General features: G+C 43.7%; 3 protein-coding genes across 5 annotated transcripts; all 3 read right to left on the bottom strand.

The window, feature by feature from the left end:
- Positions 1–12518: 12518 nt before the first annotated feature.
- On the bottom strand, positions 12519–46616 carry pnpla6 (patatin-like phospholipase domain containing 6). Of its 3 annotated transcripts, none has more exons than XM_080029475.1 (36): positions 46559–46616; positions 42723–42811; positions 41115–41168; positions 40821–40908; positions 40627–40709; positions 40415–40506; positions 39904–40044; positions 37597–37756; positions 37103–37183; positions 36350–36478; positions 36128–36208; positions 35650–35785; positions 35445–35519; positions 34065–34165; positions 33436–33615; positions 32238–32315; positions 30996–31201; positions 30620–30751; positions 30369–30492; positions 29735–29848; positions 29581–29656; positions 29309–29458; positions 29076–29139; positions 28238–28406; positions 27572–27754; positions 27095–27213; positions 25607–25763; positions 24658–24774; positions 24455–24524; positions 19089–19205; positions 16696–16844; positions 16404–16556; positions 15441–15557; positions 15218–15305; positions 14764–14909; positions 12519–14132 (listed from the first exon to the last, which is right to left on the bottom strand). In XM_080029475.1, the coding sequence occupies exons 2-36, from the start codon at positions 42768–42770 to the stop codon at positions 14058–14060; spliced, it is 4053 nt and encodes a 1350-aa protein (XP_079885601.1). In that variant the 5' UTR covers positions 42771–42811; positions 46559–46616; the 3' UTR covers positions 12519–14057. The 3 variants fall into 3 exon arrangements, with proteins under 3 accessions (XP_079885601.1, XP_079885602.1, XP_079885603.1); XM_080029476.1 differs by having other exon boundaries at positions 14764–14906; XM_080029477.1 differs by lacking the exons at positions 12519–14132; positions 14764–14909; positions 15218–15305; ... (2 more) ...; positions 16696–16844; positions 19089–19205 and adding an exon at positions 20608–21204.
- Positions 46617–47275: 659 nt separating this feature from the next.
- atp5pd (ATP synthase peripheral stalk subunit d) lies at positions 47276–51422 on the bottom strand. Its single transcript, XM_080030077.1, has 6 exons — positions 51378–51422; positions 50041–50167; positions 49108–49204; positions 47835–47906; positions 47576–47638; positions 47276–47457 (listed from the first exon to the last, which is right to left on the bottom strand). The coding sequence occupies exons 2-6, from the start codon at positions 50160–50162 to the stop codon at positions 47326–47328; spliced, it is 486 nt and encodes a 161-aa protein (XP_079886203.1). The 5' UTR covers positions 50163–50167; positions 51378–51422; the 3' UTR covers positions 47276–47325.
- Positions 51423–52920: 1498 nt separating this feature from the next.
- LOC307251934 (homeobox protein MSH-C-like) lies at positions 52921–55299 on the bottom strand. The gene is made up of 2 exons (XM_080029395.1): positions 54795–55299; positions 52921–54199 (listed from the first exon to the last, which is right to left on the bottom strand). The coding sequence occupies exons 1-2, from the start codon at positions 55222–55224 to the stop codon at positions 53787–53789; spliced, it is 843 nt and encodes a 280-aa protein (XP_079885521.1). The 5' UTR covers positions 55225–55299; the 3' UTR covers positions 52921–53786.
- Positions 55300–71706: the final 16407 nt, after the last annotated feature.

The raw sequence follows: 71706 nt of genomic DNA, 5'->3' as shown, positions 1-71706 counted from the left end.
ACTGTGTACAGCGGCAGTCATGTCACAAATATCATTAAAACAGCATGAAGACGCACCCCGATTGCAAATACACACACATTACACATTAACAGCAATCCAGCAACATACTAAACACAATAACAACAGCAGTGTGTGCTCAGCTGCAAAAATAAAGGCAGACATCAGCCTACCTGAAAGTGAAAGTGTGCCGGCTGACGGAGGACAACACCGGTGCTTCGCTGTACTATATTGGAATTCCACACGGACACTGCCGTCAACTTTGGGTTCATATTATCCTCAGGAACAGCACACAGCTGGGTGAGTTTCACTATGCTAACCGGCGCTGCCTTGGCTAAAGTACAACCAACAGCTAAACAGATGCAAAATACACATATTTGCAGAATGTATTGGAAGCCCAATGTCTTGCAGACCACCGGGCAATCTCAACGCTGATTGGCTGTGGAGGCGCGGCGCAGAAAAAGATGAGAATTTTCATATTTTTCTGCAGCGCCGCGTTCGCCGCACAAGCCTTCGATTCACGCTCCTTCGATGACGCAATTTCTACGCGCCGCAAATGGCCGCGCTCCCGATTCACGCGCCTCTCATGGGGCGCGGCCACGCGCCGCGCAAGCGCCGGCCGCCGATTATTGGGTGGACGCGCCGCCACGCGCTAGTACATTGACTTTGTATGTAATCTCGCCGTGCGGCCAGTGCGGTGTGTTCACAGCTTTAGTGTGACTTCTTCTTCGCGGGGTTGTTGTTGTGTTTCCGGTCAAGCGGTGACCTACATGTTCAAGTAAAGGATGACATTAAAACCCGCTGTTAAGCAAGACTCCATTCACTGCCTCGCCTGTGGTCATTACATTGGTGTCAGAAGTGAACAAACGACGAGAGTGAGTAAAAAGTTTTTGCATCCAAGCGGAGGACTGCCGTGGAATTACGTCGCGGTCAGGCTACAGCGTTAGCTTCACTGTGTCAACAAGCTAGCGTCGGTCATGTCTTACCCGAAAGTGAAGGAGGAGAAGGTGGAGCGGGAGAGTGGTGCGTTCGGATGGACAGACGAGGCGTACGAGGAGTTTCAAAGAGTTTCCCGAGAGACCAAAGATGGGTTGAGAGGAGCTGCAAGGAAGCTAGCGGCCGACGCAGGGTTGTCTTCGCTTCCCGCTCGCCCGGAGCAGAATCCCGCGGCACGGGATGTAAACAAACATGGCGGCGCCCATGTTCCTTTTGCCGCCGCAGCAGTAAAGACGCCGAAGTACTCCGGTAGGTCTGACTGGGAGGCATTTTATGCTCAATTTGAACTGCTGGCTGACGCTGGGGGATGGACAGTAGAGACTAAATCACTGCAGCTGGCTTTGTGCCTCACAGACGATGCCTTGTCATGCCTACTGCTGCTTACCCCAGGTGAAAGACATGATTACAGTGCTTTAGTGGGGGCCCTGCACAGGCGTTTTGGACAATGTGTAAAGCCAGAGCTCCTGCCTAATGAACTCAGTAACCGCGGCAGGAAGCCGGGGGAGCCGCTGAGGGTGTTGGCTAACGACATTGAGAGCCTGACACGTAGGGCATATTCACACATGCCCCCAGCGTACAGAGCGAGTTGGCCCGGGACCAGTTCATCAGAGCCCTGCTTCCTTCGGAGCTGCGTGTCCAGGTGCAGTTACAGCATCCAAGTACTTTACAGACGGCTTTGGAGATGGCCGTGGAGAGGGAAATAGTGTGGGGCGTGGTCGCTGAGGTGGGCCAAAGAGGGAGTTATCCAGCAAGGAGAGCAGCCGTAGCAGCCCAGGGCCCAGCAGAGGAGGAAAAGCCGGCATGGGTGACAGAAATGACTGAACTAATAAAGGCCGTATCACTGCAGCCGTCACGCATACGACAGCGCCCTGACCAAAGAGTCTGTTGGGGGTGTGGCCAACCTGGGCATTTGGTCAGAGACTGCCCAACTCCACGTGCGGGTCCGGGAAACGCCACAGGGCCCGCACAGGGGGGGATGTGCAGACCTTGAACAGTTCTTCCCCCACTCCTCCCGCACCAGCTGTACCAGATCTGGAGGGGCCAAGTCATCACAGCCGGGGGAGCCAAGCCCCACTCCCCCCAGAAGCAGACGGCATCAAAGCTTCAAGGACGGCGGTGGTGGTGGGTCGACTCGGTGGCGGGGATTCGTGCTATGTCCCCGTAGCCGTCGAGGGGGTGCCGTGTTCAGCCCTGGTGGATACAGGGTCATCAGTGACTGTGCTCAGACCAGACGTGTGCCCGGAGTGGATTCAGTTGGAGCACAGCCACAGGGGGACTGGCTCCGATGAAAGGTAGAGGGCTGCTTACAGTGACTCTGGGGGGAAAGGACGTATGTCACCCAGTGTGGGTAGCAGCGGTGCAGGACCCATGTATTCTGGGCTTTGACTTTTTGAAGGCCACAGGCTGTCGACTCGATCTGGATGAGGGCACGGTGAGCTTCCGAGGGGGGCCTGTGATCGCTTTGGTGCCCGTTGGCTCAGGTTCCGGGCCGCCTGTGGGGCCCATCTCGCCAGCGGTGTGTGCAGTGGAGCCTGAAGTCAGCAATCCCTTGCCCGTGGCGTCTGTACCCATTCCCAGGACGTATGTGCCTCAAGCAGCCCTGGCCCAGTCACGACAGGGAGAGGGGTCCCCGCCGACCGTGAGAGAGATATGGATAAAGAACCGGGAGGGGCTGGACAACCAGCAGCAGGAACAGTTGTGGCAGTTGCTGCTTGAGTTCCAGGACAGTTTTGCTATGAAAGAGGATGAGGTGGGCCTGACGCACTTGGTGCTGCACGAGATTGACACCGGAGATGCCAGGCCTATCAAGTGTCGCCCGCGGCGTCTCCCTTTGGCACGTCAGGAGGCGTGTGACCAAGCGGTGGAGGACATGCTGCAGTCAGGTGTAATTGAGCCTTGTGACAGTCCCTGGGCGTCCGCTGTCATCATGGTCCCCAAAAAGAACAGTACCTGGCGGCTCTGGCCAGACTACAGGCCGGTGAACGGGGTGACCAGAAAAGACTCGTACCCCCTGCCGCGCATTGACGAGTCTCTGGACTTGGTCTCAGGATCGTCCTGGTTCTCTGCCTTGGCCCTCCGCAGCGGGTACTACCAGGTGCCCCTCTCCCCAGAAGCAAGACCCAAGACAGCTTTCTGCACAGGCCGGGGTTTGTGGCAGTTCAAAGTCCTTAGTTTCGGACTGTGTAACGCCCCAGCCACCTTCGCCCGGCTGATGGACCGGGTTCTGTCAGGCATCCCCCGCCAGCAGTGCCTGGTATACCTTGACGATATCCTGGCGCACGGCAGCTCCTTTGACTCCGCCCTCGAGTCCCTGCGCCGGGTGCTGGAACGAATCCGTGCAGCAGGCCTGAAGCTACACCCAGAGAAGTGTCACTTTATGCGCAAAGAGGTACAGTTCTTGGGACACACGGTGGGGGGGGGGGGAGGGCATCAGCACAATGGAGTCGAAAGTGCCTGGCTTCCTATTACAGGAAGTTTGTACGGGGTTTTTCATGCTTGGCTGCTCCTCTTTATGGGCTGCTGCAAAAGGACAGTGACTTTGTGTGGACCGAGCAGTGCCAGGGGGCGTTCACCAGCCTTCAGCGTGCCCTGAGCGAGTCCCCCGTGCTGGCCCCAGCCGACCCCTCACTGCCCTTCATGCTGGACACCGATGCTAGCGGCGTCGGGGTGGGAGGGGTGCTCTCCCAAGTGGGGCCTGATGGAAAGAGAGTGGTGGCGTACTTTAGCCGGGCCTTTAACAAGGCGGAGCGGCGCTACTGCGTTACCCGCAGAGAGCTCTTGGCCGTAGTGCTCTCCATCCGTCACTTTAAGTACTACCTCTGCGGCCTGCCTTTTACAGTGAGGACAGACCACGCTGCTCTCCAGTGGCTCATGACCTTCAAAGAGCCAGAAGGGCAGGTGGCCAGGTGGATGGAGGAACTCCAGGCCTACGTCTTCAGAGTGGAACACCGGGCTGGAGCCCGACACACCAACGCCGACGCACTCTCTCGGCGACCCTGCGCTGCAGAGGGGTGTCGCTACTGCGAGAGAAAGGAGGCCCGCGAGAGAGAACTGCGGGCAGAGGAGGAAGGCTGCGCCGCGGTGCAGCAGGTGGAGGTAGTCTGCCGAGAGCTGGAGACCATAGAGGGAGGTGATTGGAGAAAGCATCACGAACAAGATACCGACCTTCGGCCGGTATTGCAGTGGGTGGAGGCTCAGCGAAAACCACCGTGGGAAGAGGTGGCCGCTCTCTCCAGAGTCGTCAAGGGACTGTGGGCCAAGTTTGGGGTCCTGCGTCTCTGCCAGGGCATGCTGCAGCAGGCCTGGAAGGAGCCGGCCACAGGCGAGGAGAGGTGGCAGGTTGTGGTCCCCAAAGGCCTACAGGGGGCAGTGCTCGAGGCCATGCATGGAGCCGCAGGGTCGGGGCACTTTGGGGTTGCTAAGACACTCCGACGCCTACGCCAGGGTTTTTACTGGGGCCGGTCCCGGAGGGACGTTGAGGACTTTTGCCGGCGGTGTGACCCCTGCACCGCACGAAAAGGTCCCACCGGGCGCTCACATGCTCCCCTTCAGCAGTTTCTGGTTAGCGCACCTATGGAGAGGGTGGCGGTAGATGTAGTGGGGCCGCTGCCCCGCTCGGACAGAGGCAACCGCTATGTTCTCAGGGCCATTGACTACTTCACCATGTGGCCGGAAGCCTATGCCATCCCCGATCAGGAAGCGGAGACTGTGGCAGACGCCCTGTTGGAAGGCATGTTCAGCCGTTTCGGGGTGCCTGAGACTTTGCATAGCGACCAGGGGAGAAACTTTGAGTCTCGGGTGTTTGCCGCTATGTGTGAGCGCCTGGGCATTCATAAGACCCACACCACTCCCCAGAGGCCGCAGAGTGATGGACTGGTGGAGCGATTTCACCGCACTATGGGCCAACAGCTGGCCATCCTCACCTCCCAGCACCAGAGAGACTGGGATAACCACCTGCCCCTGGTTCTCATGTCTTGCCGCACCGCCGTGCAGGAGTCTACGGCATGTACGCCGTCCCTTCTCATTCTGGAAAGGGAGCTACGTACCCCAGCAGAGCTAGCGTTTGGTCGACCACCTGATGCCCCAGACGGTTCCCTGGGCCCCGAGTATGCCAGGAGACTCCAAGATCGCCTGGAGTTGGCCCACCTATTTGCCCAGGAGCAGCAGCAGAGGGCAGGGGTGAGGCAGAAAAGGAACTATGATGTGAAAAGCAAAGGCAGGCATTTCCAGGCGGGTGAACTAGTTTGGGTGTTCAACCCTCAAAGGAAGAAGGGAAGATGCCCCAAATTGGACAGTCCTTGGGTGGGTCCCTGTCGAGTTCTGGAGAGGCTGGGTGAGGTGGTGTACCGGTTGCACTTACCACCTAAAGGAAGAAGGGTGGCACTTCACAGAGACAGACTGGCTCCATACAGAGGGGGTGCTGCCCCTCTGGCCCAGGGGGGTCTAGTGTCTCCTCGCGGTCGGCCTGCCTCCCCACAGCCCACCCCCCCGGCCACGGACTGGCTCCCTTCCCCCAGCTACCGGGGGTTACCACCCCTCCCCTGTATCCGATACCCTTGGCCCCCATTCCCCCCTTCCCCTCCCAGGGGCAGAGTCCTGGACCGGGGGTCCTCGGTGAGGCCACCAGGGCACTTAAAAGACTTTGTCTGCTATCTGTAGGAAAAAAAAGTAATGTTTTACAGTGTTGTGCCTGTTGTTATATTGGGGGTTGAAGCTCATTATGTTAAAGGGCAGTTACGTTATTCTGAGTGCCGTTTTTCTGTGGATTCCTCGGGGCGAGGAACTTTGTGAAGGGGGGGTAATGTAGCGTCGCAGGGTTGGGAGATAGGGGCGGGTCATCTCAGAGGGGGTTCTTAGTGTGACTTCTTCTTTGCGGGGTTGTTGTTGTGTTTCCGGTCAAGCTGTGACCTACATGTTCAAGTAAAGGATGACATTAAAACCCGCTGTTAAGCAAGACTTCATTCACTGCCTCGCCTGTGGTCATTACAATACTAAACACATTAACACCAGCAGTGTGTGCTCAGCGGCAAAAATAAAGGCAGACATCAGCCTACCTGAAAGTGAAAGTGTGCCGGGTCTGGCAGAGGACAACACCGGTGCTTCGCTTTACTATATTGGAATTCCACACGGACACTGCCGCCAAGTTTGGGTTCATATTATCCTCCGGAACAGCACACAGCTGGCTATGCTAACCGGCGCTACCTTGGCTAAAGTACAACCAACAGCTAAACAGATGCAAAATACACTTATTTGCAGAATGTATTGGAAGCCCAATGTCCTTACTCCACACGCCCACCTCGTCTTGCAGACCACCGGGCAATCTCAACGCTGATTGGCTATCGCGGCGACGTCAAATGATAAATATTTTCATCTTCTGCGTTCGCCGCATATGTTGGCCGCGCCGCAAATGGTAGTGCCTTCGATTCACGTTATAGCCTACTGTATTTGAGCCCTGCACGACACTCTCTGCTGATCACAGTGATGGTGCCGCGGAGACACCTTTCATGTTATGTTGTCTTCTAACTTCATAACTCGCGTGTGGGTATTTTGACAGCAAATGTTATAGACTACGTATGTGTGAAGTGGAGCCGTGGCGTCAGCGTTACCAGTGATAACTGGTTTCGCCAGATAACTATAACTACAAACTGATGTTTCACTTGGCAGAAATCAGCTCAGCAGCAAATGGTGGTATATCGGTTAAATTACTTTACAATTGAGGACAAGTAACATATTGCTACATGGGTAACTTGGGTTTACTGTCTTTAACCTAGAAGCATTTCTAAACAGTTTACAATTCAGAACTTGTTAATGCCACACTATAATCACCATTAGTCTTAATCAGTCCATTATCTGACATTTTTTAATTTCCTGCCTAACAGTCATAGGCAATTTATTGACAGTGACATTAATAAACACTATAAAGTTTCAATTTGATCAGTTCCTGATTTATTGATTTCATGGTATTATTTAGTCTAGTAAGTATTCATGTGCTAATCTGTTTGTGGATTGGGTGGATCGTTTTGAACCCCCCTCCCCCCATTGCCCCCAAGAATCTAGAACTCTGAACCAAGAACTCATATTCAATACTCAGCCTGCACATCAAAACACCTTAAATGTACATCCAGTTGACTGCATGTTGCACATATTATAGATATTTATCTTCACATTGAACATTTCAATTTAACTTAATTTATCTACTTTTTACTTTCTATTCTATTTTATACATTCTGTTTTATATTGTACAAAAAAATCCTTTGCACTATTTACTATTTACTTAGAAATTATGTAATGTAAATATTGTTTAGGTTATGTTTATCTTATTACATTTTTTTATCGTTCCTATTGCACCGTGGGCCAGTGATAAACGCCATTTTGATTATGATGTATGTCTTCCATATATCAAAACTGACAATAAAAAACTTTGATTTTGACATTTCACTGACTTTGACTTTGATTGGATTGGATTTAAAACTACATTGTAGTGTGATAATGTAATTTTGTCATAACTGGTTTATACACTACTTCTAAATCCTAAATAGGGGGATCCAAGTATTCTGCTGCAACCTCGGGTACTTGAGTTATTTATCATCAAGGCAAACAATTTTCAGTAAACTTTAAACAGATTTACTGACAAATGAGGCAAATATATAAATCAAAGGAGGAACTGCTGAGCTATGCAACGCTGCCTCCATCTGCTGTAGGACAGTATGTACTGCAGTTTATCTATAGGGGGATTAAACAGACACTTTCATTTCAAAATGAGATGTCCAGTCTTTGAAGCCATGTGATTATGTACACAACATAATGTTTAAGTGATGAAGATAATTGATTAACCTGCCAGCAATATACTTCCTTTGTACTGTATACATGACATGTTTGGTATACTCTTTCAAATGTTGTACTGTGTTTGCCATCAAGTACCATTCAATAATTTTTATTTTTTGTTTTATTACAGCTAGTGAACGTAATAGTCGGCACAGCCACATCCCCATATTTTCTATATACAGGTCCTTCTCATATAATTAGCATATTGTGATAAAGTTCAATATTTTCTGTAATGTACTGATAAACATTAGACTTTCATACATTTTAGATTCATTACACACAACTGAAGTAGTTCAAGCCTTTTATTGTTTTAATATTGATGATTTTGGCAAAAAAGTAAAGAAAAACCAAAAATCCCTATCTCAAAAAATTTGCATATTTCATCCGACCAATAAAAGAAAAGTGTTTTCAATACAAAAAAGGCAACCTTCAAATAATTATGTTCAGTTATGCACTCAATACTTGGTCGGGAACCCTTTCGCAGAAATTACTGCTTCAATGCGGCGTGGCATGGAGGCAATCAGCCTGTGGCACTGCTGAGGTGTTATGGAGGCCCAGGATGCTTCGATAGCGGCCTTAAGCTCATCCACAGTGTTGGGTCTGGTGTCTCTCAACTTCCTCTTCACAATATCCCACAGATTCTCTATGGGGTTCAGGTCAGGAGAGTTGGCAGGCCAATTGAGCACAGTAATACCATGGTCAGTAAACCATTTACCAGTGGTTTTGGCACTGTGAGCAGGTGCCAGGTCTTGTTGAAAAATTAAATCTTCATCTCCATAAAGCTTTTCAGCAGATGGAAGCATGAAGTGCTCCAAAATCTCCTGATAGCTAGCTGCATTGACCCTGCCTTTGATAAAACACAGTGGACCAACACCAGCAGCTGACATGGCACCCCAGACCATCACTGACTGTGGGTACTTGACACTGGACTTCAGGCATTTTGGCATTTCCTTCTCCCCAGTCTTCCTCCAGAGTCTGGCACCTTGATTTCCGAATGACATGCAAAATTTGCTTTCATCCGAAAAAAGTACTTTGGACCACTGAGCAACAGTCCAGTGCTGCTTCTCTGTAGCCCAGGTCAGGCGCTTCTGCCGCTGTTTCTGGTTCAAAAGTGGCTTGACCTGGGGAATGCGGCACCTGTAGCCCATTTCCTGCACACGCCTGTGGCTGTGCAGGAAATGCACAGCCACAGGCCGGTGCAGGCCGGTGGCTCTGGATGTTTCTACTCCAGACTCAGTCCACTGCTTCCGCAGGTCCCCCAAGGTCTGGAATCGGCCCTTCTCCACAATCCTCCTCAGGGTCCGGTCACCTCTTCTGGTTGTGCAGCGTTTTCTGCCACACTTTTTCCTTCCCACAGACTTCCCACTGAGGTGCCTTGATACAGCACTCTGGGAACAGCCTATTCGCTCAGAAATTTCTTTCTGTGTCTTACCCTCTTGCTTGAGGGTGTCAATGATGGCCTTCTGGACAGCAGTCAGGTCGGCAGTCTTACCCATGATTGCGGTTTTGAGTAATGAACCAGGCTGGGAGTTTTTAAAAGCCTCAGGAATCTTTTGCAGGTGTTTAGAGTTAATTAGTTGATTCAGATGATTAGGTTAAGAGCTCGTTTAGAGTACCTTTTCATGATATGCTAATTTTTTGAGATAGGAATTTGGGGTTTTCATGAGCTGTATGCCAAAATCATCAGTATTAAAACAACAAAAGACCTGAAATATTTCAGTTGGTGTGCAATGAATCTAAAATATATGAAAGTTCAATTATTATCATTACATTATGGAAAATAATCAACTTTATCACAATATGCTAATTATATGACAAGGACCTGTAAGTCGTGGATGAACGACTCCCAAAATATTTAGGCAGCAACCACCTTAATACTAATTTGTTTTATATAGGCTATAGCCTATCTTGTTTTATGGTTTGTTTTTTAAATAAAAAAGGAAGTTCCAATTATGTTTGTGTATGCTGTTCTGGGGGGGGGGGATCTACATTGTTGTCTATTTGCACTGAATTGGAAATTATGATATTTTAGAAGAAATACATTGAATTACAAGGGTGTAGAGAATGGGTGTGAAAAGAGCATTACAATGAGAAAAAATAATGGGACAAAAAGAAATCAAGGGACATTTAGGCTAGAATAGATAAAAATGTGCGATTAATCGCGAGTTAACTATGACATTAATGCGATTAATCGCGATTAAATATTTTAATCGTTTGACAGCACTAGTAAAAAGATAACGATTGATCGATAATTGATCGTTAATTTTCCCAATCATCGATCAATGAAATTTCTACACCCCTACACCTAACCAGTGTGTAAAATAGGCCTACTACCACCCGGCATGGATCACTAACCCAAATATTTGAGAGAATAACTCCTTAGGAATGGCGAACCATAACACCACTGTGAAATAACCCAGGCACTATCAGAGCTCATAGTAACAGATACTGGGGATACTGCGGTGACTGGATTAATGAGTTAAGGTTAATATAAGGCTTTAAATGATCAAAATATATTTTGAGTGGCACATAGTTAGGTGTTGAGATTTGTTCTTTTTTAACGTCTGCACAGTTTGTTTAATTTACTGTTACTGACAGTGAGATTCATCTCTCTCTCTCTCTCTCTCTCTCTCTCTCTCTCTCAAGTTTAAAAAAAATCAGAACAGATCGCTGTTCCACACACCGCAGCTCGTCCAGCTCAATTCACTGACAGCTGAGTGCTGTCTGATGAGCCAGACAATAGAGCGTCGGAGGGATCCTCCGCCTCAAAACATAATTATAAAACAAGAGGTCTAAAACACAGATGATGAACACAGGACTGTAAAAATCTAGTTCAATATCTAACCTGTAGAGGGCGGTTATACGCTAAACAGCGTATAAACTGCCTGAATCTGAACGTTTCGGCACCTCGCATACACAATCGATCTTTGAGTAGACAGTATGCAGTATATAGATAGTGAGTATGTAGGCTGTAGGACGCTAGTATGGCTTTCCGAACACAGCCTAACTCCAAGAAAGACTATGTAGGTGACCTCTGATCCCAATTCTGGATATTTACATACCAAAATTTAAAGGCCAGGACATACCGGCCCGATAATCACCATCGTAGAGTTTCGAGGGGGCGGGGACACGAATCTGTTTGGTGTGTGCCGTGAAATCGGTCGTCGTAGATGTCGTCGGGCTTCTTTTGATTTGTGGAGGGCTAGCGAATCAGTGAAGTCCGGAAGTGAGGCGGGTAGCACAAACAGCTAACAACAGTTAGCCATTGTTTCAATGTGTTTGTTTGTTTCGTTCAGCGAGTACTCACATGCATCAACCCTTGTTGACTGCTCGACACTCTGCTAAAAATTGTGCTCTTTATGGTCCATAAATATAAATACGTATTTCTATCTATGTTTATGGTCTAAAGAGCCGTCCCATCATTTCCGGCTTCCGTATTTTTTCGGGCCACAATACAGATGTTATGGAGACATTACGTCCTGCGCAAGCGCAGAGCGTACGGAAAGTCAGCAGTCGGTTTGGTGTGTTCTTTGCACTTTTTCGGCCGCGACGGGAAGACTGGAGCTCCCTTGGGGCGGCAGTGGCGAAGTGGGTAGGGAGTTCGCCTCTGGTGTGCAGGGTCGGAGGTTCGATCCCCGTCTCCCCGCCACATGTCGAAGTGTCCCTGGGCAAGACACTGAACCCCGAATTGCTCCCGATAGTTAGCTTAGTTAACTTAGCACCCTAGTGCTAAGCCTACCCTGCGTGGTAGCTGCTGCTATCGGTGTATGAATGTGTGTGTGACTGGGTGAATGTGTACAAAAAAACAATGTAAAGCGCTTTGGGTCTGTGATAAACGGAGATATAGCGCTATACAAGTCCATTTACCATTACCATTACCATTACCATTACCCTGAATCGGCAGTCGGACTGGTGTGTCCTGGCCTTAACAGACAGCGCCTTCTGGTTCCGAGATATAACGATTGTGTCAACCAACCCGTGTGACATATAACCCCGTTCTCCCCTATTATTATTGGTGCATTATCTCCAAACTTCTACCATGGCTTGTTTTTATTTTGGGTGCTAATGTAATCCTATTCAATAGCCTACTTTTATAAGATAACGGCATGTGAATTTGTACTTGCTGTGTAAGTCTTTCAACCGAGCCTTGGGGTTTCAGCCAACACGTGGAGTTTATGTAACTCGGAAAGCTTCACGTTCACTAAATATTGATGTTGGTGTTGTGAACTAACAGCTGTTGCGAACCGGCATCTGGCGCAGGTGTGTCCTGTTCGAGATGATGTTATCTGCTCATTATTAAACAAAAGTTTAAAGGCCTACTTCACCGGTTTGAATATGAAGGTGTATTGAATTCTGTGATCCTATGTAGTATAAATGTGCGAAAAAAATTGAAATCGGTTCATCCTAGCCTGAGAAAAGGCAGAAAGTGTTTTTTTTAACCCAATATTTCTCTTTCTCGTGACATCACAGAAAGAGAAATCTTTCTGCCTTTTCTCAGGCTAGGATGAACCGATTTTATTTTGTTTTGCACATTTATACTACATAGGATCACAGAATTCAATACACCTTCATATTCAAACCGGTGAAGTAGGCCTTTAAGGCTTGTGTTCAGCTTTCCAGCTTTTTGACAAATTAACATGCACTAAAAAAGGTATAGAAAAATGTAAAACACTCAAATGCCACATGATTTGATGCATATCCCATTTATTTTCAATATGCATATTAAAGTATCATCTGTTTTTATTCTTCAGACTCCCTCGACATCTCAAGGGGGGTGGCAATTAATGAACCAAACGTCCTTTCGAGCAAGGAATACTTAAAATTTCTCAGTGCAAAACAGCTAAAGTCAAGTTAATTAAACCAAGACATCCTTCCCAACCCCCAATAAAAAAAAGCCAGTAGTTAACACATATAAATAAAACACAATGAATTTTAAAGAGTGGAAACCACTTTTTAGCTTGAAGTGCAGGATCCCTTATTCTGCAGCAAAGCATCAACTTACACATTTCCACCTCATATACATATATGAATATCAACATTGTGTATTATAACCTTGTTAAAGTTTTTTACAAGAGGTCCATATTAATTAAAGTGTTATTAGTTACATGAGGGGAATTCCTGGTTTTTGTGTATTATTATTCCTGTCAAAATTACTCAATTTATTGGCTACTTTTTAAAGATGTACATACATTACTGTACAGTCTGAGATACACTATCTCACACACACACACACACACCTTGTTGGCCACTTTATGCAGGAACCTCAAGTACTGTATGTGCAACTGGTTTGTTGTGTAGTGAAAGTCAAATGATCGGTCTTCACTGTGAGTGGACCGAACGCCAGTTGTAAAAGTCTTAATCTCAAACAAAACATCTGAAACAAGAAAAAAATGCAAACACGCAGACAAAGCGTAATCCCCTCACTGAAATCAAATCATCTCATTCGCCCCTAATTTGCATTACCCATTTTCTCCATCTTCTTTTCAGTTTAGTATTCCCATAGTTCCACAAGCTCACTCCGCTTTTTGGTGAGGGAATTTGAAATGAATGAAATTAAAAGAACACTTTACTCGCTGGTCCATATCGCTTTTTGTCCACACAATCTACACTCTCGCGTCTTTGTCTTTAAATGATCTCTTAATTGTATTCTATCCTTGTTCTGTTTCAACAGCTTGCAAATGGTAAGAAAAACAGTCATCTTAACACACAGGCAACATGTACACACTCATCTGAAAGGGAGCACACAAACAAAGATTGGACCATGTAATATGTCAAAACGTCATTAATGGGAGTGTGATGATGTGCGGACATGAGAGACATACACAAAGACGGGACACACGGGCTAGGTCCTTCAGGCCGTTTGAAACTGAGAAACAGTAGTGAATTGGAAGATCAAGGTGTCCCTGTTTTGTTGCATTGGTTACTGGGGAAGCCCCCCCCCCCAGTTTTGGCAGGCAGCGATTCTGGCAAATGGGTCGGTTTGGTGCGAGAGTAATCAGAGAAACTGCTTGGTGCCGTGGACCTTGGAAGGGTGTTCTCAGTTCAGGGCGCAGTCATTCATCTTTTGACGGTGGGATCAGAATGTGAACAGAGTAAGCAAGCAAGGAAAGAGGAGGAAGCCACGGGAGGAAAAATCTGCATTTCAGTGTTTCTGAAGAGTCCCAAGTCCCTAGCCTTGACAGTATGTGGACCCAATTTTGGCCCTTAGTACTCGTTCTCTACTCCTCCGCCGCCCTATGTCAGCAGTCGGAGACCTCGGATGTGGTGGAGTCACTGGTGAGTTTCCTGCGTTGTCTCACGTATTTGTCCTCATCCTATAAGGGCAGAAGAAAGGGTTGTTTTCACTTACAGCTGAAATCTAATAAGGTTCCTGTAGAGTGCCATCCTCAAGTTCCGAGGTACACACAAGATATTACACAGATTGAACTTTTTCTTTGGTAAAACCCTTTTGATTTTCATGATCCCCTCTCCTCCAGTATCACTAGCAGTAGTACCAATGGATCCTACACATTTTGCATTTAGAATAAAAATACAAAAGAAATCCCTGCACACACCTCTCTCATTACCAATTCTTCTTTTATTCTATGTGCACATAATATGTTATATATCTATAGATATAGATATCTATCTATCTATCTATCTATCTATCTATCTATCTATCTATTATATATGATAATGTTTCGAATAGGAAACGAGCGTGTGAATAGTTTTTTTGTGTAGGGATGCACCAATCTGTCGTCTTCTTTCCCGATACAGATGGCAATGCCTCAACTCAGGATATCTGCCAATGACGATTTCTTTATTGAGCCAATATTAAAAATGATTAATCAATGATTAATCCTCATCAGATGGAACTCATTGGAGTATGTCAGGAAACAATAGTCCAAAACTCTATTAAATATGGTTGGGTCAAGTCATGTTTTTAGTTTTTGTGCGTGTACTTACAGTCTGAAAGACTCCATTTTGGCCCCACTCTCCAGGGGAGTGGTCCTCGAGGTCCTCTGCCTCCTCTTCCTCTTCCTCCCCGTCCTCCTCTCTCACTGTGTCCATCCCGTCTTCCTCGTACTCTGTCAGACAGTCCGACTCTTCTGCTGAACGGAAAGATTTAGAGCACATATTACAGAGACTCAACCAACCAGGTTTAGATCGCTCCCATTAAATATCAGGGACATATCCACCTGTTTCTCCATAAAACAGACAAGGTTGAAGGTATGACACGTTATTTAGAAACACAACTTAAATGATCCCGACGGGGAGCTGTACATCAGAAGAGGAGACTGCTGCCACATTGACTTCTAACACATGAGGCATTGAAGCTGTGTCAAAAATATTGTAACCACTATGAAAAGGAATTGTTTATAGCTCATATATAACGATGAATCGGCCAGTGATCCTTCACCTTCTGCAGCCACGTAGCTTTGGACTGGCTCTATTCGCGACACAATCTCTGCCAGGTCAGTGAAGTAAGCTCCTGGAAATGTGCCGGACTGCAAGACAAGAAACTAGAATTATTTCCTGACCGTATACAGTAGGTTCTTATGGTGAACATGTATGTATTTACACATCAATCACATTACATTGTATTTATGGTGCACGTGTGTGTGTGTGTGTGTTCTTCTCACATCCGTTATCTTGCTGTCGTTGTAGTCGGCCGATCGGTGGTCCCTCAGCATGTTCTCGATAATATCACCTCGGGCCCAGCCAGTAAACACCAACTTGCCGTGCTGGAAGCCCACATCCTGAAGCGGTTTAGAAAAGACAGTAGACACATGTTTTGAGAAAAATGCCAGTGCACCCATGTTCAAACGTGCAACTTAAGGCACTTCAATGCTTATGGTATAAACCTACTGCGTCAAATCATACAAAATAAACAAGTGCGAAGAGTACAGAGAGCTGCAAAACATGTTTTAGAGTGTGCGCTGCTGGGTTGGGTTTTATCAGCTGGATAATCTATTAGAAGGACACAGGAAGTTCAAAAGGAGCACAGCTAGAGCTTGCAAGTGAAGATGAAGGTGGAACAATTAGATGCATTTCCTGCTAGTGGCTCTCATTGTCACACACAACTTAAAACAGCACTATGTTTAAAACAAGACAAGATTGGTCTGGGGCTTCCATGTTTGAGTAACAGATACATGAATTTAAAAGGCTTATGAGACATAATACATAAGACAGGTTTTTAAAACTCTGTTTGGATGTGTGCATTGACATTACAAAGAAATGTAATCATGAATGGGTGCTTGTTTATGCGTATGTGATTGAACAACACAGCACTTGTAAGACGAATGTTGCGCTGCTTTAAAGCAAATGTGAAGTCAGGGAATGTTTTTTGCGCCTCATTGAAATAAATGAAGGGGCTGTGTCTTTTATACAGTGCTAATGTCAGTTGTGAACTTGGCAGTAGCCTAGAAAAAGACATGGAGTGATGCCTTGGTACAGAATTCCTCCTGTGAGGAGTTAAGCAATGGGATTACCTTTCAACACTATCCCTAGAGCTAGTATACAACTGAGCCAATGTTGACAGTGCTCTTTATTTGCTCAGATATGACAGTTGACTTGTGATGTTTGATTTTCACCAGGTAACTCACATAGATCTCGTCAAACTTGCCAAAGTCCATGGTCTTGAAGCGATCGATGGGGGGTCTGATGTACTCGCAGTAGGCACTCTTTTTCACTACCTCCAACTGCCGCACACACGACACGTAGGCTAGGCGAGACTGGATCTCTGCCATGTCTGGGACCTGTCAAGGAGGGTGGTTGCGCGAGATATACACATATTGTTTGGACTTATAACACAAAACAGAAGTAGTATTCTGTATTTTATGATGCCGAGTCATTAAATATGCCAAAAGTGCCTTGGGCTGCCAACCCATACTGTACCTTTACTTTCTCTGCCCAGGGATTGATTCGTTTCCATAGCAGCCACCAGCCAGACAGGGAGTCGCCATAGTTACAGAGGTCAGTCTCATCTTGGCTACCCACGTCGATAGCAATGACTGTTTTGGCGCCCATGTTCCTCGCAATGTCAGCTGTTGGACGTGTCACGGGGTTGCACAAGCGTTCACACAGACGTACAAACACAACACAACGAAAATCCAGCAGCAGGGATGGTAAGACAATGAATCCTGTGTTATTAAGCTTGTTGATTCAGCATATTATCACTATCTTTATACTTTCAATTCAGGAGCCACAAAGTTCAAACAGACTTACACCACAAACATATCTGTGTATTTTGAAGTAGTCAAGACACTCAGTCAGAGCATGTTTGGTCAATTAGTGACAGAACGCACTCAAAGAAAGAAAAAAAATGATTGTATTCATTCCTGGCCAAGAGTGCAGGCCCCTGAAGTCCTGACCTTTCCAATTGAATTGCTAGCGTTAAGAAGATGCAGTGAGCATATTTGTGGTGTGAGCCAATTCATACAGAAGCAACATCCCACAAGCCCCAAAGCACTGATCCAGTGTACCAAGAACAACTAGAAATGCAGCTGATCGAGCACAAACTCTGCAGAGAAAAAGGCAGACTCAAAGACAGTCCGGAAAAAACGAAATGCTGATTGTATAAGGCTCCCTTTAGTTGGATCAATGTTTGGGCCCAGAAAGGCAACATATTTCACAGACCTCAAGAATGACCCTGCGTTCCGAATCGCATACTCTTTCTTTTTTCTATTCAATCTAGTTAGGATGCAGTAGGCATACTATTGGAATATACTTTTACTCTCTCTTATTTCATCATAACATTGCACCTTGATCTTGCCTCTTGCTTTTATATCCGTCGCATCCCCGTTTGTTTTCATATGGAGGCTTCGTCGATGTGACGTCACTTCACGTGCGCACCGGATTGTGGGTCAGAATCGCCCAAAGAAGATGCAGTTTTCAACACTAACAATCCTGGCCGGATGAAGTAGGACATCCGGGTACTTCTAACCATCCTAAATCTGGCCACAAGAATCGGGACATCCTAAATCTTTTTTCTACATACTATATAGTAGAAAGTATGCGATTCGGAACGCAGGGCGTGTTTTGCTTGGTAGATAATGGGACATGATTCCCATGTTCAGAATTACAAGGCTCAGCTCGGAGCTTTATGAAATCTGTTTGGTCGTTACAGTGAACATTCTTCATCATAACCACACAGAGACCGACTCAGGAGAGTCTTCCTCCCCCAGACACACACCTCATTTTACTTCAGGTTGAAATAGAAGCAAATACTGATTTTAAAATGAAGCTTCATCAACATAATGAACCAAAAATGTAGGGCTGGGCAATATGGTTGAAATCATCATTATCAAAATAATAATAATAACCATCTTTTCTTAGAACAATCATTTTACAATGTGGAAAATATATGCCTATTCCATATCGAGGAATAAAACTGCAGCTGTTAAAAAAAAAAAAAAAAAGCAGTTTTAAACTAGTTGATTTGGAGTCATTCGGTTGGATAACAAAATGATAACAGGTTATCATGTATGATGATTCTGCTGAAAGTCAATAAGCAATGATATTGCACTACTGCCCAGAACCTACAGAAAAGTTCACATTTTTGACGCAAGGGGGGAACCAGACTTTAATCTCAAAGCAGGCCGGTGTCTTATGGCATTCTATCATTGCAGAATTACTATATGATTTTTCATTGTCAGGAATTGAGTCATCTTTTACACTAGTGGTCATCCCTCCCCCCGATATTTTTAAATTCTACACCTTTCAGACACCGGGCTGTTTGAAAGACAACAGTCCCCCTCTTCTCTGTGCTATTTCCTAGTTGAAGTTCAACATGTCATTTCAATCACTTGAGTCCACAATGTCAATACACTTTTAGAAGTTTTCCCCCCCATCTAGTGATACAGAATATTCCAGCATCCGAATGAGATTGTTAACTCACTGAGCTTTTCTCAGTTTTTAAACTTGTGTGATGTGGTTCATTAGGACTAAATTGGTCTAAATTGATGGTCTGAATTGATGGTCTGAATTGATGGTCTGAATTGGTTCCATAATATTCAGATGGGGGAAAAAACTCCTCACATTCCTCCGGTTACTACCTGAACCCCCCCCCCCCCAAATCAGCATCAAGACAAAGTCCATGTCTATGTACTACTTACCCAGCATTACAACACTTGATTAAAACCCCTCATAATAATCCTCCCCGTCCCTCACTCACTCCACCTCCCCCTCCTCCTCCTCTGGGGACGGGAGTTTGTTGACATTGAGGATTGTGTGTTGGTTGGGGAGGGTTGTGGTGGTGGTGGAGAGAGGGTAGTACCACCTCTACTTGCCTGGCAGGTTGTTGATGTAGCCACCGTCCATAAGCAAGTTGCCATCTTTGGGGTCGCAGAGAGGCGGCAGATACCCCGAGAGGGTCATGCTCGCTCGCACATAGCGCCACAGAGAGCCTGACACACCAGGGAGGGAAGGAGGGAGGAGGAGGAGGAGGAGGAGGAAGGGGGGAATAACATCTCAATCATGTTTGCTACACGTTTCAGGTTAGTGTTGTCGACGCAGACCGCAGTCCTAACGTCAGAGGGAGGTCGGACAACGGGAGCTGAACCGATCCCTGCAAAGGCTAGGACTGTGGTTCTGCCCGCCCAAAGAGTCTGTAGTACACCAGTGCACACCTTGTTACCTCGCACAGAGAAGCCTGTGTGACTTGTGCGTAAAAGGTAAAACAAGGAATTGACTCACAGAGCACCAAGGCTGTTTGGATCTCCAAACTGTGTCCCAACAAACAGCGCCTTATGGCATGTGAACATAGAAATTTTCTCCGTTCGTATATGTTTTTGTTGTTGCAAAAATCCACAGATACTGTACTGTTTAAGATTAATTCCATTGTGCTAAATCTGAGGAGAAGAAAACTAATTTATTGTAATGGACCTACTTTAATTGTAGGCAGATTTTGTGACAACGTTTGGAGATCCTTCACAGTGAACAGGGCAAGGGAAGCACCCAGCCTGCCCAGTCTTGCAGTCCAGCTCGGTGCCAGCAGCAGGGGGCAGGAGCAGGCCAGGCGCTGCATGGGTTGGAAGGATAAGGAGCACCGCAGACAACAAGGAGTGCATCTGTACGTGGAGTTTATATATGTACGAATGCTGAGGCAGAATTATCTTACTGAAATATGACTTAAAAGAGGGATTACTACCACCTACACAGCTTTCCATTTGTTTTTCTTTGTAACTCATACAGAAACTACAATGAATGGGCAACAGCAGGATCCAGAACACATATTCTAAAATAATTCAAACTAAATGAAAAAACAAAAAAAAGGTAATATACATGCTAGCAATATATATATATATATATATATGAGAAATATATGGGTTGACTCAAGGTGCCAAACACTGGCATGCACATAGAAGCAAGCAAAGCCAGGGGGAGAGGACAGGTGCTGCTGGGAGAGACTGAACGTGTTCCTTCAGGTAGAGGTGATTGAAATGAAACAAAAGCATTTCACAAGGACTTCCCCATGTGATCAAAATGTAGTTCAGACGCTATGTAGGCTTCCACCGACACGTAAGATGATCCACAACAACAACAACAACAGACGGATGTGATGTTGACATGGTGCAGCTCTTCACTATCACTGAGGCAGCGGTGTATGTCACCGTCAACGCAATAGGCTTTGCTTTAATCAAAAGTTAACACACAGTACTGCCCGTTCACTACAGCGCCTCTCACACTGAAAATCCAGCTAAATCCAAACCAATCAAGTTTTAATTTACTTTGATTTCACATCGGCCAAGCTTAGTTATCTTCAAGTCAGTAACTACATTTACTTTTTTATAAAATAATTAAGGGTTTAAAGCTCACATCCAGAGGTGTATAGATCTAGTTATCGATATACAAAAGGGGAAAGGAACATTTTAGCAAATATATGGGACCACAAGAAGCCAGACCATCATGCATCTCTCCATGACACATAGATGGCAATACATGCGGAATTCAAAAGTGGAGGTCAGCATTTTTTATTCTGAGTTGGTGCCAAGGCAACTGGAAAAGTGTGTCGTGTGTGTGTCAAACCTAAAGCCAAATGGAGATAATCATATGTTCTATTGGCCGTAACTCATGGAAAGATGAGGCCCTGATTTGATCAATTGAGTGGATTTAGTCTTTCCTTCCAAACCATGGGCTCCCAGTGTCCAACTGCTCAGTGTGGGGTTAGTTACGAGTGGGAAGTTGGGAGGGAGAGGACAAGAAAGAGGAGGAGGGTAACCGAGTGCTCGATTGTCCACTTAGGGATGGAAGAGTAGGTTTTTGGTGAGCGGGTGTTTAAAATCTGACCTGGGACATTGTTAACATAGCAACCATCCACAAGCAAGTGGCCGTCCTTGGGGTCGCACAGGGGAGGTAAATAGGGGGTGTAGGAGGCGCTGGCTCTAACATACTGCCAGACGCAACCTGTCAGGAAATGGAGATGGAGAAGGAGGAACACATCAAATATGGGCCGCACTCCACGTCACAGATGGAAATAAAGAGAGAGAGAGAAGACGGAGAGATAGAAAAAGGAACACATGGAGAGGAGGAAATGCCCGCAACATAGAGAAGAAGGGCGCAAGAAGCTGCCAGGAGCAATACACAGAGGATTAAAATATCAACAAAATAGTTTACTCATACCTATGTTTTTTTTACCAAATACAAAAGCATACATACTCTAAGACTACCTTTACAACCAATGCAATACTATTCATATGCTTAATTAAGGAAGTATAATATTTTGTACAGGATGATGACAAGATACCGAAGTATTGGGCTAAGAAACATTAGAACCTATCCATCATAGAAAGGACAACATGAATGGCATGGCACCGGATGTATGTAGTAGATAGCTAATAACATTGTGACTTCATGTGTTTGATGTGTTCAAAGCATATTATACAAATTAAGTATGTTAAAAAAAAGATAGTATTAGCGTTGTTAGAAGACTGGTCCAACAGGCACAGAGAGAGAGAGAGAGAGAGAGAGAGAGAGAGAGAGAGAGAGAGAGAGAGAGAGAGAGAGAGAGAACCCCCCCATTTCAAGAAGGGTTGTTGGGCATTTAACTAAATTAAATCAAAGTTGTAATGTAATGCAGACCCATGACACTCTTTCCCTTACACCCGTTAAAATGTCTCTTTTCCCCCCAAATGGCTGGAACCAAAGTGACATATTCAGAATGGCATCAACCCACCGATCAGACAAAAACACAGCAGAAAAGCTACAGAGAGCACATAATGGAGGTAAATGAGTGGTAGAAGCAACATCAAATGTCATTAATGAGCAAGGAGAGAAATGCCAGGTGGAGTGTTCTGGATCCTACTTATTTAAATAGACACAGGAGGGGAATCCGCATTCTTGGAGTCAGCGACAACACAGGTTATTTTGTCTATGGCGTACCCTTTAGATGGGCTGCCTATGTGAAGTCTGTGCTGAAAGAGCTAACTAGATAGATAGAATTCAGGAGGTTCGAACAACAGCTACAAGCTTTATCCATTGAGCAGATGAAAAGATGAAGAGGTAGAGATGTTTAACAGAGACAGAAAAGAACATCTAGATGAAGAAACAGACATGAGCCAGAAGATTGGAAAAAATGAAATAAAAGATGAAAATATAAATGAAAAAGGTAAGAAAGAACTGGTGCAGTAAAGAAAAAAGCTGCAGATAATGGGAACAATGAGACAGAGGGAGGAAAAGGCTTTGCGCTCCAGCAGTTAGTTCATACGCATGCCAAGATGCAAACAAGCGTTTAGTGTTTCCCGTGCAGGACTCACGCCTGCAAACCCCTCAAATCCAGTAATCAGCCTGAATTATTATAATAATGATAATAATAATACAATAATAATAACAACGATCGATTCAAAACATTGCTTTACGATGAAACCAATGCCTCAGCACAACAACACAGTAAATTACTAGGTAGCATTACAATGATTATGCTGATTTTTTTTGTGCATGGATTGGATTTGCAAGGTTGCGGGGGTCCTTTAAGGGCTAGATTTGCCTCTAGCTTAAGTGATGGTGCACTTCCTTTATGCCAAACAGTCGAACAGAACACATTTGCCTTTACATCAGCAAATAGAGACACAAGCAGAGAAACATCTAAACTGGGTTTTCTCTTGTACAATTTTAGTACATTTAGTAAACATGTGGTGTAATCTCCCTCTAAACCCTTTGTCATACTCCAACCAGATTGAAGCGTGTATGTTTGTAGAAGCCAAATAGTGGGCTTGCAACCAAAACCAAGAAATGCTTTTGACTTTGATGGCTGTAATGTATGCAGACTGTTCCATTCAAAGTTTTGTTTGGCTCATTTTCTCTGGGTCTGATGTTTTAGGATTATATCCATTAAGTTTGACGAGTTTCACCACGTTTACATGACCCTATTAAACCAACACTTATGGCGCTTTTCCACTGCGTGGTATCAGCTCAGCTCAACTCGACTCGACTCGCATTTTTGGCGTTTCCACCTCAAAATCATGGTACCTGGTCCCTGGTAGCGGCTGCTTTTTTGGTATCGCCTCGCTCTAGGTTCCAAGCGAGCTGAGCCGACTAAAAGGCGACGTCGGCAGACTGCCGGCCACTGATTGGCCAGAGACTACCAGCTTCATTCTGTTGTTTATTCTCCCAAACTCTCTGGACTTTTCGAGTGTATTTTGTCTCCCCGCGTGCAGCCTTCTCTGGCTCTCTTTCATTTGATTGGCATCACAGATCCAAAAAAACATAATGAAATGTCCATATATTCGCTAAGCTCACCCAGTTGTGTTGGTTGTTGGGGATGATACTTTAAACACGACATGAGAGGAGACATCTACGTATATAGCCTTAAGTAGCTCAATAAAATATTCAGGCTGAGACACGGCTTGCATTTGCAAACACGTAGGCTATCCTGAAACAAGCACAAAACAGTCCACCAAGGGTGGTTTTCCTTAAACATTTTCCATCCGTATTTTTGGCAGTTGGTTCAGTTTATAGTACAACAACTGGTCGTAATTTCTGCTTTGCAACTTGGCTCCGGAGTTGGCTTTCTGCCCCTTTGTATGACGACCCCGCCCACGTTCAGGAGGTACTATTTGCAGTGGAAAACGACCCGTGCTGAGCTAAGTCGAGTTGAGTCGAGTAGAGCTACATGTGCGGTAGAAAAGCAGTGTTACAGTTATAGAAGTTTTCAACAGCCCTTTGAAAACATGCAAACTTCAATCTAGTTTGGAGTAGGCCTAAAACCACCTTTACCCATAAATGTGAGCGCATGCAGTCTAGTCTACTACCCTACAGCCAACCGTGAAATCTGGTTAGTGCAACAACATGCATATATATTTACATAGATAATAGCTTTAGTTATTGGGCTATTTCCATTCTTAATTTAGTTCTGCAGGCATTAATCGCCCTTTAATTACTTCTAAAACATTAAATCGATGAGAATGCTAATTTAATTTCACAAAAGAGTTATCTGTTAAGAGCAGTATTATTGAGTGAGTGGTGTGAAATGTTGAGTATGACCTAAGCAATAACAAATGTATGTGTGTGTTTGCTTTTATGTGTGCTCATCTAAAATCAAATAATGTGTTGTACTTAAAATGAGTCTAATGTACAAAGTACTGTCTTGAGCCATTCACAGTTGTACTATAGTAGAGAGGGTTGGCGGCCCCCGGCAGTCAGCTCAGCTGTCACTTACCATCCTGGTGAACACGCATGGCTGAGGCCGTGATGTCAGTTGTGACGTTGAAGTACGGCAGCCACAGGTCCTGGAGTCACAGAAAGTATCTCGGTGTCAGAAACCCTCACTATTATAAAACAGGACCCTCTTGTGCCTTACTACAGTGGTAAATCAACTATCTCTCTGAACCTGACATGTGATTTCATAGCACACTGCCTCACCTCAGCTTGCTTGTCATGGAACACATTATAGATGTTGGTGTTGAAGGCGGACCCAGAGAACATGGAGGTGATGGGGTAGGTCAGGTCCAGGACTGTTTTAAATACAGAGTTCATTGCCTGTTGAGCAACAAAATAAAGTGAAATCAGAAAATAAGTCAACTGTTAATTACCTTTCCTTGATCGAAACAATAAGCTGGCTTACTGTGCATACCACTTTTAATACACTGAAAGAGAACATATAGAAGTATGCAGGGAGAATAAATCATTTGTCACTGCAGACATACGAGCAAGAGAGTAATGACAGAACTAGAAAATCCCGCAGAGATTTTAAAAGTACGGGGCCCCCGGCGCCGACCGCCAGCCCCACAGGACCTATGGTTATGGAGTTATGGCCAATTAGCTGCTAAGCCCCGCCCCTGCGTAAACATTTTGGTCAATGGCGGCCATGTTTTTCAAGCTATAATACTCATCGTTTACGGACAATTGTATCTTAGACCCCCGAGGTTTCATGAGCAATTTGGTGTCGATACAGTAAAATTTGAGAAAGTTGTGGTTAAAAACCTGTTTTTCAGTTTATGCTAATCAGCGGAAAATATTTCCAGGTTGACATTTATGGTCCCAGAGGCTTCTTTGTAGAGCAAACCTCAAGTGTACTTGTGTCAGAAATTTCAAGTCAATCGGACTTACGGTGTGAGGGACGTGGCCTCTCAAACTTTTTTTTAGTCTGGGCTTAATAACAGCGCCACAATGTGGAAAATCAAAAAACTGTATAATAGCACACCCCGTGGAGTGGGGACGGACGTTCTGTGAATTTTTTGCATGGATAAGTGTAACGGTGAGAGGGGAGATAGAGCTAGAAAAAACACGGAAGAAATAAGAATAAGTTTGGTGGATAACAATAAGTTACAGGCCCTCTGAACTTAATAATGGAACCAGATGTGTGCAGCACCTTTGACCACTCCCTGGCTCTCTGTTTGGTTCTGACAGCGCTCCTCTCCTCAGCGTACAATGCACCAATGAACGAGCCGATAGACGTTCCGCCCACTATGTCAATAGGAATCCCGGCTTCCTCCATAGCTTTGATCACACCCACGTGAGAGCAGCCTCTGCATGAGGGAAAGCAAACAGGTCAGGTACACTAGATAACCTACATGTTGAAGAAGCTGCACAGGGCACTGAGAGGTAAACAATTACAAATGTTCCTATTTTGTTTCTATGCTCACCATCAGAATTTTGTTAGTGACAAAATAAGTATAACATTTTCAAAATAGAGGCGCCTGTTTCGTGCAAAGATATATTAATGTCAAAATACAGGTGTATTTTGAGATAAAGAAACTCCCCTGCATCACCATTTCATGAGGGTCAAATGCAATGTTTAGGGCTGTTGACATATTACATAATAGGGGAGAACGGGGTAAGTAGGCACACTTTTTACTCTAGTGAGAATTGCTTATCAGCTAAACATCTTTCAATAGTCATTCCTACATTAAATTGAAGCTTAAGGTGTTGGCTTGAAATGTGTACCCCTCACTTTTTCTATCTTATTGTAATAAAGAAGAAATTAATCATCAAAGACACCCTTACACATTGTGACAACCAACCCCATCAAGGGGTCGGTTGTCAAACACTATGGGGTTGTTTGTCACAATGTTATCTTAATGGGAAATAATCTTAAAAAGAAAGCAATAAAGTAGAACTAAATTTGAAAGTTTATTGCATTGTCAAGTTGACAAATAGACCTTACATAACTTACTGTAGCCTTGGCAGCTGGTCTAGTTTGGGATGCACTGGGTTGTTTTGATTTTGTTGCCCTTTTTTCTTTTGCATGCTAGCTGCCTTTTCCTGCTCTATTCTTTCCTTCTCTGGGGTGTCAGTGAGGATACAGCTTGACAATTTATTTCGTTATTGGGTTCCTTTTCTGGCTGCAGCCTTGAGATAACATGTGACCACCAACCCCCCAAAAAATGTGACCCCAACTTGAATTTCTTGCTAGCATCAAGGCCAACAACCATCTGACAACTAATTAGCTTGCTAACCACAAACTAAACTATAGTTTACCCTTCACACTTTGTATGGGTAACAAGTGTTTTGTTATAAACCCATTGTGTAAAAGCCTAGAAGAAAAATGCTGAGGAGCTAAATATTTTCAATTTGACGTGAAAAATACAAACAGTCGTCTCACCTCAAATTCAGCAGTCTAACTCCAAGGAAGACTATGTAGGTGACCTCTTATCCCAATTCTGGATATTTACATACCAAAATTTCACAGACAGCGCCTTCTGGTTCCGAGATATAACGATTGTGACAACCAACCCGTGTGACAAATTACCCCGTTCTCCCCTATTCATGTGGACTGAATCTTCAATGTTACAAAATAGTAAAGACACAAACAGCTCTCTGCACTTCTATGCTGATAGTTGGGAGCAGCTTTGCTCACCTGGCTCCACCCCCCCCCAGCACCAGGGCGATGCTGTTTCCAGTCAGGACTCGGGCCAGCCGAGAGAAATCACTGTGCCTGTCGGCCGTTTTCTCAAACACCTTCTCATATACTTCTCTCTGTGAACACAGAACATACACATTAGATGCAGTAGACACTTTATTTTCACATCAAGTAGCTGTCTTTACTGTGTGTGCGCTGGAGAAACAAAACATATTGTTTACACACAGCCTAGGCTCTGTAAACGGGTGTATTGCTCGCAATGGTGGGCCCTTTTGGTTACATACCCTTTGTTTACATACCAGTTTACAGAGCCTAGGCTGTGTATTGACACCAGATTTCCTTTCAGGACACTCATGCAGTACAGACAGGTTGTGGATCGTGAGCAGATGTTCACGGATTTTGATTAAAAAGGGATTTTGACAACAAGCGTTCTCCAGAATCGCTGACTTCCTGCAAATGACATTTGCTCCGTACCAGTTTGCTTGGGCTGCGTCTTGAGAAGACCCTGCGTGGACACTTGAGGTGCAGATGTCCCGAGCACCAGCTCCGCATGTTGAGCCACTCCACCGTCCTGGAGGGGCCCGGCCCGTCCTCTTTATGCAGCAGGACCAGCTGCTTCAGAGCCCGCACTGCTGTGTTCTCCAGCATCTGCTCCAACTGGAGGGGGAGACAGTTAGAAAGCAGACAGACCCTGCGTTCCGAATCGTATACTTTCTACTATATAGTATGTAGAAAAAAGATTTAGGATGTCCAGATTCTTGTCGCCAGATTTAGGATGGTTAGAAGTACCCGGATGTCCTACTTCATCCGGCCAAGATTGTTAGTGTTGAAAAGAGCAACCTATTTGGGCGATTCTGACCCACAATCGCACACGTGAAGTGACGTCACATCGACGAAGTCTCCATATGAAAACAAACAGGGATGCGACTGATATAAAAGCAAGAGGCAATATCAAGGCACAATGTTATGATGAAATAAAAGAGTAAAAGTATGTCCCAATAGTATGCCTACTGCATCCTAACTAGATTATATTTATCGTCGGATGTAGTATGGAGAATAGAAATAAGAAAGAGTATGCGATTCGGAACGCAGGGATTGTGAATACTTTGGTTGTTAACTCTAGCAGACACACACACATACCTCTCCCAGTGCAGGTTCCTGGTCCCCCAGGCCTACGATGAGGATGCAGTCAGCCTGCCGGATGCAGCGCTGTGTCCATGGGGTCATGGTGCTGTCAGTCTGGTACAGGACAATCCGATTGATGTCCTCCTGCTGAGCCAGCCAGCCAGAGAGACGGTACTCGTAGATACTGATGGACACGGGACATGAGCGGGGATGAGAATATGGAATAATATTTTATTTCACCAAAACAGATTCAGACAATGACCGGGATTCATTTTACAGAATACCAAAAAAAAATGCAACACCAAGACTAATGAGATATATTGAATAGAAATAATAGCGACCAAGTCAGATCCTAATTATTATAGGAGATAATGAAACAATGATAGAGTTGGAAAGCATTTGTTGCAGTCAGAATCTATTAAATGTAGTGCTACTTTCCTCTGTCAGCCCACGTTACAAGAACAACAGACTGTAGCAGGCGGGGCATGTGGGCGAATGCTCTGAAACCGTGTGCAAAATAACTTAATAACACGTGCATTCAACGAAAGAAATTATGCAAAAGACGGCAAAATGATGCATAACCACTACGCTTCATGTGATTAGTGCAGATGGGGTTCACACCAGCGATGATCCGCTCCAGAGTTCACTTACAAGCGGACCCAGACCACCTCTTACAAGCGGTCCAGAGTCCGGTTGTTTAGTGTGCACCAGAGTCTCCGACTGCGTTCAAACCAACCCAAATGAACCACACCAACAAGCTTGAACGCTCCAGGGTTCCTTTCAACCGCAATAAACAAGGCTGGTGTGAACACGCAAGAACTGAGATGGGTTTTTTCTGATGTGTGAGACTGACCTGTCCAAAGCAGAGGCACCGAGTCGCTCTTTGATTATTTCACTGGTCAAGAGCAGAGTGGGGCCTGCAAGCCATAAAACAGAGGCAGTGTAGGAATTTTGTAGTACATTTTTTAATTTTTTTATGTAAAACTTCCACATGTAAACCTATTGCATTACAAAGTCATAACGTAGTAACATGCAATGCAGTAACGTGTATCAGTGGTACTAAATAGGAACATTTTCTGGGCCTACCGATGGCACTGAGGGCATGACTTAGCTCCAGGTTGAACGCGTTGATAGGCACCTCGTCACATACAGGCAGCACAGCCACGGTGGACAGGTTGCTGGCGGGGTTGGTGACATCAGCACTGGTTGTCACATTGGGCAGACTCAGGGCCGAGGCTGGGGGTTAGAGGATCGGTGTGTGTGTAAACAGAGAATACTGTGCGGTAAATGCATCAGGCCGGACTGATATAGACATTCGTTCATGTGCACATAAAAAACGCTCCTCATTGTCACCGTACCTGAGAATGGGCTGCGGCCCTGCTGCAGGTTCCCCAGAATCTTCTGGCCTAACAAGTGGATCAACCTGGTCACTACCTAGACAAGACAAGCAGGCATCAGCACCCATTTCTATTGCATCGACAAGCCAGGCTAGATCAAGAGGAAATCACTGACCTGGGGATATCGCCTTTTGATGTAGTTGAGCGTTCCCTCGGGCAGTTTGACCAGCTCTGTGTCTCTGACGGCGTGGACGGTTGTGGCTCTGGGCTGTCTGGTCAAGGCCTCCACCTGAAGTATAACGCAAGACCATGTGAGAATGACATTATTTTTGGGGGGCGCCCTTAGCTCAGTAGGTAGGGCGTCCCCCCCCCCCCCCCGGGCCGGGCCCAGCAGCAGAACCGGGTTCGTTCTCTGCATGTCACTCCCCTCTCTGCCCCATTTTAACTCTGTCTCTTCACACTGTTAATAAAGCATGCAAAAAGCCAAAAGAAATATCTTAAAAAAAAAAAAAAAAAGAGAATGACATTATTACCGCAATGGGTTAAAAGTAACAATATAGGTATAAGGTATCAGCGTTTCATACCAGATCATTAACAATTCATTTAAGTAAAAAATTATGAAAGCACAATATTTTACTGTATGTCACATGGCTATTCCATTATTTAAAAAGACATTACATTTAATTTACACTTTATTATCCTACACGCAATAAAAGCATATCCTTAAGACATCCACATAATAGCCCTTTAAAACATAATCCTAATAAGCTTCCTGTTTCATTTTGAGGGGGAAAGAGCCCTGTTCTCACCACTCCGATGAGGTCTCCTCTGCCATATTCTCCCACCAGTTCTTTCTTGCCATTGGCCTTGCGGATGACTGAACGCAGACGTCCATTCAGAACAATGTAGGTACAGTCTGACTTGTCTTCCTGTCTGTATACATGAGAAACAAAAGTAAATACACTGTGTAAACAGACAAGGAGGTGGTGTTAAAACATTGCAACAAACGAGTACAACAGTTGATGTCTTGTACTTTTAATCCAAGAAAAAAGCTGAATACCTGTATAGCGCTCGTCCAGCCTCCACAGCCATCCAGTCGATGGCAAAGTCCATCTGCCTGACAAACGGGGCCATGCGAATGGCCACAGTGTGAGCCGCACTGAGCACCACACTGGGCTGCTCCCTCATGATCCTGCAGGGGGCAGCACACAGACTTGAGCAATACTGGCTATGCTGTTGTATTTGAAAGTAACGCTTCAAAGACTATGGAGGAATGTGTAACTGCAATGTAGGACATATTATTAATATAATATTATTATATGTATTGATGAGAACACTTAAATAACATTAGACCTCTAGGGAAAGAGGAATGTAAAACCAACGTTGAGAGATACTCAAATGTGTTTGTCCACTTTAAAAAAGGTCGACCAACTCACTCGTAGAAATCTGACTTTGAGATCTTGAGGTAAGTGCAGTCTCGGACGGCCTTGATGGTGAAGATGAGGGGCTCTCCGGTGAGGACAGCCAGCTGGCCCACCATCTCCCCCGGGTGGGTCACAAACAGGCAGACGGCCTCCTGCTTGTTAATCATCCGCTGGTAGACATGCAGACTACCAGACAGGACAAAGTGCAGACTCACGTCCTAACAAGGGAAAAGAAGGACCACATTTGTTAAGAATTGCTCAATTATTATATTGATTTCAAATATCTTGGAAATCCAGACCCATATCTAGAACGATAGAGAGTCTGGCTACGATCAATAGTAATTCCCAACTCAGGGGGCGGCTCCTACTTGTGCATTTCAAATGCCACTGCACGCAATTGGATAGCACTACAACCAATCAGAGCAATGAACAAGGTGACGTATAATACGTAATAATTAAGCCCAGTTCGTTTAGCGAAAAGCGGGATTAACTGTTAAATTAAACTTTTGCCGTGGTCTATTGGCAAAACAGAACATTCCACTTACTTGCTAATGAAAGATTTGAGTGCCGTCTTCTAAATCGCAAAGGGTCGAGGCCAAATCCATCTTAAACTCAAACAACATATCTGCAGCCATCTTTGATGTTTACTATCACAGCTTCGACGGTGCATGCATGTCACTGTCGTCATCCGGTTACGTCCGCCCTAGAGCACCATACAAAGGGCTCTGGCCATATCAGAAAGAACGATTTGATTGGTGGCTCAGGATTTCTTGACATATTTAAAGAGCTTCAATGGAGAGTGTCCAGACCAACAGGTGCAGCAAATTTAATTTGCCAGCGCCTAGCAGCAGGTCTGGATTTCCAGGCTAGATTTCAATGTATTTTGAATTATATATAGACAGAAAGACACTTAGAAAACATACATTTAATACCTGTAAGCTACTGTATGAACAGAATTATAAAAAAATAAATAAAGCCTGTTTTCTAGTTCAAATGGAGAAAAAGCTGAAAGTTTTATTTGTATTTTCTCAATGTCTAGAGAAGGACAATCCGAAGGCAGAGCACATTAACTGCATTTTGTTGTAATGAGAAGAAAAATAATCAGCCAAAAATACATTCAGTTAAATCCATTACAGTTTCTCAGTCAGCCCAAAAACCCTCTCATTCTGCTTATGTAGTAACTGCACTCTGCCTTGTTAGGGCAGCATACAGATAACGGTGGGACAGATCATTCCATTAGAAGTTTATGTGTACCTGATCTCCTTGTCTGGCTAAGACGGCTCCAGCTTTTGCTTGGTGCAGAGTCACTCTCCCATTTAACAAGGATGGGTCCTGGATTTAAGGGAAAAAGAGAAAAAAAAAGTCAAGCCAAAATGTCCAGACAAACGGTAATAAAAGAGTTTGGGAAAGTGGATGAAATGTCTAAAAAAAATTAAAAAAAATTATCCATCATACTTTGATCTAGTTGCGCTATCATGGTGTTTGGTTATATTAGGTGTAGCAATACCAACTCAGAGGCACAGAGAGAGGACAGATTGCATAACAAGAAAGTCTGTGTCTGTGTCAGTTTCATTTTATTATCAGATTTGTGAAATTTAAAAGTCTTCTCATAAGCTTAAATAGTATGCATGTATATATCTTGTTAAGTTGACAGTGCAGCCCTCCCTCCCCTGATCTAAACTCCTCTGCTGACTGACCCCCTTTCTACATCATAATCTGTCGGCAGATGCTCCAGGGGAAATGTGACAATGTGTTCATTCATGCATAAAAAAAATAACTAAAGAAGAAACAAAGAATAATGTAATCCTAACCAGCCTATTGTCGTTTGTTCATTACAGTATGTTGCAGCATGATTTGAGAGCACTGCACTGACTGCATGTTTAGATGCTTCTTTACTAGTTAGCTGTTTGACTGAAAAGTTGACAAAACTAAAACAAATGTGTTCGTATGGCATCTTTCATTTGATAAATGAGAAGAAAACATGTAATGCTATAGTCACAACGTACACGACCAGTAGTTAAGATGAAAGATTTCTTGTTTTTTTACTTTTAAAGCTGAGGAATCAGGAGAAAATGTAATACACTGATTTGGTAGAATTATTCTTATATTATAGGTTTTGCAGACAGTGTGAAGAATGTGTTCTTGCCTTTATACCCAGATGTGATTGATCAAAAATACAAAAGAAACATTTTTCTTGATGTCAACATTGGGGAATATAATGAAGTGCTTTTGTCTGATATAAACAAAGATTGAACCTTGCTTATGGATTATTTGCTTTGGTTCAAACTCCTTTTGATTAAAATGCTAAACATGTAAAAACAACACAGTGGAAAACAGCACCTTCAACATATTTGCCAATTTGATTATCTTCTTTTTTTTTGAAGTGCCACATGATTTCTCTACACAATAACTTCTAGACACACCCTCAGTAACCAACCAACATCAAACACACCTCAATCTTCATGAGCTTCAGGATCTCTTTCTGGGCTTCCTCAAACACAGCAGTACTGGGTCTATTGGACACAGGTGAGAAGATACTGTCCACTCCCGACTCTTCCTCTGGATACAGATAGATCCCTGAGGGAACCTCATCCACCGTCACCTTCCTCTCCCGCTGGTCCTGGGAGGCAGTCTGTCATGATACACATACAAGAAAAACCTCTTCCTGTTAAGATGATTAAATATACCCCTAGAAAAAAGAATCATCAATTAATCCACAGAATAACAAATTACATATGCTATAACTTTAGCGTATTATTTAGTTTAATAAAATAAAAAAAACAGGGCATTTAATTTTACATATTTGGGAAATGTTGGGCCGGTTTCGCAGACATGGATTAAGCATAGTTCTGGACTAAATTGTACCTTCAATGGACAATCTCCATTCAAAATTCCATTTAGTCCAGGACTAGGCTTAATTCATGTCTGTGAAACTGGCCCGTTATGTACTGGATTACTTATAAATGCAGCAGTCAACCTTTACTCTCGTACAGCACTGAGGTGCTGGTGTAATGTTATGTTAGGATATCAATTAAATAAAGCTTATCTCATTCTGGTCTCAAGAGTCTGCGGTGTACTAACCCGAGCAAGAGTAGGAGGAGTGTTGCCGTCCTCCGCCGAGACGGAGATCCGCCCCCTTTCATATGCCATGTCAAAGTCTGATCTCAGACCTTTCTGTAAACCTGCAAGGACAACATGTAGATAGGGTTCTTCAGCCTTTAACCAACATACAGCTTTTTCTTTATTTAAGTGAAAACAAAAACATATATTTTTAACAAGACTGACAGAAATAAATAACAAAATTACAAAATATGTACAACTAATAAATCTATACTGGTAATCATAATCAAGCGTTTTCATAAACCATGTGGGATACACACATTTGAATCTTAAAACAACTCTGCTGTGAGTCTAAAAATGTCCTTTTTAATTTAAGCCACGGGGCTCAAATTCTCTGAGTTGATTTTTTGTTCATGACACACCTGCGATTACATTTTTAGAGCAAAACCAACTCTTTGTATTAGTTTGCTTTTAGTTTTGTTAAGCCTGATGGACCGGTCTGACTTACTGTCATCAAGGCGTTAGCACATTGAAGTGTGGAGTCATACTACGGTTTCGCCATACAATTCATTCATTTCCTTACAGACAATACAAACATGATTTTAACCTGTCAGTCACATGGACGGAAACGACCGAAACCATTATGCATGTAACAGCACACACACACTGTCTAACCGACTCATTGGACAGAACACAGGGACCTGTCTCTTTAGTTAGCTGCAGTGAGGGAAACAACTGTTATCAACTGAGTGTGTCAACGTCTTCAGGCTTTGTGCGCGGACCTAAGAAAGGAGGCATGTGATGCTTCATTTGACTCTGATGTCCACACCAGATTGACTGACAGATCGCATGTTGTTATTTCACTCAATAGTTTGTCAGCTCCAAAGAATTAAAAGTGCGTACATTATGTGACATTGTAAAGCAATTACACTTTAAACTTGACAGATTTAAACACTAAAGTTACTCAATAACGCATTTAGTTCTGACATCGTCATGTAAGGATATATGGAAATAACGTCAGTTTATGGCCACATCAAAGTGAAATACATTTTTCTGATTGGGTATAATATTTGATAAATACCACGTTCATTTCAAGACTTGACGTACTTGCCAAGGACAGCACATCATTCATTATCTTATCTATAACATGAGGTGATATGTATGTGTATTGGTTCAACTAAAGAATATTAAGGGTGGAGTCAGCGAGTCTGGAGTATGTTTGTAGTCAAAATCACTTTTTTTCAAAATCTGATTTTGTATCAGTGCTCTGCACACAGTACGGATAGGTGGAATCATGAGGACATATTGACTGATTTTGACAAAAAGTGATTGTTGACAACAAGCGCTTACTCCACCTTTAAGAAAAACCTTATCTGTCTAAACAGGATAGACGTCCCTCACCGGCAATGTCCACGGGCATGGAGATGGTTCGGCTAAGAGTTGGCACTGTCGCTCCATCCTTCCCTGGTTCCCCTCCTGTACACACAGTAAACCACACATTCAAAAAGCAACAAAACAGAAAAAGGAGGAAAGTGGGGGTTAACCATTATAATGATTCAAACACCATCCTCTAACAGTCTGTCTAGCTTATTTTTCCCTCACGAACCTGTAGCTTCACCCTTAATGGCAGCTTCCCGCTGCTCCTCCGTCACCGTCAGGCTGCCAAAGCGTTTGCCATGGCGGATGGGACTGGTGCGAGTCGGGTGGGGCGACGGAGGCGGCAGACGTGAGGGCTGCATTTCCTATTGGACAAGTGTAATGCGATGTATGGTACGATGTTTGAGTACATTTGTGAGTGCGTGTGTGTGTGTGTGTATGTGTGTGTGTGTGATGGGCAGAGTAGAAAGAGAGACACAACAATAGCATTTAGTGACTGAAATCATCCTTTTTTTAAAGTTGCAGATTTCCTGTCCCAAACCACATGACTCACAGATGTTTGCATAGGACTGTCTGGTATACAGTGTGTGTGTGTGTGTGTGTGTGTGTGTGTGTGTGTGTGTGTGTGTGTGTGTGTGTGTGTGTGTGTGTGTGTGTGTGTGTGTGTACGGCGTGCGTGCGTGCGTTCGTGTGTGTAATAAACTCACGTGGCAGAAGAGCTCATTGGTTAGCCCCAGGTAGTTGTGCAGGGCCAAGACTGTTACTCTTTGGAGACGGACCATAATAATCTGAACGGACACAACAGAAAGTGAGACATTTCTGATATCACACACAAACTGAGAGCACAAACACTTATCAGTGCATGGATACCTCCATACAACCGTACAAAACTATTAAAGAAAAAACAGAACTACACACACACAACTCACCTGCACTACCCGCACCAGACTCTCGGGGTACTTCTCAAATATAGCCAGGAAGGCTTCTACGGGTAAACGGAGAACAGTGGAAACCTCAGCCGCACGCGCCGATACTGTTTTGTAAGGCTTCTGGTGGCCCTGGAAGTAAAGAGCCCACAGCATCCTTTACACAATGTTCACATTTTAAAGGTTCAGTAAGCGGAAATGGTTCTTTTAGCTAACTTCCTGTCAGTGACTGCAGTTAGCGGTCCCCTCCCTCGTCCATACTTCACCACATTAATGCACTGCGGTCTTCAAGCAGCGAGTTATCTAGCATCATCTCAGATCCGTAAGTGCGATAAAACATGATAAAAACCATCAAAACAGACATTGGGAAGGATTTTTACTTGCTCCGCCATTGAAGGCGCATACACATTCACCCATCTGTTGCTCTGCGCTTGCACCGGCAGTGAGACGGGTATCGGTTTGTAGCTTTCTCTCTTCTGATTGGTTATCAGTAGTGGGAACCCCGAAAAGTTTATTTGACGATTACATGCAGAGTGACACACTATATAAGTGATGACTGTATGAATAAAGAGCGATTAACACTTATATTAACATAAATAATCGCTTTAAAAAAGTGGAAATCTATAAAGTCATCATTTAGACCATTTGCTATTTTAACCACTTCATTCAGGCATGTGTTTCTCGTGTGTATAGGTGTGAAGCAGCACCTTTGTTTGTGAAGGTGTGTGTATGCCGAGGCAAGCCGGTTTGACCTACTGTGATGACATCCAGGATGCTGATTAGGCTGTGGACACTGTCTCCTGCATACACCTCCTTCACCACATTTTCTTTGCCATCCTGGAAGAGAGCAATGAGACGTGCAAGTCAATGTACACATCGGGGGACACAAGTGGCCTCAGTTCTCCACATGGATTGAAATCTCTATGGGGAGACACAGTATGTCCCATTTAAGACCTGTGAAATGCCACTGAAGCTTGCTGTAGGAGGCCTATTTGTTATTAAGAAAGCCACCTTTGCAAACAACCTCCAGTTGTTGTTCTTGCAGTTCACTAATGAGATTATCTGAGTCAAATGTTAAATCGATGCTAATGCGTCCTAAGAGAAAAAAATTCCCACAGTAAAGCCCCTTAGGAGATTTGCTCCCGCGGGCATTATAAATTCATTCACACATTAAACCATATAATCCACACCACACAATAACAACTGCTACATGGCTAACATTCACAGGTAAGTCAAATAAATGGACGTACCGCTCCAGTAAGGCACAATTCTAGTTTTCCATCCTGGACCACATAGATGCTGTTGTCAGGCTGGCCCGGCCTGAACACGTACTCCCCCTGTTGGAACTGCACGAACACCATGTGTTTACACAGCTCCAGGAAGAGGGGCTTCTCAAAGTGACCAAGTACACTGGAGTGAAGGATAACACACAGGGAAGGAGGTTTACACACACACACACACACACACACACACACACACACGTAAACAAGTGTGTACAGGTCATCTATCTAGGTATATACAGTATTCAAAAGTGATCTAGTGAAGGCAAAAGGCTAGACATGGCAATTCATGCCTTTATTAGTTCAAAGCTGGATTGTTGTAATGAACTTTTTTGTTGGTCTCAATCAATCTTGCGCCTTCAACTTGTGCAAAATGCTGCTGCTCGCTTTGAAACAAATGCCTCCAGAGGTAAACACTTTACCACCATGCATACCATTCTCCAATGGCTTCCAGGGTGTTAAGAATGTATTTTAATGTTTGTTTTAAGGAAATAATGACCTGGCCCCAGCATATTTGGACAAGATTTTAACCCTTTGTGAGTACAACAGGTCATTGCGGTCATCCAAGCAATTTATTTTAGGGAGTCCAACGCTGGACCTGCAAACAATGGGGAGTTCGTACCTTTGCAGTTTATGCCGCACCTTTGGAACAGGTTACCCCCTGACCCCCACACTATCACAGACTTAGTAGCTCTTTTCAAATCTTCCTCAAAACATATTTATTTAGAATATTAATATAGTAATATAAATAATATAAATGTAGTAGGGGAGAACGGGGTAATCTGAGACACTTTTTACATGTGCTCCCCTCTAAGCGATCTAAAATTATTTATCACTCAAATTTACACATTTCTCATTAATTCAGGATGTTTCCTAGAAATGGGCATTAGCAGAATTTTTTCAAGACAAAGGGCAGTGAAAATAGGATTGTTTTAAAAAAAGTTGTCATGTGTCTCACTTCACCCCAGCTGTGGGGTAAACTGAGAAAAATCAAGGGGGTAAACTGAACCACTTACTTTTAACACTTTACCATAACAACACAAATTGTAACAGTTAGAATCCTGACAGCTAGCTTGAAAACCAAATATTCTAAAACTAATGTCGGACGAGTAACAGAATCATGGGGAATCATCTAAACACTTGAAAGTAACTGATCAAATACACCATATAATTCATATTCAATAATTAACATTCAAATGACAGATAGAACCAGTTAGATTAAAACACAGTCTGGGGGTCAGAACACAGGACCCTTAGAGCCAACTAGTGTCTGGGGGTCAGAGCAAAGAACAATCAGAACCAGAACAGTCTGGGACTCAGAACAGGACTAGACCCAGCTGTCATTTTTCATCTTTTAAGTATTTTTTTCTGCATTTGTTTGATTGGGATCATTCATTGAATAAAGACATATTTCTTAGAGTCTATGGATGTTAAAGGTCACTCTCCTGTCCCCCACATACATACGTGCCAAACCATGCCCTTGCTGACACCCCTTCAATGATCAACCCCCACCTCCAGCCCACATTGTATTTTGTCTTTTCAAACTAGTCTCCTTGCTACCTCAAATATAATGGATTCATTAAAAGGGGGCACAGACACTGTCTCACTTTACCCCACAGCATTTGTCTCACTTTACCCCACTGCCACAATTTGAGAAAAAACTACCTCTCTCAGCAATTCAGGCTAATCTTCAGTTATCATCATCACGTGGTTTCATATGTTGGTAGTTCATCAACATGTATGATAGGAGTTTTTCTACCTGAATCAATTTGCTTTGGCACAACAATCGATTAAGTTGACAGCAAGAAAATCTACTTTTACATACAAAAAATACATTTTGGTGAAAAAAAACATGCTTACAACATCACCATGAGGTCCTCTCTTTCATGGCCAAGGGGAAATGAGAGGGGCTTGAAAACATATATCTCACATGACGAAAAATGTGTTCCGTGTCCTAGATACAGGGGGTGTCTCACATTACCCGATGTCTCACATTCCCCCGTCCTCCCCTACATAGAAGCACTGTGAAATTTTCCTTCTGCTTTTATGTATAATTTTCTTCTTTCCTTGATGTAAAGCATGTTGGATAACTGTTGGTTGCTGTAAAGATCTATATAAATAGATGTTGATTTATTGATTGTTTCAAGTTTTCTATTCCACCGGGTCACAAGTAACAGTGCCACACGCCTCATATAGGCTTCTCCGCAGCACCAATGCTTACCATGTTATATGCCTATATGTTTGGGCCATTAAAAGACAATTACACCACAAACCTACCGGACATTTTTGAGCATGTAGAGCACCTCAGAGGGGAGGTGGGAGTTGGCAACGTCAAACTCTGTGAGGTCAGCCTCCAGCACGGAGGGAGGGGGCTCCTTGGCCTGCAGGATGGGCACCTCCTTCTTAAAGCGCAGGATCCTGCAACAGCAGAAAGTCCAGAAGACAACGGGATGAGATGATAACCCTAACCCTCTACTACTACTACCGTAGTTTACCACCACCAGTACGACTGTGTGTGAATGAATAGAACCTGGAATAGTTTAATACGTTGCTGAAGACTCTCTTTTGTTGCATTGGCCTTTAACACAAGTTGAGACTTCTTACTTTTTTTCTCATGTATCTTATATGTTATTTTGTATTGTATCTTGTACAGCACTTTGGTCAACTGATGTTGTTTTTAAATGTGCTATAGAAATCATTTTAACTTTGGCTTTGACTTTGATGAGATCGGAAAGAATGTGAAGCCTAACGGTAATCACTGTTGGTGAGATGGGAATTCCTGACGTACTTTTTGGCAATGTTAAGCATCTTCTGCTTCTTCTTTAGGCGTGGACGAGAGGAGGAGGACGTACCCACCAGGGAAGAGGTAGACTGTGAGACCTGTTGGGAGACATGTTGCTTTGAATAGATGTCGCTGACGTGGGAGAAGAATGACTGAGTGAGAGCCACTGCGATCAGGTCAGACCTGAAATACATTGTTTTAATCTGCCACCCACTCACTTTGCGCATGATTTTTCGGCCATAGAACATGACTTTGTCCCGCTTGCGAAAGCGATACTTAGGCGCCTCCTGAGCTTCTAGGTCTGTGAAATATAAGAAAGGAGAACTTTACATCGCAACACATCCAACTTCTCAAATTTCATGACTATTTTGACGAGCTCTCCGTGCAGACAGAGATATCAGCGATGACTGACTTCGAAGCTGGATCCTCCGCAAGATGAAGAAGATGAGGAGAGCGATGAGGACTATGGCGATGCCCGCACCAATCACCATCCCCACCATCTGAAGACAAAGGACCAAACGCGGGAGATAGTTGATGGTCAAAGGTTGCATAATGACCAAATCTAAAAAGCCAATATTGGCTGCATCATGAATCAAAAATGGATTTATCAATAGTACTTAATTATTTAATCTGATGTGTGCTCTCCAAATAAGAATGAAATTTAAAATGTTATTTTCTAAGTACAAAGCATCTCAATGAAACTCACCATGCTCGTCTGTAGTTCCTCCTCCACAACTGATTTGATGGTACTGAACCCGTCCTAAAAGGAAAGAGAGAAGCAGAGATATTACTTATCCGAACAAAATAAACCATGTCCGATGCCTGCCCCATGCAACAGTAGCCTAGCCTGACTCCGCCCGCCTACCTACTTCTGTATGGTCTGGTAGTATAGGTGACTGTACAATGACAATAAAGACTATCTTATCTTATCTCTTAGCACATATTGAAGCTGAAACACTACATGCGCCTGGACGTGCTGGCTTCAGTGCCGCTGATGGAATGGAATGCGGAACTAACGGATTTGCCTTCTAGGCAGGAACGAATGGCAGTCTGTTCCAGGGGAAATGAGAGGAGACCGAGTTGAATGTGTACAATCTTCCCAGCCTCAAGGGGTGAGGGCTGGGCCACTCAAACTGCATTCTTTTGCATTTCTGCATAGACTTCAGTCAGAAGTCGAGGATGTTCCCGCTTGCTCGTCAACAAAAACAAAAACATACTTACATTTCTTTAAGTTTTTATTACCAAAAATACATTTTTGGGCCAGTCATCATCTGGTCTTGGTCATGAAAAAAGGTCAATGACGAACATTTCGTCAGGAATAAAATGGTTCATGATGTCATGAGGGGATGTAGCCTCTCTCTTTATACAGGCATGGGCTCATATCACCATGTAATGTAAACTAATGGAGCTGGATTATGAATGATGCGGATGGAGACAGAAAGCATCCAAGCAGGAGAGCACAAGAACAAGAAGGACATTGCTTATTTCTACCTGTGGCTTATCAACAAAACAGATACACAGAGGAAGATTACTATTAAAGATGACTAAAGTGTTATCACTTATACTTACAAACACAACTAATCTAACCACAGTGCAAAGCGGTCAGATCGGACGGCCGAGATAAGCATGCCTGTTTGTTTAAAAGGGTGTGTATATGTGTGTTCGGCCATCAGATGCAGTATTGTAATATGTTTTAGTGTTCTGGCAAAACGGCCAATGAGACTGCGTGTGTGTTATCAGTAGTCATTGATTAGTTTGAGGAGATATGGGATATTTGGCAGGGGATATGGACAGTTGGGCGGAACATACGGTTAATTGCGTAGGCAGCATGCGCTCATAGAAATATACTTTAGGGGGACACATGTGTGTGCATATTTACAGTCTCAAGGTGATGCTCCAATACACTTCCAGGCTAGACTGCATGTGTGACTGGAAAACTGCCACCATTCCATACAGTACAAACAATGCTTTGCATGCTGCCAAACAGATACATGTCCACACATGACGTAGGACATGATGGCTGAACACATATCAGATATCAGAGACACTCCTTCCCGTGCACAGACCTGTTTCTGTTTCCCAAACCCAAACCGCTGGGTCTGGAAATTGTATGGGGACGTTTTGTTGTTTACATCTTTTTGTTCTCTTTGCACCTTACAATGACAGTGCAATTTAGGCTTTGCAATTTTTATAACACCCATAATATGTGTGTCATTATCAACGTCTTATGGCACTCCCCTATTCCAGGGCGGTTTTATTCCAGTTTTATGACGAGATGTATAATGAGTTTTATTATGAGATAAAAGGAACAAACCTGTGTGGTGTCTGTTTGGACCTCGTGTTCTGAGGTACTCTGTCCCATTGTGACCCTGTGTCTTCATAGGGATGGTCCATCAACGGCCACTAGAAACAAAGACAGACAAGTGTGAATATTGAACTCAATCACGGAGGGCTGAATACCATTTAACTGATCCTGGTACTGTGCATGCTGGCTCTCTGTCACACTGAATAGAAATGAGACATTCATTTTACGCAAAGAAGTTGCAAATGTGGTTAGACATGGAAGAGAGAAAAAGAGGCAGTTAGCACATACACAGCCTTGCTCCAGGGTAGAGGATTTTAAAGTTCCTGTTTGTATATTCTTAACGTTCGCTTAAAGCTGGGGTGGAGGATTTGGGGAGAAAATAGCAGTTGGGATAGAGATTCGAATCCAAATACCTCAACCGGTCCACTTGTTCTCTTTGGTCCCCCTATGGTCCCTCCCTGACACGCTCTACACCAACAAAGTCGTGCCAAAGTGAATGGACAGTCCCAACAGCCAATAAGAACAGAGAATCGGAGCCTCGCTCTGATTGGTCAAAGTGTACAGCTCATGCTAACTTTGACCAGAAATCATATACCCCAGCTTTAATTTCTTCTTAAAGATCTCCTATTATACTACTTTTCTGGTCTTAATGTCTTGTTAAAAACTGCTATAGAGCAACCTGACACGAATCACATCACAAAAACTATGTAGATTTTCGGGAAACACTTCCTCTCATCTGGGCGATTCAGCATGCTCTGTCAACACTGCGCTTCGGCCATCTCCGAAGTCGGCAAAGTCGAAAAAGTATAATAGGTCCACTTTAACGTCGCTAGTGGAGTAGTAGTATCAGAGAAGGATCAGATGATTGCATTCTGCAGCAGCACACTGCTGATGACACTGGGCCAAGCGGTCTGTCAAACACACAAACATAGAAGGCTTTCTAGATATAAACCTATCCAGATGGTAACCCCTACCACTCACTCTTAGTATCCATCCATCCATCCCTCTCTATTCACCCCCTTAAGGGATGATCTCCTTACTGTCCCAATTCATTGGTGCCCACTTCTACTCATTTCTCCCTTTGTTTTTTTAATTGAGCATGACAGTTTGCATGTGTTTGTTATCATGCTAGTGATTGCAGCAGTGATGGACATGGTTTTATCAACAAAACGGTTTGTGAAAGTACATAGAATATAGCATTTGTGCTTTTGTTTAATCTACTGCACAAACAATTTTCCCCTTCTTAAATCAATGATGTAAACTAAACACTGCTATTTCAGATGCTTCCACATCCTGTTATATTAACCCCCCTCTCCCCCTCCCCCTTTTTATGGTGATATCACGATGCACCATTACTGGAAACAGCCCAGCACAACCAGTTCACGCGGGCCGGGTGTATGCCACCTCCCTGCACAAATCTGCCAGTGCAGACGGATTGAGCTGACACAGGCCTATGCGCTGAAGCTGAGACAACAGGCTTCATTCACAGTGTGAGCTCTGCTCTGACCACTCCAGCAGGCAGTGAGAATGGAGGGAAAACATGCTGGCCTACAAGACAGTGTCTATGTTTGCCCAGGGCATACAAAGTAGGCTACAGCACTTTCACCAAGATGCCTAGAAACAAGCAAGCGTCTCATGGCTAACAGCCTAAGCTTGAAGCTCATTAGAGGAAAGACATTATCATATCCATAAAGACCACAAATGGGCTTCTTGTTCTGTGTCCTTACTCCTTACTAACAACTAAAAGGAAAAATTGAAAATAAAAACATTATGTTGTTAGTTTTTTTTCGTATAAGGACTTATCTGCTAACGCTAACAACAATATTCAAATATAGCCTAGCTAAGATGTAAAGTGGCCGTGCAGGCTGGCATCGGCTGCATCTTTTGTCTGATGTTTTTCCTGCTGGATGGGAGGGGCTTAACTGCTGTATGGATGAAATCCAATCAGTGAAAGGATGAGGATGGAGTGTCATGTTACATGAAGTATCCCTGTGAGTCTCAAGCAGACCACACAACAGAATGCTGCTGCTGCAGGCCTGAGTCGCTTATTGTTGACCATTCTGTCTTCAACAATAAAAGGTTTGTTTATTAAAACAAATGTAATCCTCCAATATGTATATATTCATAACTAATAGGAAGGTTTTATTTGAATATCAATTGTGATGAAAGTGTAAATATAAGCACTGCAAGCAAACAGTAAAGGACATGTTGTGTTCGACACCGTCAGCTGACACAACACATAACTGTCAAACTTTCACAGTGGGAAATCAGCTGAATGTTTTTGGCTGCAGTTGGATTTTTCATCTTTAGTTTTCTGGCACCTAGCCATAATTTGTGGATTCTTTTTTTATTTGGAAAATAGCCTGTTCAAAAGAAATTGCCAATAGCTCAGGGATTTTGGAGAACTCACAATGACTGTTTCCCCTAGAGCTGCTGTGAAACATTTCAGACTCTGTCTCTTGTGCAGTAAACACAACTTTCTTCATCCGGAAAGTTGGCCAAAACTTGCTCAACAACAGTTTTGCTTCAGAGTGTATATCTTTGTCTGCACATAGCCTCATGTGTGGTAATAGCACTGGAAGGAAAGCACAGACTTGCCACCCCCTAGGGATGAGACAGTAGCCAACCTCCAGCCTCTTCGCAGTGCCTCACTCCATGCAGGCCTATTCCCATTGTTCTCTATGAACACTGAAGCTAGTGTTGAATCCTGTGTCCAGGCAGAGGCAGACCTAGGCCGACCACTGACACAACCATGTCTGTTTTCACCTAACACAATGCACACTCTACGCCATGAGGTTCACAATAACAAGCCTGTAGGGATTCAAGGTGTTGTGATGCGTTTGAACACATCATGTACATGTTGTGTGGTTGAAGAATGCCTACCACAAATAACTGTATCATTCAATACAATACAATACAATACAATACAACAATACCCCTGTAGAAACAAGTCTTCATGTTTGAGCCAATGCTAGCTTAGACGGTATAAGCGTAACATATGTCCCAACACAAACGGCAGCGAAATAGTGACCAAGGTGAACTCAGAGGACAACAGCTCACATTTCCCTCCCAGCCAAAATAGTTTTTGCACAATTTGCACCAACAAGAGCTGTTGCCTTACTAACAGGTCGCAAACCCCTTGGCAGACGTATTCACGTGTGTTGTAAACATTTCGGGAAAGCGCTTCACACACTAACACTTTCAATAAGCATCTAGTTAGTGCGAAATATCGCTGCTTCACGCCAGTAGAGGGTGTTTTGACGCAGTGGCGTAGCGTTAGCTAGCACACGGTCCCCTATAGGGGTTTGTAGCTAAATAGATAGAGGCCGTATTGTTTATGTCGGACGAGTATACAATGAGTGATTTGTACTTGGCGAAACGTTAAGCGGTTGGGGTGATATTACTACGCCTTTGGCTAAAATCGTGGGGTTGATCATTTCTGAATGAAACCGCTCTCCAGCATCCAGGGCAAAGGGCACCTGTCTGACGACTGTCCCATCCATAACGTAATCTCTTGTGGCTAACCTTATCATTAGCTCTCGATGCTTCTGACGGCGGTGTGCTGAGTGTCATCCCGGATGTGGCGGTAAATAAGACTCCATAACATCGTTCATGTTGAAAAGAGAAGGGTTGCTGATGCTGTAATCATTTCATTTATCTCTTTCTCTAACCTCCGCAGCAGTCATTTGACTTGAGCTCTCCCGTTATTGACACACTTGGCACGGACAGTTCCTGTTTTCACCGCTTGGTACCGACCAGAGAAAGGAAAACGCACTCTCTAAATCACACTATCTTAATAATAACATGTCATTGAATTATAGTAAGTTATTATAGAAGTAATTTACCTGAGCTGATGGTCTCCCGTCAATCGTCACTGGCTGTCAAAAAAACATACAACGGAAATCAGCTTTCACCAAACCACTCGTTTTACTCCCCCCAGATATCTGGCCAATCGACAACCGAGACGCTGTAAAACTGGACCAATCGAAATGCAAAGCTGGTAGCATAAGGAACCGATATCCCGCCTACTTATATGTAAATAAAAAAACGATGTCCAATGGCTATTGTGGCAGGAAAAATACATTGATCCCTGATTGGATAACATCAGGGATGATAGCCGTGATACGTGAAGCGATATGTTTTGCAGATTAACTTCCGTGTTCACTGTTTAAAAGGATTTGATCAGGAGTTAATTAAGAGATTGTCAATTATATTACCGTATGCATCAGACCTCTGATCTACTATACCTTAAAACTTTCTGAACGTCACAATTGTTTGAATGGCCACAGAAGCACACCAGGCTTGGCAAAACGTATATGGTTAATTATCAAACCAAGACAAAAGTACACTAATACTTACAGAGCATTGTCTACAGCTAAGTATTTAAGTTTAACAACCAAGGCTACCCTTTAAAGTAAAAGTAAAGAAACACTGCCTCCTCCTGGGCACTACCTACTATATCACTTGCTGCATTCGCTTTATTTGGCCCATATACTTCAAAACCACTCAGATACACATTTTTCTTTTTCAGATGTTTATCAGAAAATGAAATCAGCAAACAGTTCTCTTTTTAAAATACATATTCTTTATTGTGAGGTGTCCAGTAATAGGTTTACAGCTCCGCGATGGGCTTGTGGGGCCAGTAGGGATGTTTGACCTTGTCCAGCTTGGTCTCTGGGAAGGTGTCGTTGAGGTCTTCGATGGTCATCTGGTCGAACGGGATCATGTTCTTGAATTTATCCAACTGAGACGAAAGAAACAAAAGAACAGAAAGAGAGAGCACATAACAAAAGGTTATACATTGGAGAAAAAAAGGAAGTCCATTGGGGTGTTTTAGCAACTAAAGCAAAGTACTGCCTCACCTCTTTCTCATACTGAGCGATGCGGGCCTTTGACGCCTCGACGTATTCCGCCGCACTTTTGTTCTGTGAGAGAAAAGTGAAATTATTCGCAATGTCAATTTTAAGTGACATGATTGCTGAACTATCTGCGCAGAATAAAATCCACACAGTAGTTGACAGGAATTTTAACACATAATTGTCGATTTTATTTAGTTTGAAAATGAGTCAGGTAAAGCTTAAATTCGGGCGATACACGGATTTCTTTGATGGCGTCACTTACTGCTTCAGCCTCCTGTGCATTGATGGCACTGGTCTGTGTGTCCACGGGCTCGGGGATCTGCAGGGCTTTGAACTGGAAGAGGAACGTTCATGATTTTAAACCACGTTTCAAAAACTTTCTATTGAAAGCATTTGTGCATATCTCTTGACATTCATACACAATAAGGAACTGCTTAAATATTTTTTTTTTTTTACAAGCATAATATAAAAAGGGTAAAAAAGAGGAAAAACACAAAAAAAACACAAAAAAGGCACAATTAATTTTTTTTTTAAATAAAATATGATTTACCACATGGAACCAACAAATGGAACAATGACAGAGCTATACAACCAACAGCTAAACTGACGGGGCAAAACGCTTTGAGCAGAATTTACCCTGTGGTTTTCTGTCAATTATTAACCAGCACTGTCATCCTCAAAGCTGCCAGGAGAAGAATTTATTTAGTATAGTTAAGTTGCCTTGTTTGTCAATTAACAAAAGGGTACATTGAAATGTGTCTTTTTGCATCACCCATCAGAGCACCTGGAGCAGTGCAATGCCTGGCTCCAGGACACAATGGTAGAGACTGTGGGCAATGTAGATGTAATACCAGCTACCACTAGTTTTACAACTAACATCCTTCCGTCAGGTGCCGGGGATCGAACCAGAGACCTCATGGTTACTAGTCGGCTCCTTTTTCCTACGTGACAAGCTATGCTTTGTCAGCGTGATTCTATGGCCTCTGAAGTGTTCCGTCATGTGTTTTTACATTATCTAGAAAATGTATGAGCAAAGCTGGATGGACCCATAAAAATACGCCCCCTAGAATTCAAGTGAACATTTCAATGCACGGTCAGAAGTGGGATTTTAACCCACGTTTCAGGTTGAGAATGCATAATGCCTAGCCTGGCACCGCTCGCCTACCTACTTCCGCTCAATTTTAATTTCCCTTCAGTAGTCAGTCTGGGTCTGCCGTATATTCGTGGGTTTTCTCCTGCAGATTTTATACATGTCCAATCAGCGAACAGAGGGAGTGGCTGAGAACAATGACGTGCGCCAGTTTAAGTTGTAGTCATAAGCCAGCGCATGACATACGTCACGACTAAACCTTATGCGATTGGTTGGCAGATCCAGAGTGGCACTGGGCAGATCCAATAGATTTAAACTTCAACAGACACCCGCCTTCAAGTGAGTTTACGTTTGTCAATTGAGTTTGATTCCAGACCTTCTGTACAAATGAAATGAAGTACGATGGTCTGGTAGAACCAGGATACATAATGCCCATTATGCTCACCTGCTTCTCAAACTCATCAACCATCCCAGCTTTTGCCACGGCGCTCTTGTAGTAGCTCCAGTCGATGACTGTAGGAGTCTCCGGCAGGGAGGTCAGTCTGGTTATACAGCAAAGATGGAGGTCAACTCATGACAATGAATAATACAGCAATCAAACTTAAAAGGACAAAGATTGACCATACACTAAAAAGGTCACAAGAATGAACTAATGCGCACATGAGTTAAAAGAAATGTCAAAGACGGCGTTTAGGGAGAAAGCTAATAGAGAAATAGTGTAGAAAGAAAAGAGTTATTCCAGGAATTACCATATTGGTCTGAATATAGGGTGACCCTACTTTTTCCGACTTATTTCCCGGGAAATACAATCATCTTATATTCTGACCAATACGGTAATAGCCCAATGTAAGTGATGATAGTGAGGGCCTAAGAAGATGCATGAAAGAATCTCACAATAAAACGACTAATTTAACATCAAGTGTCTTGTAAAAATAATGTATTTATTGACTTAACCCTTTTGAAAAAAATGTCTTAGCTGACTGCCAACAATTAAATACCGACTTGAACCCTGATGTAAATACAAATTAAAAAAACATCCACAAACAAGGTACTGCACACTGTAAACTAACTAACAAACTAAGATCTTTCAGCAAAGCTTCTCAGTCTGGAGAGCAGTGGACACCAATATGTGTCACTCTCTTGAGGGCACCGTCCAACAGTTAGCATGGGAGATCAATCACACCAGACTCGTTTGAAGCTTTCCTCACATCAGTGTGGTTTTGCTCATCAGCCAGAGAAAACGTGCACCACCGATAAGTGGTAATTCCAATAAACTATGCCGATTAAATTGAACTGTTTGTTATGTACCCCCACGGTGAGTTAGCTAAGAATGAAGTCCTGTCTGAAGTGCACTGTTATCTTGTAGGTTTAAACTGACTTGGCTCCGATGGCGTCACTGCGAGTCTTCAGTGCGTTGAACATGGGCCTCTGGTTGGCTGGAACCCGCTCGGCAAACGCCAACCAGTCCACGGCCTTGAGGGCTACACGACGACCTGCCATCCTGACTGAAAAGTAAAAACACATTTTGTTTGGTCCAGAACAAATAACACAATACAGGCCTGAAAAATACTCAAATTTGTGTGTAGGCACGTATGTTTTGAGGTTGTGTATACACACACAGTTGACAGTAAATGAGGTAGCCCTTGCTATAACTACGTTTAGTACAAATCCTATCTTCATGAAGGTTGACATCAGTTGATGACCCGAGTTTAACAAAAAAATAAAAATCAGCAAAAAGCCCTTTATCTTTTTGAGGTGATTGTGGATGCAGTAGCTGCTGATGAATTGTATTGCTCAAACCCAAAACATGTTTTATCTACCTTATTCATTGAGGGTGGATTACATTTAAGAAACAAGTATTGTGCAACCAAAAGTGGATCAAATACAGCTTCCAACCAGATCAACAGAGCAGCTTTGAAAAACTGATTGAGCAGAAATGTGCCAATGTAACCTTCATGAAGGGTTAAGGGTGAGTACTAGCTCGGTGTGGGGTGTGTACCCATAATTAACTGGCAAATGTGGACAGTTTTTTCAAGATTTCGGTAACCATGTGGGCAGGTGTAATAACAGCAATGAAACTTGGCATTAATTCATACTTTGTAGCGATATAAATGAAATCCATGCGACACATGACTTGCTGCTAAGTCAGAGGTATTCAACATAGACAAGGATACAACCTTGTTCTTCTCCAATGTTATGTACAATGCGATGCCATTTTATTTTGCAGTTACTCAATACAGTCAGTGCGGCATTTGATTTAATCCAGGATCCATGAGACGCTATAAGAGTGTTTTAAGGGCGCAGATAGGTAACGTGAGCAAATACAAATTAAGACATCGACGCGACTAGTCAGTAGTCCTTGACGTTACAATACAGACCGCATGACTGCAGCTGCTACATAGTAAAATATATTTTTAATAACTTAGGAAGGCGATAAGATCCAAAAACCCACAATGAATCAATGACACCGGGCCCGTGACATTTGGTTCATTTCAATACCGCTGCAGCCCGAGCTAACACGGTTAGCTACGTTAGCTCGCTAGCCAAGGTCAGACTAGTCTCTCTCTAACACCAGTGTTTCCACCAAACACCGACCAGACGACACGGTAACTTCTCCAACTGGAGCACAAGCACACAAGTGTGAGCTGCACACATGAGTATTTAAAGATATTTTCACGATGTCCCTTTCATTCAGTTCCCCGCTAGAGTACTCACCTCGCTGTCTGATAAATGTAGACTGTGACAGGACAGAGAAGCGGAAGTGCCTTTTCTTCACAGGGACCAGGAGCAGTGCAGCCAGCCCGACACCGTCCTCTGCTGGACGGACAGCCACAGAACCGCGGGCTAGCTTATACTGCCCCCATGTGTTTGGTTAAAGCCAGTGCAGGAGACTCCATCTGCAACTCAATAATGGTCTATACTGTATCACTATCTCCGCTTCATCATCTGTCCTTTCATGGGAAAATGTTTGAATATAACCCATGGTCAACCGTGATGTAAGCCGTGATTTTGTTGATTCATTTTGCCTGTAACATAAAAAGAACATGCCTTTTCACTGCGTGTTTTGTAACTTGCTCTGCAAATGACAAATAAGGGAGTTTGATAGAGCACTTGCTTTGACATAGAGGTAATGTAAAAATAGCAAGAAAATAAAAATGGGGAAATGAGAAAGGTTGTTAGGCTATTTATTATGTTCTTCCTGTGTTACAATGGGCTTCAAATAGCCTAACACTTAATCTTAGAGGGGAAGTGTTAGGGTACCCTTATTAAGTGTACGCGGCTAACCAATAAGCACTAAATGCACCACTTTTAACATCAGCGCGGTCATCAAAAAATTTAAATTTCCCTGCAGTATCGAGCTGTTCGTTTGTGCTCATTTGGCAACATTCCTGAAACTGATAATGATAACAGCATGCAGGTGAATATCAACCTCGACCAGCGACAACTATAACCTAATTTTTTTAAGCATTTGCACTAAAAGTCTAAAAGGCCTATTGGAAATATGGTGTTGGTTACTGGGCCAGATAGACATATGTTAGACACATATTTGCGTCTGAAAAGATAAATTGGGATAAACGTGTAGGCATTGAGTCATTTTAATGTATCGTTGAAAAGTAAAACAAATCGCCTAATAAGTGATGTGCCGAAAAAGACAGAAAGTTGTAGTTAAATATATGCCTAATATATAAATATATATAATAGTATTACTTGAACATGAATTGTGTTTACCGGGCATATGGCTCATAGCCTATGACATCTAGGTTACCTGAAATGTATTGAAACATGTTCATAAACAGCCATCCGCTATTTTATTTCAAGATGTGCAAGTATGAATATCACGATATTGGAATAACTCATGTAAGTATTGGAATAACTCATGTAAGTAGCCTATTGGAATAACTCATGTAAGTAGCCTATTGGAATAACTCATGTAAGTAGCCTATTGGAATAACTCATGTAGCCTAAGTATTGGACTATTTTCAAATTAGATGAGGATTTTGCCAAAACAACAACACAAATACAAATAGGCTAATAATAATACAAATAATATCAGGCCTAATAATAATACAAATAATATCAGGCCTAATAATAATACGTTCAATAAAAACTAGCCTACATGAATAAACAAAAGCAATCATCTCGTAATTTTTAAATTTTTTCACCATATTCTATAATTATTTAGTCACACAGGCTATCTAAGAATAATCATTAAAAGCATGCGCAACATTTTCTAAAAATAATCAGCCACTTTCAGGTCTTGTATAATGTTTATTGACTAAAATCAGTTTTTACAAGTAACTGAACAGTTAGAGTGATGTATGTACACAGTACAGATACAAAGATATTCAATAAATACCACTTTTCCTGCTGCTCTTCACGCGAGGCTGCAGGGCTTTAATATCACTACACATTTTATTTACAATTACAGCAAAAGTCCTCGAAGGAAAAAACTAGCATCACTCCCATGAAGGCCACGTTGAGATAGTAGAAAATAGAGAGATCTAATACATTTGTTTTTCTAAAATATAATTGTTGCACCATGTGGGCCTATACAAAATATAGAAACGTGTCAGGAACTGCTGTGAGAGACAACACTGTGGGAACCTGGAGTTTTTCGTAGAATCAGTCGATGCTGAATGAGGAGAAAAACTTCAAGTGATACACTGGTAAGGCACTGACACCGTTTAAGTACTTTTCTGTTGCTTTTTAAAATGTTACTCCGTTTCAGTAGATCATTGCCTTCCATGTCTAGACACGCTTTACATTTCCATCTTCCCAAACTACAGCGGAGCGCGGCGGGGGGACGGGAATGAGATACTTCAACCCTGACATTTACTTTTGGAGTATCGCCCATATGATTTAGGCCTGTGAATCCACAATCCACAGAGCTGGTCTCTGTCTTAAACTGAGGACAGCAAGTGGACTCACTCAGTCCAATTACGTAGGCTACACAATTATGAATCAAAAATGTTGCCCAGCTTTTTAATTGTTCTCTTCTGTAGGATAGAAAACGATCTAAACTCCCAATTGTAAATATTAAAAATGTTTCCCGAGATGTTTAAGGCGCATCATCCTCGTTCTGGAGTTCCTATTAAAAACCACACACATACACACTGAGTTAAACTAAGACAGATAGTACATCCCATAAGTGACGGGTCCACCGAACAGTCCTGGGACCGGCAGGCTGGGCCTCGCGAAGGCGTTTGACGGGCCCCACGTCGGAGAGCCCATGTGCGCTCCGAGGGGAAACGGCAGCGCGAAGGCGGGCAGCACGGGCTTGGAGGCCAGTTTATACTTTTCCAGCTCTGCTTCCTGCAGTCTCTTCGCCTTGGCTCTCCTGTTCTGAAACCAGATTTTGACCTGAGTCTCCGTCAGGTTGAGGGAGTTGGAGAACTCGGCTCTCTCGGCGATGGAGAGGTATTGCTTCTGGCGAAACTTGCGCTCCAGCGCCAGCAGCTGGGAGGTAGTGAAGGGCGTGCGAGGTTTCCTGTTGTTTTTGTGCTTTCTTAAAGGACATTGAGTTGGACTTGAGCTCCCTGTTAGAGAAAAAGAAAATACATATAAATATATTTGAGGTTAGATTAAATAGAGGCTTATTGTTGCCGTATGGAATCTTGGTCATCGCGGCAGGGGAACAACTTCAGTGTAGCCTATTAAAGGGAAATACAACCATAAGAAGGCTTAACTATAATTGTGTTGACAAAATAACCATCTGTGTCAATATGCACCATACAATTAAATATTATTAATAATATATCTTAAATATTCATTGTAAGGTATAATCACGCTTGCACCCTCAGCTGCGTAACATTTGCCTTCATATCACCGGCATGCAATGAAAATATTAAATATATCAAAGCAGCAGGCAAATATCTGTTTCACACGCTTTGTGACACAACACTTCGCCATCATTTATTTGCAGTTCGTAAAATATAACGGAAGGCAGCATTTGCAAGACGGACATTTACGCACAGTCTGCGGAGCTGTGGGCAATATTCCCCCACACAACAAATACATTATTACGTTGTGCACCTTCAGTAGCTGACATAGTTTGCCCCTGATCAGTTACAGTATAATGAATGTACATGCAGTGTATGTTACTGTTTGAGAGCAGCAGAGGGACGGACTTACGAGGCGGAGTGGAGAAGGAGGACGTCTGGAACCAAGTGCTCTGATCTTTCTCACAACACTGCGGGCTGTCGTCGCTGGAACTACTGGAAACACCCTGCGAGCTCTCCGCGCAAACCTTCCTCTCCGCGTAAAGAGTCCTGGGAGAGAACGGCGCGCCCTGTCCAGCCGCGGCGGGCTTCGGCAGCACCAGAGCTATCTCTGGAGGGGAATAAGAAGTCCTACAGGTGGTGGTCTTCTTGGAAATCAGAGACTCAACGCTAAACGGGAGGCTGCTTCGCTGGACTTTGTATCCTTTCTCAGTGGTCATGTCTTTGGGCTGAAGTTCATCGCACTCCGTGTCCGTCTCCTCCTTGTTTTGATGAAGCTGTTTGGCTTGTTGGGACGGCGACCCCTGCACAGGATTCATCATGATACAGGGCGTTGGGGCCATGCACCTCCGTGTGGCCCGTTCAGAGGAATGGAGTCGCTGCTGAGGTGTACAGTGTCCAATATGCGTCTCCGGAGCAGTCAGGGTGCCCAGTAGCCTTTTACGCACTGCACGGGGTCTTCTATAAAAGGACAGGGGCTGTCTCCCCAACCAGCTAACACCAATCAGCTCTTCACGTCGCTGTCGTGACGTCTCCGAGTGCTGTTTTGATTGGCCTGCTGCCTTCCAAGAGAACATCAAGAGGCCTTTGAAAGGAAGGAGAAGTTAATCATACAGACCCCATGCGGCGCGGGGCCATTGAAGGCCCTCACAAAGTAGCTTAAACCAATTTTAGCGCAATTAACCAGTGGGGAGGACTCTCTTGACCATTTACATCCATTAGCCGGGCACTCCATCGCAACTATTCACTGAATTATTCTCCGACTGTAAAGCTGGAAAGGAACTAAAAGAGTCACATGCCAAAATCAAAGCGATCAAAGCAAAGGAGAAGAAGGAGAAAAAAATAAGCAAATTGTTTTTAGTCGAGATAGGCTACTGAAATAGGCCTTATTTGGGCCTAACTCACGGAATTTGACTATAAACACGCAGCAGTCAACAATCAAATTACAGTCTTAAAAAATAAATACAATTAACGTGAGAATCAGATAAAGTAAGAAAAGGTGCGCAACCGGGATATAAATTGATTAGCTATGACTGTGTTGGTCACACAGCATTACAGCAATTTAAGGCCTGTCATGAGCCCTTCTCGCTTCACAATGGCCTCAGTTGAGAAGCAACAGGCGTTTTCTTTCTCCAGGTCATACTATTTAATAAGCCAGACTAGATGTGTTCTGCACGGCGCCAGGCTCGGCAGGATCAAAAAGGAAGATACCTCGGGGAGAAAAAAGGCAACGGTTAACTCCACTTAACCAATTGTCCTCCAAATATTTCATAGTCCAGTGCGTGGAGCAGGGAGGAAGCGGGGCGCTGACAGTTAACTGTTTCACGTCAAGTCTGAAACGAACGGACGAAGATCGAGTTTGATTCATCTTGACAAGTAGCCGAAGTTTGATCCAAATGTTTGCAGCGGTAAAAACAACCCATCGTTGTCCTCATCAAACTAACTCAGCACAGCGCCACGACTATGGAACGAGAGAAAAGTCTCGTCTAAAAACAAATAAATAAATAGATAAAGTCTATAGTCTAAAATAGTAATTGAATTGTGTTAAGCGTAATGGGAATTTATTTGAAAGACTCGTGGGAAAGTTTGACAGAAGACGCCTTCCTTGTGCTCAGCAGTCACAGAATGGGACCTCGTGAAAGGCTTCAGGACACCTTTTTGGCAGTGGCAAAAAAAAAAGTTGCGCTTGAGGAAAATAGTAACAAATGTACTCACAAATAAAAGTAGTCCTTATGCAGAAAAAGCCCCATTCAGATTGTCATATTGTCATTATTGGATCAGATTACATGACCATGTTAGCAGCATCATGTTATGGTATACAGCTGGTTGATGTGAAGCGAACTCAAGCTATTTTCTAAACTTTTGGAAAGTGAAATCTATAGTACATCTCTTATTTCAGAGGCATTTATGTTTTAACCTGCAAGGCAACTACAATATGTGGACTAAAATGTGCAACACTGGCTTCTGAGGTGCAGTGACATAGGAGTAGCCTACCAAATTAAAATAATGAACAGGTATAAGGTGCGTTTAGGCCTATACAAGTACCTTAAACATTGCTATAATGAGCAGTACTTCAGTAGGCCTACCCTACATATATTTTCCACGGATGGGTTTTGTGCTTTATCACACTATAATCATTTCCATTCAAACTCCCTTCAGTTTTATGACGCCTGTGATCTGAATTCTTCCCTTTCAGCACGTCCAAAGGGATATCACATTAAACGTGTTCGCCGCACACTGTGGCCTCCTGTACATTATCAGTCCAACCCAACCCAACACAGAGAGCACCGCGGTCATCAACACTATAATAAAGAGGTGAGCAGATATATTTATCAGTCTCTTAAGAAACGTAAGATCTTCACTCTCCTCTCCCCCCCCCCCTCTTTGACTCTACACAATTACTTTATAAGCCCTCGCTGTGCTTTAATTTGCTAAATTGGATAACACAATGAATCAGTCCCCTTTAAGCCTTGTTCACAGAGCACAAGGAGCTGATTGTGTTTTTACGAGTATCTGTATGACGTTATGATGACATTCAAAGAAAAACAGATAGTAAACAAACGATGGCGTGAATGACGAAATTCTGTATTTAGACCCCTAATGGCCGGACTCCTGAAGGCCCTCAGGTGCAAAAAAATAATAATTTACCCCCCCCATCAGGTAAGAGGCACAGCTTTGGGATGGTGATTGGCCTTGAGTAGATCCTGATGTGGAGACGGCTCCTTGGGTTTTGTACCGGACACAGCCGTCCCCTCTGTCTCCTGGCACCAGCTGGTTTGTGTTTGAAGAAGCCCAGCGAGCCCTATCCCTCTATCTCATCTCCATAGTGTTGTGCAAGAAAGGGGATGAGAGCAACACAGACTCATACATACTCAAAAAGCTCCACTGGCTACCCATTTCATTCCGGATCGATTACAAACTCCTGGTCCTCACCTACAAAGCCCTCCACCATCTGGCCCCCCCATATCTCACTGACCTCCTCTCCCCCTATCAACCTCCCCGGGCCCTCAGATCCTCCTCAGCCAGTCTCCTCTCCACCCACACATCAAAACTTGGCGACAGAACCTTCTCTAGGGCAGCTCCCAGGCTCTGGAACAGCCTCCCCCAACATATCCGTGACTCTGAGTCCCTCACCATCTTCCAGTCCAAACTCAAGACCCATCTCTTCTCCTCTGCCTACCCCTAGTTCACCCACCAACCCAACTCTACATCTTCTTTTTGTTTGTTTATTGTTTTTGTAAAGCGCTCTGAGTGAGAGAAGAGCGCTATATAAATAAAATGTATTATTATTATTATTATTATTATTATACTGAGATCCATCCGATACAGGTACACGCAGAGATACATCAAGAAGTACAGTTCTCCTCTCCTCCCCTGGTGTTTGGTCCAGTGTATTTAGCTCGCCCCCCCTCCCTCTCACACCCCCCCCCCCACCCCGAGAAGACATTTCTGTAACAGCATGCAGGCGAGTGAACTGTGTCAGAAGGTGTTAGCGAGTTTGAAAGCAGATCTGTCCTTCAAGGTCGGGCCGAGCTCGATGGGGGAGGCATGTTATCCAGAAATGAAAACTTTTTCATTACAGCCCACCTGATGAAATTACATTTTTTTCTTCATTGCTGATTGCGTTGGGGCCTATTTCAATACTGCCTCGCTTCCATTTAAGGTGCAGTCAGCGATTCCAGAGACCGCTTGTTGTGTCAAAATCACATGATCCACAACCTATGACCGTACTATGTGTGTGCTGAAAAAACCATCCAGTGTTAGAATAAAGCCTAGGCTCTGTAAACGGGCATGTTGCTTACTATGGTGGGCCCCCTTTGTTTGTATACACCTTGTTTTACAAACATGTTTACAGAGCCAAGGCTGTGTCTTAATTTTACACGCAATCACAGTACGGACAGGTGATTTTTGGCAAAGTATTGTTGTTCCAGAACCGCCGACTCAACCTTTAACTCACTCAGCCAAGGGTCCAGTGAGAAAAGAATCGAATGTGCTCATGAAGTGAGGCTCATGTCACGCATTTGTGTTCCACTGTTCAAAAGATTTCTTTTTGGCCTGAGTGAAGAATGAACACTTGGGAGTGATGTACTCATACTCTGTGGGGGTCCAGGTGAGCTGGTATCTGTCCAACCATCGACAGCGTGTGTGAATTCACCCCGCTGTTGCAAGGCCCTCCGACAAACACACAGATCCTTATAGAGGAGCAAGCGAGCCGCCGTGGAACCCAATCCCTGTGAGATGTGTGGACAGTTGCACAAAGAACTGTAGCTACAGGTCGTGAGCAGCAGACGGACACTTTGCTGACATGACAGTGTGGAGCAGGAGAGGAACCAGCCAGTGTGTCCCCACACGTCACTCTCCCGCTGCTCTCACTCTTCTCCTCGGACATTAGCAGACGGCATGAAGGGGGGATGTCCTGCCTAAAATTGCACACCGTTTTTTTCCGCCTCAAGTTCTCAGATGTTAGGTGAAAGGAGGGAACATAAAGGAAAAGAAAGTGATTTTTATTTTTATTTTTAATATACCTGTATGTGTTAAATCTCTCTATGTTGATACAGCAATCACTTAAACAGTATGCCCAGTTCATAACACAGGTCTCCCAGTCATTCACATTTGCAGTAATTGCCAGATAAAATGTTCTCCCTCTCGTTTTTTATCAAATAAGGAGACAGAGCGCTATAAAGAGGCGGGTCTCTGTGCCCGTGAACGATGACTCGCTGCTCTTCATCGCGGCACTGTCTGATGAAGACGGCTGTGTGTTCATGTGGTGGTGACGTAGGGACGAGGGAGGAGACTGCTAACTGCAGTCACTGACAGGAAGTTGGCTTAAAGGACCATATCAGTGACTTCTCCTTTAAGTCTTCAGTTCTGCATGAAAGCGAGAGGTAACTCTATATTTCCAGGTGTTGCTTCAAAGGTGGAGTCAGCGATTCAATGAGAATGCTTGTAGTCAAAATATTTTTTTTTGTCAAAATCGGTGAATATCACCTCACTATCCACTACCTGTCTTTTCTGTGTGTGTGCTAAAAAACATCCAGTGTTAAACACAGCATAGGCTCTGTAAACGGTTATGTTAGGTGATTTGTAAACTTCACTCGCGTGTGGGTATTTTGACAGCAAATGTAATAGCCTAGACTACGCATGTGGGAAGTGAAGCCGTGACGTCAGCGTTACCAGAGAAACTGGTTTAGTTTACAAGATCGCGGTCTCAAAAGATTCCACCATGGGAGGTGGTATCAAAAGTTTGCGGTTTCAAGCCTGCGTTTGCTGTTATCCGTTTGGGTTTTTAGTGTAAACAGGGTCTAAGCTGTGTATTAACCTTTTATATACTATATGGTATTAACAATAGATTGTTTTCCAGAGCACAGACAATACAGACAGGTTGCGGATTGTGAGGATATATTCACTGATTTTGACAAAAAGTGATTTTGACAACAAGCATTATCTAGAATCGCTGACTCCATCTTTGATGTTCTGCGTCTGTCAACACCTGGACCCTTGTGCCATCCTCACATGAGGTGACCAGTGTGGCTCTCTCCAATTCAACAGCAGTTCAAATAGCTGTTCTCAGGGATCGCTCGAGGCTGTGGAAAAACATCTTGACCTTTCATTTGACGTAACAAGTTGATCCAATCCACATCTCACCGGCTTCAATCTAGCACTTAAACGCCGGTTTGACGTTCTCTGCCAAAGCCACTCCCTCTTGTGGCATCCCAGCGCCCTGTGCTTGAATGCAGGGTAATGAGGGAAATATTTTTTCTGCTGCTGAAGTGAGGGAAGCAAATTGCCTCCACCATGGCTTCTTTTTTGGACTGTTAAAAAGCAATCAGGGGATGTAGTGTCCTGTTATAGACGCTTGTTATTTCTCTTGGATGGCGGTAGTGGAATCTGCATGTTGAACTCAAGCCGGAATGAATGTTTTTGCTCACATACTGACGGCTACATCTTTGAATAACGTATTTAACACCGTTTCCCTCTCTTAACATCTTCAAAAAAACAGATGTGTCCATCTGGATGGCTCCTCCCGAACTCTCCTGCCAGTGGAGATTGTGAAGGAGAGAAACCACAAGAGGTGACAATGCAATTGGCAATTTTGTCTGGCTTGCCGTAGGCCATAGAAATACACATTCTTGAGGAAAGTCTAGAGACAATGCGAGTGGGCGAGTTAGGTTGAGGACTGGGGACGAGGAACTTTGTGTGGCTACTCTGTGGTCTCATTCACAAACCCAAGAATGTTGCCGCAATCTCATACGCTCTTAGCAGCCAAAGATGTGATTTGAGGGGGAAAAAAACCCAAAGCAGCAGCAGCAGCAGCAGCAGCATAAATTTTCTATTTTTCTGCAGCCATCAAATCCCAGCAAGGCCAAAACCAGCAACTATTGTCTAAATTACAGCGATTCTTTTGTACTTCATCGAACACATTTTATTTTGCACGTGTATCTATCCCGTATTTAATCTGGACCAGAAAAAAAAAATAAGTTTATTGAAAACAATGTTATTTTTTTATTTATTAAGAATGTAACTGATTGTTGAATGTCGGTCAATCTACAGCCAAATGAATTATGGATGACATTTAACATTTGTAGATGTGTTGCTTTATTGCTCTGCAAAGGAAAACAATAATCCTCTCACCAATAATGACTGAAGGAAACCGATGAAAGCACGTGATGTCAAGAAACTCTAGTTTTATCATTGAACATGTGTCTCTCCACAAGGTAACATCCTGATCTCACGTGTATATATGTGGGACGGTTCAGTTGTTCCTGTTTCCAGGTATTTTATTTCAGTGTTTCATTGAAAGTAAAAAAAAAATGTATAGCTATAGCCTATTGGTTACAGAAAGTGTAAACTGGCAGCTATTGATGTTATTGTTTGATGATCTAATTCATTTTTGGGTTCAATTGCTGTTCTCCCTCTATTTGTTGCACAACTTCTGAGAAAATGTAAACCTAATGTGCATAAGCATTAACACCCTTTATTTTTTTTACGAGAACAAAATCATTTCTTATTCAAACATTTTAATCTGTTATAAGTCAACACGTGGTTTAATGCAGTGCATCCAAAGTGTCAATGCCTGTCTGATAGTAATAATGTTATTGCAGGCACCAAAGGTCAGAACAAATGTGTGTGTTTGAATATCCTGAGATTACAATTTCAAAGTCCTCCCCATGAGAGGACAAACAATAGAGAGGGTGGGAAGTTAAAAAAGAGGGTTCTCTTTCATATAAACAAGCATGGGTAGATCCTGAATAGGCCTGCTACCAAGCAGCCGGATTGGTTCTCAGAAGATTGAGAGCAGCCACTGTGCAGGCTCTCCTCCTCCTCCTCTTCATCCCCAGCTTCCAAACAAACTGATGAAGTGAACACAAACAACCTGATAGAGCCACAACTAGAATGTAGCACTTTGCTCCATTTCTTTATCCACCTTCTGTACTGCTCTTTACCTCCAGCGCAAATGAGTGTGGACGGGAAAGTTGATGGGGGGTAAGAGCTGCCCCTTCTCACTGTGCTGTTGCTTAATGAGCCTGAAAATACAATTGCACTGTTCTGCCTGTGAAGGTAGCCTGCAGGCTAGTGTAAATTAGCCACGCGAGGAAGCCCCGAGGGCTGAGTCTTGCTGAGCAGAATGGAGGGATGTGGTGAGAGCTTTTATATACCGTCTCTGGGTGAGAGGGGAAAAGCCTGTTTGGTTCATCAACCCCACTGGAGCGCAGAGGGACACTTGTTGCCGCGGCAAACTCCAGATCCACGGCGATCACACTGCTGATGTGTGAGATTTATTGCGAGCGAGCCACAGCCATGTGTATTGGCATCTATTATGTGAGATGTCAGTTGTTTCTCACATTTCCAAGCCATAATTCCAGTTAGTTCCACACAATGGCTCTTTTGAGCCGCTACCACAATCATCATTCAATTTAATTTTCTATTCTTTGGAAGCTTCCAGAGGCGAGAGTGGAGAGGCGAGTCTCCCACATTGCATATGTCCTCTCATGAGCTCAGGGTGCTCTTTTGACCGCTCCGCTAGGCATCTGCTGCCCATAGCCTGCCTATATCTGCATTCTAATGCTCATATCCTGCTGGGATGTTAACTTTAGGCCCTCAGTAATTGATGGCTTCCACACTTCAGCTGAGTCCCCCCTCTGCCCCTCTCCCTGCCGATTGTTGGTATATCTCTGTGGTTTGGGGGTCTTTCAGTCAACCATTGTTCTTTTATGGAGGAATTATAATAGACTAAAGGAGAGGGAGAAAAGAGACAGAGAGGAGGGGGAGAGGAGAGGAGGGGAGGGGAGAAAAAGAGAGTCGCTGCTGATATTTAGTGAACTCCGAAGGGGGAGTTTTCATTCTCATTCTGCAAGTTTGGCACATGCCTTCTGTTACTAAGTGGCAGTGCATTCAAAGAGCGCCTTGCATTTCCCATTCTGCGGCTCTGCTAGGTGCCTAGACTTACAACCCTGGCAGCTGTTGGGCCTTCTATGCGGCTATAGACTCCTCTCCACAGGTGAGCTCCCCTGCCAAACTCCCAGTCTCCACTTCACTCAAAAGGGCCTTTCTCAAGTCTTTTATCAGTGGGTAGAGGCTGACTTAATGTGTGCCACTCACAGAAGCGCAGTTCATGCTTCTCAAGATTGCAATTAATGTTATTCATTGTGTAACACACGCAGTTTAATTCAGCACCGGGATGATTTATATCTTGTTTCCGCATCATCTTCCCAAGCTCCATTGGATGCAAGATGTTCACGTGTCTTTTTGCAGTTTGTGTTGACAGTGATCACAGTATCCACAATCAAACAAACACAAAGGTCACAGAAGAAAAATGTGTTTCTGCGCTAAAGACGTAGACCTTTTCCGTGGCTTATCGCAAGGAATCAACAAAAACAACGCAGTCAAAAGGACAGCACATAACAATAATAATAAAAAACTATTTTCATATGTCATTTCTCCCACATTATGTAATCCTGAATGCAGTGCGTGTTTATGTGTTATGCTAGCCAAAGTGGCCAGTGGTCGGGTCTGTATTTCTCTACGGCCACAATTACTTTAAAAGCTTTCGGCCGGATTGGTAAACCGCTCTAAATGATGTTGTTGTTTTGGTTTGGGTTCAGTGGCAGAATATTCAGTTGTTTATTTTCTTCCTCTCTTTTTTTCTTCTTTTCTCTGTGATGCGAGCTGTTACATATTACTCCTGAGGTGTGGTGCCTCTTCCCTCAAAGGCCTCCACTGTTTCCCCCAAACTGCTGCCAAGCTGGGCTATCTTTTCATTTGGTTACTTAAGTGTAATTGCTCCCCTTTGAAGCCTCAGAGAGGCAAATCATTTGCTTTGGCCCCGGGGCAGTAATGGTCACCGAGCCACCGACCCCCTCCCGGTCTGAGAGCGTCGGAGAGACCGCGAGAGGCCAGCTCCCATACGGAGAAGAAATAATACGGCCAGGGCCGCTCAATTTCACCTCCCTTTTCATCCCATTCTTTGAAAACTTTTTATTAACAACAGCTTTCTCTCTCATACCGGGGCGCCAGGAGAGGGGAGGAGGTGGTGGCATGAGAGGATATCTGCAGGGGGGGGGAGAGGGTGGAGAGGGGCAGGGGGGAGGACGGTGGAGGAGGGTGGAGAGAGGTAGGGCGGAGGACGGTGGAGGAGGGTGGAGAGAGGTAAGGGGGTAGGGGGGCGGCCGTCCCCCTGTAGATGTCTGCCGGATTCTCACACACTCACGTGCACATGCGTACACGCGCGGCTCTGCGCACGTACACACATCATCAATAGTGACAGGTCAAGGAGGCATTGAGAAAACAGCCGCCCCTCCCCTCACTCTCCCCCACGGTTCACACTGCTAAACAGGGACTCATGTTTCATATGCCACAGGCCTCAGCACTCACTCACTCACACACACACACGCACGCACACACACGCATGCACATACACATAAACACACACACACGATGCCTGCTCCACAGCAGCTTGTCAGTGTGACTCTTGAGAGTGTTTGCTGATATGAATATGTAACTATCTGCTTCTATACATGGGCTAAATGCTCCTAAATGTACATGCATCCGTATACCTGCTCACCTTATTGAATGTATGCGGAGGTATTTGACTGGATGCCAGAATGGCCTCTTTCAACCTATGACAGGCCGTGGAAATATAGGGCCACATAGCTCACAAAGACCCCATTTAATGCTGAAAATTACTCCACCACTTACTGTAATTGTCACAATTCTGAGCGCATTGACATTGTAATCTCATAATAAGGTAATGGGGGGCTGAAACTGTGTACAGGAGTGCGATTAGAAGGGTGTAGCTCCAAAAAAAGGGGTTAAAATGTCAGGGGATAGTATTTTCTTGTCCAGACTGAGGGGTTACATGTTGCATGTTTGTGTTTTCAGGAGGTCGTAGTGTTGAAACCAACAAGGCAAACCTAAAACTGATACCAACGCACTGTTTTCCTAGGCATGCTTTAACTAGGATTATTAAAATAACACTTTTCACTCTTTTAGGCAGGTATCATCACAGTGCTGCAGATATAAGTGTATTCGGCCGTAGTACCCGAGAGACAAGGTGAAACCCACTCTTGAAAGAAAAAAAAAGATTACTTCTAAATAGCACAAGTTATCTTCAAGACACCGTGGAGCCAAATCAATGTGGACAGGCCTCCATAAAAAAGCCAACCTGGTTATGAATGCTGGGTTTTACTTGTATCATTTTGACTTTGAGGTTTTTTAAGAGAGAAGCATTCCCCGCAGTCAAGCCAGATGGTAACAATTCTTCAACATATTACGAGCCGCTCTCTGCCAAATAGCATACCTTTGGGCTATGTTTTTCAGTGGGCTATAAAAGCCAATAATGTAATTTTGATCTATTTTATCAGATATCACCCCAGCACTGGCTCAGTTTATACAAGACAAAGTTTATAACAGGACGGGAATTCTCTCTGTTTTACTTTTCACTCTGTTAGTGCACCATTTCCAATATGTGACCTGCTGCGTGGCTTTGCTTGTTTGACTTCTGCGTTGGACTGAACTGTGGAGCGGGGCTGTTAGCCTCCACGTTGTCGGACATATGGCAACTGGGTGAGTTTAAAAACACACTTCACTATATAGGTGTGGGGCTGTAAACAAAGAATGACTTGTGCATTGAAGAGGGGGTACTTTGTGGCAGCACTTAAAGGTGAAGTAAGCGATTTATGTATGTTAATACAAGTGTTAAATCGCTCTTTATTCATACAGTGATCACTTACGTAGTGTGCGCGTTTCATAAAGCCGATCTCTCAGTCAGCTGCTCTGCATGTAATCGGCAAATAAACTTTTCGGGGATCCCACTACTGATAACCAATCAGAAGAGAGAACGCTACAAACCGGCACCCGTCTCACTGCCGGTGCACGTGCAGAGCGACAGATGGGTGAATGTGTATGCGCCTACAATGGCGGAGCAGGTAAAAATCCTTCCCAATGTCTGTTTTCATGGTTTTTATCATGTTTTATCACACTTGTGGATCTGAGATGATGCTATATAACTCGATGCTTGAAGACCGCAGTGCATTAATGTGGTGACGTAGGGACGAGCGAGGGGACTGCTAACTGCAGTCACTGACAGGAAGTTAGCTAAAAGAACCATTCCGCTTACAGCACCTTTAAACAAAGCACGACCTTGACATCTCCTAATGTTACGATGACACAGTAGCAAACAATCCCCGCGTTGCCCCCCGCTCCCCATGGTCTGCCTTCAGCCCCCATGACTCACCGCTGACCTTGCACTAACTTCTCCAGCACTCCTCCAGACCCGCTTAGGAAATCTTATGGGACTGTCACAACGTTTCACTCTTCCATGGGAGCGAGTATATAACGCTAAACACACCTGAAATTCAGCGTGAACTCACTGGCATAAACACTCACACTCCACAGAACAACAGAGCCCAGGAATGATTGTATCCCACCTGCGGGTATTTCTGGCCCGTAATGTCTGCAGAGGGTAATTGCCCCTAGAAAACAACCACAACAAGGTGGGACGATCGGGGGACATTAGCTCAGGTTTTCCATTGTGAAAAGTTGTTGTTTTCGTCTCCACTCGAATCACATGCACAACTGGAAGGCCTGCTGTGTGGAATTACTCGCGCTAATGGCGCTACACAGTTTTGTTGCAGGAAATCGGACAGCCGCGTTGTAACTGCTAAAACGGTGATTAAAAAGCCCAAATTGCATCATGATGTTGGAGCATTTAAGCTGAGAGGGAGGGATGGAGGGAGGGAGGGAGGGAGGGAGAGGGGGAATTGCTCCAAATGAAGCCAAATGAGATTTTTGGCCAGTAATGGGATGTGTAACTTTTCTTTTCTGAGCAATAACCTTGTCTATTGGATTTCTATGGAAAAATAAGACTTTAAAATAACTTTTTCTGAAGCTGAATGTGCTTGTAAAGTCTAATTAAAGGTCAGAAAATTAACAAATCTGTAATTTTCTCGTCTGCGGGGGTTATTAAGAGTCCCCTTGGCTTGGTTTAATGGGATACAAACTCACAGTTAATGAGAGAAACAGTTAGCTGTAGTTCTGCCTGACTGACTGTTGGCCCGTGGACGCTGTGAAGACTAAAACAAGTCAATTTGAGATTTCTTTGTACTCTGTGGGTGAGAAGCATTGGCTGAACGATGTGTATTAAGAGTGTTTCAGATCAGCTTGTTTGGCGTTAACTCAAGGTGGGGTATGTGAATGCCTAATTCATGAGGAAAAAAAGGGATGATTTGCTTGACAGAAAATAAGGAAAGAGCCATAATTGCGCCAGTGGCACCAGCTTGGTGCCACTGAAAACAACAGAGCGGTTTGTGAGCGCACTATAGCTTTTAATCATATCTGACCTTTTCTCCAAAACGTGGTCTTGATTTAACATCAGAGGGAGAAAAGAACACTGCGTTATTTGGAGGTTTTTATCTCTTTACGGTCACATCCCGTCCATGCTTGCGGTGCTTGTTAAAAGCCGTTGATAACAAACACAATTTTCCCCTGTGATGAACTGAGTAGGACAGGGGAGCCTTACTGAGCAGTCTGCACAAAACTGTCTTTGTCTCTCATCTCCAGCGGGCTGCTTACAAAGCCCAGCTTCCCCCCGCGACCACTGAAGTTTGAGTTAACTAAACATTTTTTTTTCCTCTTTATCCCCTTTTCTCCCCGTGAATTTGTGGTTGTGTGCAATCCTTTAACGAGCTCCATCTTTGACCCGGGTTGTAATGTTTCCAGAGATGTCATGTCTTGTAAGTCAAGTAAAGACTTTAATGTCCACATGATTTAACATTTAAGGGAGGGATTCCAAAAAGGGGGCTCGGTGCCAGAGAGGTAAAATAATATCAACGTAAATGAGAAATTGTAAATGCTGAATACTTCCCACAGATCATGACTGGGAGCAAAGCTTTGCACTGACACGCAAGAGGGCTCCGGCTTTTATTTCACTGCATCAGCGTTGACTCCAGCCTCCCTATTCTCACTTTTCTTTCTTAAAAACTATTTAAATTTGAACTCTTATATGTGCATCCAAACAACAGAAGATGATTTCATTTCTAAACAGGGATTCCCTTAACTCTTTTCAAATGAAAGCCACTGTAAGCTGCCTTTAAGTTTACATTACACACAAATCAAGATGTGTATTTTCCCTCCATGCCGTTAAGCTCCTTTTTTTTCTCTTTACCGTAAATTTGTTCTGTGTGTTTCCTGTTAAAACGCATGACTTATGTCTTTTTATTCTTAACTTCAGATCATAAAGGATGAAAAGAAGGAGAAGAGAAGGGGAAGAAAAAAAAATCTGAGAAGGACTTTGGCTTGTGACCGACCGTAAGTGACATGCTTGCCACGGCATTGTTTGAGGTTTTTGCAGACCTGTAATCAAATTTGGGAAGGTTTTGGAAAAGCTATCGTCATGGTGCGCTCTCCAAGACAGGATGATGTCCAGTAAAAAAATGTAAAAAGAAAAAAAATGAAAAAGAAAATAATGTCTCACACACAGCGCTGTGCAGAATGAAAATATGCCCCCAACGAAAAGCAATTTCCATGCACCATGAAAAACGTTCCTATTACAAATACAGTTGTTATGTCCTTAAATCTGTTTGTTTTGTCATATTGCTCCGGGCTTGTTTCTTTTTCAGGAAACCCTGCTTCAATTAAGTGTGATGAAACACATGTGTCCCTTATCAGAGGGCCAACATATTCTACTGTTGGCCTTTGAAAGCACACCGGCTCCACAGGATAATTGTGCTTTAAAGGGGGATTCTCCCGGGGTTGCCTGTTGGGGTTCATCAGCTGACGCCCGCCCGTGTCTATAGACTTGTTATAAGTGATCATAAGTGGATGTGCATGTAGTCGTATAGCCGCGAGGATGACAGCGACCCCAGGAAGCCACTCTTGTTTGATTTGAGGCCCCTGGCACACGGACAGGCCAACAGATCAGGCTGATCCTAGGTGTGTCTAAATCTGATCAAATTATATGGTTCATCTTTGAAGTTTTACACTTTTTCTGCAAAACGGTCGGCTGTGACGGCGATGTTTGAAAAGCACTGGGGGAATGTTTCTTGGTCCATTGTTTGTCAATTTTATTCTCTTTCCATCACATACACACACCCACCCCCCCACACACACACACACACACACACACACACACACGTACACAAATGTCAGCTTATGACTCAGCTGTTGCTTTTCCTGCCCTTCACAACGAATCTGGTGAAACCTCCACCGACATCCCACAATGGACCAGTGTTTACCGTTACGCTCTGTTAGTGTCACGTCACCAAAACAAGAGTCTGCAGCCCCGTGTGTGAACACAAGACTTTATAATAAGAGCTTGTGACAGCAAAGCGGCTTTTTGTTGTTGTTTTTTCAATCAGAAGCAAAAGGGAAAAAGATAAAAGTTGATGCTTCTCGTTGCAGAAGATAGTTTTTCCTCTTGGAGGCCATTGTGACGAAGACAAACCGAGCAGAATGGAAAATTGATTCCCTGCAATCATCTCCTGTCGTCTTTTGTCAACACTCGGCACCGCTCAGGCCGGCACTCCAATCAACCCCGGCGCTGACTGTCTTTGAAAAGATGAACCCGTTTTAACCCCTTTTTGATTTTGTTTATTTCTTTATATGTCGTGTTTATCTTTTTTGCATACAGCTCTCCAGCGCAAAAATATGAAACTCAATCACCGCATAGCACCGACTATAGCCAGCCTCTACTCAGCCGCTCAAAAACACACACATGCTTTGGCTTTTTTCAAAATCATTTCAGCTAACAATGGAGTTATCCAAAAGTGCACTCATAAAAGCAGTGGACTGGACACATGGGCGAGGAGAAGCCGGCGGCTCAGAATAACTGTGTGAGCCGTCAACAGGAAGAGTGTGCTTCATGACTACGGGCCAAGAGCTTTAATTGGCTGTCTTCAGGAATTTCTGCTGTGGCAAACTAATTGACCCACAATTCCCTGGTGCTTTATCAACACAGGGAAATGCCACTGGGCCGATAACCAGCCAGCCCTTGTAAACCAATCTATAACCAATGGCCAATTTGAAACACGTGTTATTGGCTATTTTTACGACAGGTCCCCTCTCCTACTTGACTTTGGTGTGTAAAAAGAAACTTTTCAGGTTTACACAGCAACAACTCCTGATCAATGGTTTAACATTTAAAAAAAATGGTGTTAGAAATGATGTTAAGATGTCTTACGTGTTCTGTGTACCTAATTTACCTTTTTAACTAACGGGATAGCACATTGAAAATATACATATTCTGGCTATATTTTATATTCTCGTTATCGTCAGCTAATGCCATGAAAGGATCACTGTCAACATTAGTTTGTCTCTCAGTGTTGTCTGACCCTGACAGCCCCAAGCCCATTGGTTCCTACTGGAGACATTTTATAAACAAGTCACAAACAAATAGTTTTAATGTTTGTTGGAACTTCTTCCCACTCCTTTTCCAACATGTTATTCCAACCGTCAAGTGTACTTTGTGTAACATCATTATTTTCTGTATTACAATTAAAGTTTTTCTTTTACATGTTCAAAATAAAAATGTCAATCAATCTATCAATCAATGTTTGAAAAGTTTCAGTACTTTCTTAATAAGCGGGGAACTAACCTTTTTTAACGATAGTGATCATCACAGGAGTAGTGGTATATTGGTTGGGGACTATTTTCAGCTGCGGATTAATACACGTTTGGTGCTTTAATTAGGATTTCCATCTGTGGAACAAATGTTGGTGTGATTAGCGTATTTTTAATAGTTTTGGAGATACGACTTTACATTAAGTAGACACTCATCAGCATTAATTGATGCTTAACTAATGCCCAGTTCATCATGAGTTAATGTAAGACTTATGTAAGACTCATAGAGGAATCAGCCATGAATGAATGATTACTCCATCAGTAACTAATCAGAAGTCCCATATGTCAGCAACCTCAATTCCACATTACTATTTGAACCTGTTTATCAACATACCAAAAGTCCTGTTTTAGGGGATAGGAACATTTCTGTAGGATTCTTTGCAGTCCAGGATTCAAATCCAGCAGACAGACATGTGGCTAAGTAGCTTTTGCTTCCAGTAGAAGTGACAGATGTAAACTGCTCAGGTTCTGATGCATGTATATGTATTTGCAGTCCAAATATTATGACATATTCACTGTGCAACTTTCCCACATTATTCAAGCGTAAGTGTTTATGTGTGGCCTTTCAGACAGTATCAAAAGATAGAACCACAACCAGAAGTTACTTAATCGTTAATTAATAGTTATGTGTCCCGCTAAGTAAAGTCACAACATTATGATATATTTACAGATCATTACCTAGCAATTAACTAAAACAGTTTAAGAGCATG

Source organism: Ammodytes marinus (assembly GCF_949987685.1).
Source record: "Ammodytes marinus genome assembly, chromosome: 6".
Lineage (NCBI taxonomy): Eukaryota > Metazoa > Chordata > Actinopteri > Uranoscopiformes > Ammodytidae > Ammodytes > Ammodytes marinus.
Note: the sequence above shows the minus strand (reverse complement) of the source record. Positions and strands in the feature narration are given on the sequence as shown.

Excerpts from the sequence above, each read along its gene's own strand:
- pnpla6 (XM_080029475.1), bottom strand. The coding sequence starts at position 42,770 with ATGGGACAGAGTACCTCAGAACACGAGGTCCAAACAGACACCACACAG. Across the intron at positions 35,786-36,127 it reads CCAATGAGCTCTTCTGCCAC|GAAATGCAGCCCTCACGTCT; the intron begins GTGAGTTTATTA and ends CTTGTCCAATAG. Across the intron at positions 29,657-29,734 it reads TCAAAAGGCGATATCCCCAG|GTAGTGACCAGGTTGATCCA; the intron begins GTCAGTGATTTC and ends TGTCTTGTCTAG.
- atp5pd (XM_080030077.1), bottom strand. The coding sequence starts at position 50,162 with ATGGCAGGTCGTCGTGTAGCCCTCAAGGCCGTGGACTGGTTGGCGTTT. Across the intron at positions 49,205-50,040 it reads AGTGACGCCATCGGAGCCAA|ACTGACCTCCCTGCCGGAGA; the intron begins GTCAGTTTAAAC and ends CTGTATAACCAG. Across the intron at positions 47,458-47,575 it reads TCGCTCAGTATGAGAAAGAG|TTGGATAAATTCAAGAACAT; the intron begins GTGAGGCAGTAC and ends CTTTCGTCTCAG.
- LOC307251934 (XM_080029395.1), bottom strand. The coding sequence starts at position 55,224 with ATGGCCCCAACGCCCTGTATCATGATGAATCCTGTGCAGGGGTCGCCG. Across the intron at positions 54,200-54,794 it reads CTCCTTCTCCACTCCGCCTC|GGAGCTCAAGTCCAACTCAA; the intron begins GTAAGTCCGTCC and ends TTTCTCTAACAG.